General features: G+C 38.9%; 5 protein-coding genes across 5 annotated transcripts; all 5 read left to right on the forward strand.

Moving 5' to 3' along the window:
• The first annotated feature begins 866 nt into the window (after positions 1–866).
• On the forward strand, positions 867–10044 carry LOC118561794 (arrestin domain-containing protein 3-like). The gene is made up of 6 exons (XM_036134006.1): positions 867–992; positions 1111–1163; positions 3033–3180; positions 8058–8160; positions 8271–8536; positions 8733–10044. Exons 1-6 carry the CDS (start codon positions 867–869, stop codon positions 8841–8843), a joined length of 807 nt encoding a protein of 268 aa, XP_035989899.1. The 3' UTR covers positions 8844–10044.
• Positions 10045–17254: 7210 nt separating this feature from the next.
• On the forward strand, positions 17255–26972 carry LOC105925474 (arrestin domain-containing protein 4). Its single transcript, XM_012861346.3, has 7 exons — positions 17255–17588; positions 19164–19205; positions 21012–21072; positions 21395–21545; positions 23203–23299; positions 23383–23639; positions 26516–26972. Exons 1-7 carry the CDS (start codon positions 17330–17332, stop codon positions 26786–26788), a joined length of 1140 nt encoding a protein of 379 aa, XP_012716800.2. The 5' UTR covers positions 17255–17329; the 3' UTR covers positions 26789–26972.
• Positions 26973–28838: 1866 nt separating this feature from the next.
• On the forward strand, positions 28839–32858 carry LOC105925475 (arrestin domain-containing protein 3). Its single transcript, XM_012861347.3, has 6 exons — positions 28839–29416; positions 29500–29560; positions 29647–29794; positions 29910–30003; positions 31107–31366; positions 31773–32858. The coding sequence occupies exons 1-6, from the start codon at positions 29158–29160 to the stop codon at positions 32019–32021; spliced, it is 1071 nt and encodes a 356-aa protein (XP_012716801.2). The 5' UTR covers positions 28839–29157; the 3' UTR covers positions 32022–32858.
• A 5655-nt stretch (positions 32859–38513) lies between these two features.
• Positions 38514–49541, forward strand: LOC105925443 (arrestin domain-containing protein 3-like). Its single transcript, XM_021315814.2, has 7 exons — positions 38514–38840; positions 39753–39794; positions 40662–40722; positions 43589–43739; positions 44148–44244; positions 44316–44572; positions 49108–49541. Exons 1-7 carry the CDS (start codon positions 38576–38578, stop codon positions 49357–49359), a joined length of 1125 nt encoding a protein of 374 aa, XP_021171489.2. The 5' UTR covers positions 38514–38575; the 3' UTR covers positions 49360–49541.
• A 2302-nt stretch (positions 49542–51843) lies between these two features.
• Positions 51844–57811, forward strand: LOC110368459 (arrestin domain-containing protein 3). The gene is made up of 6 exons (XM_036134005.1): positions 51844–52220; positions 52319–52379; positions 52461–52608; positions 52737–52830; positions 53515–53774; positions 56875–57811. Exons 1-6 carry the CDS (start codon positions 51944–51946, stop codon positions 57112–57114), a joined length of 1080 nt encoding a protein of 359 aa, XP_035989898.1. The 5' UTR covers positions 51844–51943; the 3' UTR covers positions 57115–57811.
• Positions 57812–59816: the final 2005 nt, after the last annotated feature.

Consider the following 59816-nt stretch of genomic DNA (forward strand, 5'->3'; position numbering starts at 1 on the left):
ATTTTCCAGAGGCGAAAAAAAAGAAACCCTGGAAACCTGCTTAATATGGGATTTAAATGACATGTCTTGGTCAAAAACAACACCAATATTTTTTTACTTTATTACCATTTATTACTTTATTCATGAAAAATAATTAAGAAAGATCACAGGTTGTCACTTTATGGGATCGGCCATTTCCATCAAAATAAAAAATAAAATACGTTTTGTTTGAGGAGTTGTCGAGGTGACCCCCTGGTGTGCTGCGAGAAGTAAGGTGTGGCAGTTTATTGATTTATTTAGCAGGATTGAAACCATTAATCTTGAAAAAATCTTAACATAACACATAAAAAAATAAACATGTTATTTCAAAGTGGCTAAAAGGAGGATTAAAAAGTTGTCTTATTTATAGTGAGTTGCAGAGGTTTTACTTTACACGCAACGGTACTTCTTTGAAACATAAGATGGCTCTTTTGTCATTTGTTCTGAAATAAACAAACAAATAAATAAATAAAGCAACCTTTAACTTAATTTCCAAGCGTTTCGGCGTCTTGATTTGTTGGGAATATGCCCCGCCTCAAGGCGGCTCCTTCCCTGTACCGTGCGCTTGGTGGGCTTCCTGTTGTCTGTTTTGAACCCATTAGAATTAGATAAATCCTCACGTTACAATTTAGTGTTTACCTAGAAACTCATTACATTTTAAATCTACACCTTTTTTCCCCACGATCAGTGCAACTTGGCACCAAATAGCGATGTTTCAAGAGGCGATCAAGAATTTCGGCATCCAACTTTGAAGCGTTAAACGAGAGAAACACCTTCTCTGGGGCGACCTCATAACGGGACAAATCCGTTTCGACCTGACAAAGGAGACCAAGATTAATGCCATAACGATGAAGATGAAAGGAGGAGCGAACGTGCACTGGTCCACATCGTCGGGCTCGGGAAAGAGGAAAAGAAGAAAAACCTACTCTGCACGGGTGGACTTCTTCACTTATAAAAGCGTTCTCGTGTGCACCGCGGGTATGCGCACTAACTAACTTTTTTTGCGGCGGTTTGCACGCATGTTGGTGTCAATGATTATTTTACGGGGTGCATCTTATTTTTTTCTCTCGCAGCTGTTAATGGGAAAACAAGACTCCCCCCTGGGACGCATGTGTATCATCCATTTCATGCCAGCTTCCACGGGGGTAAGTGGGTGGCGGCTAAAATCCCCGGTTGACACAGAATGGGGGAGGGATGGTGGTGACGTCCCGCGTCTGACCTCACGCTATGGTGTCAGATTCATGCCAAAAAGCAGAAGATCGTATCAAGCAATCCCAATAGTGCAATTATTAATCACAACGGCGCACTTTAATAACCAAGAGCGCGCATAGCTCTGATCGCGGGCTTGGTAGGGTTATTCGGCGTTCTTGTACGCAGACGGTGCCGCATCTAAACACGCCCCCCTCTACTCATCTGTTTGCTCTTGCAGAAAGTTAGGCTCGCTTGCTTTATTTAGTTTTCAACCGGGCCTAATAAAAAGTGGTGGGCCTGAATAATTATAAGTTAACACTATGTTAGAGTTAAAATTTTTTTACTGAAATCTCAGAGTCAAGTAAAAGTATAAGTACCTCACTCCAAAATATGACTTTGGTAAAAGTCCAAGTCACTGACTGAAATGTTACTTGAGTTAAAGTCTTAAAGTATCTGAAATATCTTGGTACTTAAGTATGAAAATTACTGTAAAAATAGATTGTACTCAAGTAATGTAATGACAAGTATAAGTAAAAGTAAAACAAAGCAATGCAGTTTGAATTACATTTTTTACATTTTGGTAAACTTTGAAGGTCAAATTCACTTAAAATAATATAAACAACCACGTGCAGGAGACATTTAGACCAAGTTTAGACAGAAAATACAACCTTTTTGTAAGCTTTCAGTTTTTCTTCTCAAGTAAGGTCAGTGCTACACAAATTGTGTGCGTCTCCTCTCTCTCTCTCTCTCTCTCTCTCTCTCTCTCTCTCTCATCTCCTCTCTCTCTCTCTCTTCTCTCTCTCTTTCTCTTCTTTTTTTGTAATGACTAACTAAAACAAACATTGAAATGTATCGGAGTAAAAGTTTGCCATTAAGTTAGAACATTTAGTGAAGTAAAAGTGAAAGTTATCAAAAAAATTATACTCAAGGAAAGTATAAAGTACTCCAAAATATACTTAAGTACAGAAGTGAAGTATTTATACTTTGTTACTATACAACACTGCAAATCAGTATCTTAGTATCGTTTATATCGAGTATCGATTATTTTGAGAACCCTACTCTCTTCTCTCCAGATAATTTAGTTAATTTTGTGTGTTTGTTGTGCTTATACATCATTGCTACGCAAAGGATTGTGGGATTGCTTATAGTCCCTTAGCTCCAGTAAGAAACGTCACAAGCTTCCTATGCTAAAGGAATAATGATAGGATGCATATAGGTTCCTTTTTCTACCTCGTTCCTTACTGACTGCACTATTCAGACAGCACTATCATGGCGAACGCTGACGCAATTCCACTTTGGTTAAAGAGTCCTTACAAATTAGACCTTTTTGGATGCAGCCCTTGTTGGGACAATCTCAGTGGGTGCACACCATTTCAAAACCCAGGGAGGAAACCGTCAGACGGCCACTTCGACCATGGGACTCAGGGTTCAGATTAAAAATATTGCCTTTAAATACAAAAGAAAATTAAAAATCATTTCATGAAGTAGCAAAATATATTGTTCACTAGTGTTTTATATTCTGTTTGTGCATATTTACATTACAGTGATCGATGAGGTTATAATCTGATCGCTCTTACAGGTCGTTTTTCGGCTGCAAAAATCTTTGCTCTACATTAAAGTTGTAATATCCTCCCAAGGAAATCACCCAGATTTCCTTTTACATTGAAGTATTTTATTGTTACATTGTATCATAAATAAATCCATTTCATAAGCCTGCTTTTCTTATAAGTTTAAAGTTCCTAGTAACGCTAACCTGCGGGTTCTTCGCCTGTTTTGCCTGCATATTCTAACAACTTTATTTTGTTTGTTTTGTATCGACACAGAGACTTTCCTTCTTCCTTCAATGGGATTCATGGACGAATATCCTACTCACTGACAGTGGGCTTTGACAGACCGTGGCATCTGTCCAAGGAGTTCATAACAGAACTGAACTTTGTGAATCATATTGATCCAAACCAGCCAGAGCTGTGGGTAAGTGAAACATGTCCTGATAAATCCAGATTTCCTCAAGCAAATAAATACTTGTTCCAGCTTTGCACCTTTTTATGTTCAAGCAATATTCTACTGAGATCAAATACCTCTTGTCCACTGGCAAACCAGAGCCTGTATTCACAAAGATTCCTAAGACTAAAAGTAGCTCTTAGTGACGTCATTTTAGGAAAATCACAAATTTTACCTCGGTAAGATAAAAGTTATTCCCAAAGCATCTTAGTCTAAGAGCTGGTGAAGATTCTCAGTCATCCAGGTCATGGTCATTCCAAAAAAAGTAAAAAAACAAAGCAACTGGACTTGTTTTTCGTAGTTGAAGACGTTTCCCTTCTTCTCCAGGAAGCTTTCTCAATTCAAAAAGTCTGGAGTAATGTGGAGTAAGAAGCTTTATACTACTGCCAAACAAAGGCCTTGTGATGGCTTCAGTGTTGTAGTACTCGAGTCCGAGACTCGAACTCGAGTCCGAGTCATTAGCTAAATTTAGAGACTCGTGACTTGACTTGGACTTGAGTACTGATGACTCGAACTTGGACTCGGACTCCTACATTCAGATCATTCTGACTCGGAAATTGAGAAAAAGACTCGACTTTTTTTTATATCATTAGGCTATAATTTTAATGTGTCATTAGAATATTATTTGGTGTATGATTTTAATATCTAAATGTCGTACCGCGCACGTGACGTCACCATCTCATGAGCAACGCCCCTTGCCGCTAAGGTTGGGCAAACAGTGTGAGAGCGCACGTAGCAACCAGCCATTACACATGCAACAGATACAAGGATATGACCGACTTTACAGCTGTTAAACTTTCACAAGAGGATGTCCAGGCGCCCATTTTACTGGTAGAACTGTGGAACAACATACCAACGTTCAGCTCAAACGATGGCTTGAGTGTCGAGGGCTTAGAAAGACTGGAAAACTGGCTGAGTTGATAGGAAGGTAAGTCGATGTTTTTCTCCTGCTCTGCGTTCATGGCGTCATTGGCCGTTTTTTTTCTCTGTTTGTAGTCACCGTCCAGGAATCGGTATAAATTTTCCGGCCCGCCGAACAATTTAGTCCGGTCCGGTGGCCAAATGCAATATCATTATCCAACGGCTGTATATCCTCGCTGCATCGACCGATCTGCTCCAGATCTGTTGTGAGTCATGGGGGAACGCTGCCAAACGCGTTTGTGGGAATCGCCCGGTGGACGGGCGAGGAAAATGCGTAACAGCATCTGCGGTGGGGGGGCGGCCGTCGGTGCGCGAACCCCGCCGGCCGCCCGGAGCCGCGGCGGTGTGCGAACCCCGCCCGCCGGCCGGCACCGCGGCGGTGCGCGAACCCCGCCGGCCGCCCGGAGCCGCGGCGGTGTGCGAACCCCGCCCGCCGGCCGGCACCGCGGCGGTGCGCGAATCCCGCCGTTCCGGCCGGAGCCGCGGCGGTGTGCGAACCCCGCCCGCCGGCCAGAGCCGCGGCGGTGGCCAATAGGCTGGAGTGCGCTTGGCTGCGAGGGCCGATCGACGCCGCTTGCGGCTTTAACATCCTTCATATGCGGCCTATCAGCGTACCTCGAGTCGCTATTGCACGTTCCATAACAACAATGTTTAAAAACCATGGTTAGGAGACGTCTTAGACTAGAAAAAGCAGTCGTTTTACCGAGTAAAACCAAGGGTAACTACAACGAAAGAGTTATTAGTGCAATGGAATGTTACTGCTTCATGTCATACATCACACGTCAATAGTGACTCGACTCGGACTCGACTCGGATTTTTTTTTTAATGACTTGGACATGACTCGGACTCGAGGCATAGTGACTTGACTACAACACTGGATGGCTTAGATAACATGCAAATTCCACCCCTTAGCAATGGGCGGCCAGTCTAAGAGAGCCCCTAAAGTGGAAGATGTTAGGAGTAGTGAGGAGGACTTTTAGTGAGCCTAAGAGTGTTTTAAGCAGTGAAGATGGTGGAAAGAGAGAGCTGATTGGCTCATCCACCACCTAAAAGCTGGCGGTGGTCAGAGGGCCCAGTGGCGGCGGTGTATGGCAGCCTCGTCTCTGTCAGTCTGCCCCAGGGCAGCTGTAGCTTCTAACATAGGTCACCACCGTCGGGGTGTGAATGTGTGAATGACTAAACTGTAGTGTGAAGTGCTTTGGAGGTCGTCAAGACTAGTTAAAGCACTATACAAGTACAAGCCATTTACCCTTTAAAAAAATATATATAAAAATAAGGGGAAGGAGAGTGTTGGCCTAGTGGTTAGAGCAGCGCACTTGTGCTCTGAGGAGGTTGCAAGTACCTGGTTCGATCCCCACAGCCTGCACTCCCTGAGCAAGACCCTTAACCCCAGATTGCTCCCCAGGCGGCACACAGTGGCAGCTCACTGCTCCCCAAGGGGATGGGTTAAGATGCAGAAGTGAATTTCTCCATTGTGAGATCAATAAAGTTCAATTATTATTATTATTATTATTAATATTATTAATATTTTTATTATTAAACAGTGGAGGTGATGAGCACAGAAACTTCTTTACCAATTATACAATTATTAATATGCAGATAAGATAAACTTTATCATCTCCATAGAGGGAAATTAATGGTTTCAGCGGTCTGATGGGTTTAAGATTATTAGATGCACATTTGTGTTTTTTTTTCTTGTACCATTGATAATCACAGCTCTTAAAAGACACCGTCACACTTAGCAACGGGGTCAACCACACCTCTTCACTACGATAAACATTTCTGTCGTCTCCTGACTCAGATTCGTTCTCAGCAGATATCTGAATCACTCTTAAGCAAAGACTCCCAGGAAGGATTTTTTTGGCTAATATAGAAGCTCTCTGAGAGGAATCTGAGAATCTCTATGAATATGGGCCCTGGCCGATTGGCGGCAAAAGATGAAACCTACAATTGCTAAATTCATACAGTTAAAACAAGATGAAAAAAATAAGACAGTGAAAAAAATAAGCTTTGATTAAATGTTTATGAGCACAATATTAAAAACGAGGGAATATACTGGATTGTGACCCAAATGCTTGAAACTTGGATGTAAAAGCTGTCATAATCACATCTTCTATATAAACCTACAGTTTTCTGAAAAGCTTTTACAGCTCAATAATGACAAGACCGAATGCGTTTTATTTTCCACATTTCGTTCCTCTGCCTCAGCTTTCAAGCAGAAAGTGAAAGAAACTGGGATTTACTTTAGACAGCAGCTTGAAATGTGTTAGATTTTAAGCTTTTTCCAGCATCTCCCGGTCTAAGTTAAAATCTTTCTTAGTCAATCTAGCCTGGAAATAGCTTTTTATACTTTTTGTTGTTTCAAAACTCTCTCAGTGCAATACGCTGTTTGTGCAGCAGACCTCTATCGCTCACTTTCTCGTCTTTTATGCAACATATCCAGACGCGTTCTGATCGCCCCAGTGCTTTTATACCTACTTGTTAATTTCTGCATTCAGTTTATGATTTTTATTGTTTGTTTTAAAGGCCATGAACAGTCTTGCCTTACATAATATCTCTTTGTAAACAAGAGTGGAGACTGAGGTGTTAAGATCAGTGAACCTTAGAAGTACCAAAGTGAGGGTACAACCAGGGAGGCGATCACTCCTCTGCCACCCAGGATGTGGAGTAAGCGACCCTCCAACCTTTGCATGGTTGAATAAACAAGTTTTACGTTCAGACTTACAAATTGTTCAAGCTGTTCACATTTCAATCCACCTCAACAAAAACACTACCTGTCCTACGCTATCCTGATGCTGTTACCATCATGTTTAATTGAGGGTAGGATATGTGTGTGCAGTGAGATTCTTTGCAGCTTTTGCAACCTTTTTTGAAATCATGGTATTAGGAAAAGGTTGCAGACGAACAGATGTCTTAAAGGTGAAAAAAATTATGTTAAAGAAATAGATAAGAAATACAATTTTGTCTTGAGTGGGTTTACAGATATGGAGATGTTACTAGTATGGTAACTACTATAGTTACCATGAATTTGTCAGGATCCCCAGGGGTTTTGATCACTTATTGTAGCTCCCTGGGGATTCTGCAGTCTGTTTATTTTTGTACTTTTGTATTGTTCATCCTTAGATCCTGTTTTTTTTGGTCATTAGTTTAGTTTTCTGTTCAGTATTTACGTTAATAATGTGTTCTGATATGTGTTAGATTCGGTTCCTGTCTAGTTATATTATTTTAATAGTTCTGTTAGATCTTTGTCTTCTGCCTGCTTTTGCTTAGTTTAGTTAGTCTTGCTTTATGTCTGGTCATTCTCGTGTTTTCCCTCTTAGCTTCAGTTCTCCCTTTGCCTTTCCAGCTCGCTATCATCCTCTCATCCCGCTGAGTTGCCCTTTACTCATCTCAGCTGCGTAATTTGCTTTACCTGTTGTTCCTCCCGTCTCCCCACCTATATATATATTATCAGCCCAGCCATTACCGATTGTCAGGTCCTCCGTCTTCTGCTCCAGCAGAAACAGATGTACTACACCCACTCTGGTCTCGTCGTTGCCGTGTTCGTGATTCCCGTTTCCCTGTCACTCTGTAAGCCGTGTTTCATTAATCAACGAATCGCCACCATTCAACATGCGACTCCCGACCTCTGATTCCTTCAAACATGACAGAATTAGTTGTGCTCCAATACTTTTGTTTTATCCACTAATATTTTACAACTATGCGTGTGGTGTTTCTATTTTTAACTTAGGAGTTGCAAGTGCAAATTTTCCCTTTCTTCATAACTGTAGACAAATAAAATATTATTGAGTTTATGTTTCTTTAGTTAGCTCTGTATGACGTACATCTGAGCTATTATTAAAGAAAAAAGGTGAAGGTGTCTGTTTCTAGGATTCCTCCTTGTCGGGTGTTTCTGCAGCACCTTAGTCGCTGTCTTGACTCTGCAGGCTTCGCTCTCAGGATCAAACAGCAAGACACTGTGCTGCCTGTGTTGTGCGTCAGGTCCTATCACAATGACGGTCAGTTTGGATAAGAAAGCCTTCAAACCTGGTATGGTTTTCCCCCTTCCAGACATTCACTGCCAGTCAAACGTTTGGACGCACTTTCTCATTCAGTTGAATGTAAATGTGTGTGTGTTTTTTATGTACATCCTCCTCCAGGAGAAACCGCAAAAATGGTGTGCAGTTTTAGCAATGCTTCATCTAGAACAGCTACGCCCAAGGTGAAGCTCCAGCAGAAACAGATGTACTACACCCACAGCCGGAACAGCAAGAGGATGGTTTTCAAGCAGCTGGCGTGGGTGAGCGGCGAGCCTATCGGCGCTCACACCTCAGACGTTCAATCTGAGATCCTGCTCACTGTCCCGTCATCTGCATCCCTGACCGTCTCCAACTGCAGCATCCTGGAAGTGGATTACTTTATAGAGGTCGGTGCCCTTGATGGATTTCTTATTTGATAAGTTAAAGCTAGAATGGTTTGGAGGATGTTATTTATTAAATCCTGATCAGGCTTGCCTTAACTTTGTCGAGAATGTTTTATGTGACAAACAACTATTTTGGATCTGCATTATATGCTGTCAATTCACCAGCTATTATTATTTTTCCCCCTTGTGCTTCTTGTAGGTAAGCCTCTGTGTTACAGGATCCGCTGACCTCACTGTGCTGTTTCCCATCATTCTGTATGAAGTGCGTTCACACGCCCATCCGATGCAGTATTCAGGAGCAAATATTTAGATCGTAAAAAAAAAGTTATCGTAAGCAGCATAGAAAATCTTCCAAGATTATCCAAATTTTGTATCACTTCTGTCATGTTATTTAAAAATTAAATAACATACAGTTGCTTTAACAGTTTGTTTATGTGTGTTTTAGCTGCTAGATATTAGGATGAAATATAGTGGAAAATGATGCATAAAAATGCTCAAATTGCACAAATCATTTATTTTAACAGTGCTATAACATGTGTTTGCCTGAATGTTTCTGTTATTACTTCGTTGTCTCAGCTAAGCCAGGCTCACACTGAGCGGGTTTACGGTCCTACGGTCCCAGTCAAGCCAGCGTAAGTTGGTGCGTGATTTTATTCTGAAATTCACCAGAACGTTATCCTGCCCGACGTTTCCTGTTTGCCACGTGAAATTCAGGAGCTTGATTCGGGGACTGCTGTGGCGTCCGGTCAAACTTCCTTCTTGCAGAATTTTTTTTTGCATCGCTGCACGGCCTCGGTAACCAGACCCGTTGTGAGCTCGGCATAAATGTGTCAGGTTGTGAAATTAGTTTTATATCAGAGAAAAATAGCCAGAGTAAACACAAAAATCTAATTTTGAATTAGCCTCCCGTGTAAATAAGATAGAGCCCTCCACACCTAATAACTTCTTATTTCATGCCAGGTGGCAACATCTGCCCTCAAAGTGTCTGCAGTAACGGTTCTTTTACATCGCAGTGGAGGAAATCTGGCAGACTCCATCCAGATTGGAGTGTTTTTAGGCATTAGGAGTCTGTTCACACCAACCACAACATCTCCATAAGATCTAAGTGTTGACTTTGACTAGGCCATCCCAAAATCTTTTTCTTTAGCCATATTCTTGCTGGTTTGCTTTGGATCATTGACCTGCTGCTGAGCTTGAGTGTGCTTGAACCTAATATCGCAAACTCATGGGCGGACATTCTTTCCATTCTCTGACCCTAACCCTACCGTTCATGGCTCCATCTCTTTGGTCAGCTGGGGTCTTGGAATGAGGACTCTCTGAGCGGTGCCGTCTTTTTTACTGTTGTCAACACCAATCTTAAATAAGGAGAGTGAGGTCTGCTGTGCTGTAGATGTTGTTTTGGGTTCTTTTCTCTCCTCCTGGATGAGTATTCAGCTCTCTCTTTGACCAATTTTGTTGCTGTGGTTAACAATACATAACACACATAGGAAACAGGACTAGGTATATTTGGGAAGGTATTCCTTTAAAAGCTGATTTTTGTATTTGCCTTGGTTATTTTCGTCTGATTTAAACATTTGTTATATCCTGCAGCAAATTTCTCCTTCTTGTACCATAATTTGTTGGGTACACAACAACCTTAACTGCAAAGGTATGACTGGGCTAGGGGCAAATGATCACCTGGGTCTTTATTAAAGGTGTTTCTTGCAGGAGGTTAGCTACCAAGCTGCTAAATTTGTTGTCATATCTGACCTATAAGGAATGATTTAAAACTTCTCTGATGTAAAAAAAAGGTAAAGGACACTGCTACAGTTTATTCAAGTTTACATTGGTGCTTAAAAGCACCAAGATCCTGATATAAAATGTGGATGTTTTATCATATATTTCAGATATGTCCATTGTGGCTCTTGTAATGTGATAAATGTATATAGTCATACTAAGTAAGTACACCTTCTTTTAAATTCAGGGTTTTATGTTGCATATTAAGAAACATGTTTTCTTTCAGGCCCTAATTACCATACCATATTTATTTATAAAGCACTTTACAAGAACAAAGGTCAACAAAGTGCTGTATACAGACATACAACTGATTATGACTGTAAAATTAAAATAAACAAATAAAACACAGACAAATGTGAAATGCATAACATATTTCCACATTTTTCTACGCCACTGTGACAAGAAATCATCTAAAATGCTGTAGCGGTGTATGAAGAAATACTTCATTAACAGATCACCAGTGATATCACTGTGGGTCATTGGTTCTCAAAAACGAATGCTGAATATATTGATCCATGAATTGAGGGTTTTATTTCTACATCCTTTTTTCCCCTTTAGATATTAAACCTCAAAAATAACAGAAGGTATACTTTCTTATTGTCTCAGCCATATACGTGTGAGTACCTCAGTATTCTATGTAAGGTAAAATATTTAGTCCAAACATTAAATATCACGTATAATTTTTTTATATTTTCAGATAATTGTATTGATGGGATATTGATGAGAAAGCTATGTGGCCTCTAAAGTCTGAAACATAGCATTAACCCTTCTAACCAGCAGGGGGCAGGTTGGTCAGAATGTAAGACATCCTGAAAGGTCTTAAAGTGGTCTTCACATTCTTATTTGCTCTTCACACAAATGTCTGTGTTTTTTATTTATGTATTTAGTAACGAATGTATTTAAGGATAAAATTAAACTATTTCAAATTCTACCTATTTTATAAGATCTGTTTAAAAAGACAGTGAATGCAGGAAACTGCTTTTACTGATATAGTATTTTTGGTCAGTTTAGAGTTGTATTCGATGATTGGATTGTTTCCTCTTTTTTATGGAAAATGACCACAATAATGTTGTATCCCTGGATGTTGTTGTTGTTGTTGTCCTGTTAGTGCATCAGAGTAATTCTTCTTGTTATTCTGATATGACTTATGTGTTGGAAATTAATGAACACTTATGAAGTGTTGAGTATTGTTTTATCTTCACACACAGAGCCGTGTGAAAGGATTTTGTTACAGTTTTTTTATCTGCAAGAAATTATTTATGAAGAAAAAATCTGTTTGGATTGAAACAAGTTAACTCACCAACATGGCCTTATGTATTCTAGTAAAAATAAATAAATGCAGTGTTGGGTGTCTTTCTTATTTGCCTCACAGATTGCTTTGACGCTGTGTTAAAGCTGAGGAAAGCTTTTTAAAGTTATTTTGACAGCATTATTTAAAGTAATTATATCCTTATGATTATTTAGACAGTGAGCAAACTCCCGCTGGTCAGCAGGCAACCAACACCTGTGAGTTTCCCCAAATCAATCTTTCCTGTCAGATTAAGTATATTGCAAGCTCAACTAAGTTATATAAAAATGTTATCAAAACTTTGCCGCCTGTGCAGATTCTCAGTTATCTGTGTCATTGCAACAGCAACCGCACTTGAGCAACCTGCCCTCATACTGCCGGTTGCTCAAGTGTTAACCACCAGAAATGTTTTCAGAAAGAACTGAGTGAAAATCCGGTTGTCTCCTATTTAAGCCTGTTTGGTAAGGGTGCTGATTAGGAAAGTTAGCAAAGAAACTGATATAAAACAAAAGCCATTGTAGAGAACTCTTTCCTGTATATTCTATCTATTTTCCCCACCAAACTTGCCTGGAGTGTAAGTTAAAGTCGCAACAAAGTTAATCTCTTTGTACGAATGTGGTTATAGGACAAATAAAGACTTTTTCCTGTGATGTTTCCCAAAGAAAGACTTGGCACCCAAGATGGTATCTAGAGATGGTTGCTGAGTCTAGATGAACCCCCAGGGTGCCACTCATTACTGTCTATTGGGATATTTTTATCTTACCATCCCCCTAATTATAGGGGGGTGCAGTGATGTCTATTTGTTTTAAAGTTTTAATAACAGGATCTTTAATTATATTGACAAATTTAGGCAAGTAGTACATGTAATGCAAACAACTAACTCGACGGTCCTGCCTCTGCATCAGGAGTAGAAGCAGAGCAAATATAATTATTTCACAATGGAAGGGGGGTACTGCTCTGGGCTGTTTGTTTCTTTGATCAACAATGAATTGAAAACTAATTTACCTGGTTCAAGTTTCCATTGCTATTGTGTGTAGGAGATGAAACCAGCATTCAACTATATCAAAACTGTCCTACTGGCAGCTTTATAACATGACACTCTGCACAGGTCTAAATTAAATCTATTTAAAATCCATCCATCCATCCATTTTCAGTCACACTTGTCCCTTGTGGGGTCGCGAGGGGTGCTGGTGCCAATTTCCAGCATTTTGTGCCTAATAATCTAAAACCTTTGCATGTTTGCGACAGTGTGTGCTTAGACACCTTTTCATGGTGTTAAGATTACATTCAGGTATCTACACTTTATAAAGGAGGAGATTCCAGGGGACAAGAGCTTGTAGGCTGTTCTCGGAGGATGAAGGAACTGATACCATTAACTGGTCTCCTCGCTCCCCTCACCTGAATCCCACAGAACCTCTCTGGGACAACATGTTCAGGTCCATCCAACGCCATCAGGTTGCATCTCAGACTGCCCAGGAGCTCAGTGATGTCCTTGTCAAGATCTGAGAGGAGATACTCCAGGCCACCATCCCTCGTCTCAGAAGGAGCAAGCCCCGACGTTGTCAGGCATGGAGGCCAGGTTTGGAGGCCAAACAAACTACTGGATACCAGTTTGAGTTGCTGCCATGACATTTCAGCAAATCGGACCAGCCTGCTGCATCAGGCTTTCAGTTTCACTTTGTCTGGGACTTTGGATTAAATCCCCTCTAGGTCAACTATTTCCATTTTCATCAAAGGACATGGCATCCTTTTGTCCCTAACACATTACACATTCCATATTAGTACGGAAATCCAGCATGATTCTTATTCCAACTGAGGTCTGATGCCGTTTCAGATGTTCCTTTAATTATTTCAAGCAGTGGACTATGGTAGGCTGGGGCCAAAAGTTTACAAAGAAGATAACTCCCACACCATTACACGACCACCAGTAGCCTGAACTGTTCATACATGACAGGATGGATCCTTGTGTTCGTGTTGTTTAAATCTATTGTGACCCTATACCCCTTCTGTCATAGCTCTAACTGACATTTACCAGAACAGGCATGTTTTTCCCAATCATTTTCTGCCCCGTTTTGGTGAGGGTCTCACACCAACAAGCAAGTCACATTCAACATTCCTTAAATCCCCTTTGCTTCTGATTCCACCTCTCGGTTTGAACTTCTGCAAGTTTTCCTTATCGTGTCTGCCTAAATATATATGGAGTGGCTACCATGTGATTGGTGAATCGGGTGTACCTGGTGGTCCCTAAAAGTGGTCGATGAGTGTAGCTTCAAAAGATAAAACATGAGGGAAAACGGTGTAATGATTTTTAATGGCAGGTATGCCAAAAGGAAGACCTAAATCTAATAAAATTCAAAGTAAAAGAAGAAATTTCATTCCTTAGAAAGGTATTTGACAGGTGCGCTTCTGGCGCAGCGGGTAGCACGACCCAAATACGGAGGCCTTAGTCCTTGACGCGGTCGACCCGGGTTTGAATCTGACCCACGGTCCTTTGATGCATGTCTCTCCCCTTCTTCCACCCCCTTCCTGTCAGCCTACTTTCAGAAAAAGCAAGGCCTTAGAGCTGCAAAAAATACCCCTGGAAAAACAAGAAAGGTATTTGAGAGTTGTGGTTGCTGTTTTAATAAAAGCAGATACGACTGTCCTTAAAAATGCAACCACTTCAAGATTGAGAAAATGGCGTCCTGTCTTGGTTGAAGACTGGTGACCATTATTATAAAGTACGTAGGGTGGTGGATTGTTGCGTATTTCTCAAAGGCCAAGGTATGTATTCATATGCATTATGTATCTTACATTGTTTCTGTGGGTGAAAATAACAGAAATAATCTACCAATTCTTTTCTTTGTGTACAGAGGAATGAGATCACCTCCCTAAACACACAACAGTGTTTCCACATTCAAACTCTCATTCTTTCCAGCAACGTGGGACACACGTGATGTCTGCTCACATTACATGTGTAAATGTTTGAAACACACCCTGCCTTGAATAGCTATCTGCAGCCTATACCAACACACGCTGACAGCCGTGCAGCGAACAGCTCCACTCAACATGAACGGGCTTGTTCAGTTCAAACTAGATTAGGGTTATCTTCAGCCAAGATCCCTGCTCAACATGTAGTTTAATAAAAAGTATTTTGTTTTGAACTCATTAAGCTGTTACTCCAGGATCTCTTGCATCGTTTATGAAGGCCGTGTGGTTTAATTATTGCTAAGGTGCGTGTATCTTTATTCTCTGACACACCTATGAGCATAAACCCCTGCCTTCATTATCTTGCCTTGTATGCCTTTTCAGAGTTGTCACACTGTGTGACATTAGCTAATTTAAAGACCTGCTTCTAACCTCCTATTTAAATAAATATTTCCCTTTATAGTCCCACATAGGGGACATAGACCACATTTTTAGTATAGTTGTTTATTTGAAATAGCTTTTCATGCTCTATTTTTACTATAGTACTTATAATAGATTTCCTCATCAGCATTGGAGCGTTTAGCTTTTTTTTAACGTGTATTGGTGTAAAAGGGGGATGACTACAAACGTGCACATGCCACACATTTAAATATGTATTTGTGAAAGTTTAAAAACCAGAAAAACTTGTATCCTTTTTCTTCCACTTCACAGTTTTGTGTTTATCCATTACATAAATGGCGAAGTTTGTTAAAAAATGTGAAACTGTTAGAACGTTCAATCTACAAGGCTCTCCAGTCTAAAGCACTTCATTCATTGTTCAGCTGAGCAGCTCAAGAGCCAATAAGTAATGAAATGACTTATTTAATTTAAGAAATTACATATTTTTTTCTATGACTTAGAAAAGTAGATTCTATGATGAAACTACTTTTATTTTCTCACGACGCTGCTTGCCCTTTACAGCAGATTTTTTTAAAATGTTTTTTTTCTCTCTCTGTTAATATCAACCAACAATGTAGCTCTTGACTTCAGCAACATAGCAGCTATGGTTTAAATTATCCAAAAAGGACACGTCATTTAAAACTCTAGTTTTGTCTGACATAGAAAATATGTTGCCGTTAGATAATGTGTAAGTTTCTGCTAATGGAATGTTTTTATGGTCTGAAGATAAGACCATATCTGAGACGTGTTGGAAAGTAATGACTAATGTATGCTAAATATTTTCCAGATTTGATCTTTACAGCGCAAGAAGATTGTGTCCTTGGAGCGAGATTATCAATTGCAGGCTTAAAAATAAAAATTGGTAATGCATTTGCATAATTTCTTAAATACAGCCCTGTTTCTTTAATATGATATAATTCAAATCTAAATTGTAACACAATCATTTGCAGTACACATTTGCTCAATATAAAACTGTGCTTAGGTTTACAGAGCTCATGAGTCCCTCAGAGGAATAATGTGTGACAGGACCTGATTTAAAGCACATTTAAGCAAAGCAGAACAGTTTTTCTGTACGATGTGTTGTGTGAAAGTCACTGAGTCTAGTCTAATTTTTAATGTAGAGATCTTTGTCCCTGGATGGTTTGGGGTGAACATTAACGATGGCCCTTAGCTGATCTTATAAGGCACTAAAACGTTCAAGGCAAACCAGAAGCGTAGTATAATCTACTGTATAATCTTTGTACCCTCAAGTTTAAGTTGTATCTACTTTATATGATTGTTTCTTGGGAAACAGGGGCGGTTCTAGACAGGGGCCAGCAGGGGCCCATGCCCCTGTAGAAATGGCCCTGGCCCCTGTTATGGCCCCTGTACTAAAAGCATGATGTTAAATAAACTTCTCATAATTATTTGCAATGGCAAAGAAACCATAACTGAATGGTCACTTTGACCAATATTATTTGTTACCTATACAGCTTTATTCTAAAAAGAATTTAAAACTTAAGATGTTTCACGTTTAGCTTTAGCCGTATTGAGCAGGGGGCAAAGTTTTCAACTGCTAGATCAGGGGTCTGAAACCTGCAGTTCCAGAGCCACAAGTGGCTCACTTAATATTGTTACACAGTTAAATATTGCCATTTTATTGTTTTTAAAAATTTTTTGTTCTGTGCCCTAGTGAAAAAAACACTGGCCCCACCTTGGCCCCCTGGTAAATTTGGTCTAGAACCACCACTGTTGGGAAATACTAAAAAAAAGTAAACATGACCAGAGTTTAAGTATGGAGTCAGAAGGACAGATGGAAAAGCTGGTTTGAGCAGTATGTAGTATAGATTTTAAAAGCTATACCGCATTAATGATTTCTTAAAACACAGACAGCCCTTTAGTGCCAAATCAGATGGTGTAACTCAAATGAAATATTTAGCATCATTAGTGTCTAAACTGGTTTCATACGGTGCTTATAATATACACAACACATGGGAGCCACCACTCTGACTCCTCTTTGCCCTCTTCCTTTAGAAATGAGGGCGCAATGACTGCACCCTGGACAGAGAGCACAATAGATCCCAACTTTCTTGTGAAGTTGGGATCTATTGTCTATCTATTTTATTTAGAAACTGCACATCTTATTTTACACCTTTCTCTTCTTTTCTTTTTTTTTTTTACACACACAAACAAAATGTACACTCGTGGCGCTTCAGCAGCACAAAAACACAATTCCTTTTTCTGCACAAACATCCCATCCCACAGTTCTGATAGGACATTTGCTTCCCATCATGGGAGGAGGCGGCGCACGGATATAGGAGGAGCGGAGGTAGACGCGTTTACCTTGGGGTTTGGTTTCCTCATTTAGCGTTCCTGTTGGAGTTTGGTCTAAACCCTCCTCAGTCACGATGACGACGATAAAGAAAATCGAAATTACTTATAACGCGATCAATGCCAACAACACTTTTACAAACGGTGACGTGGTTTGTGGCCAGGTAACCGTGGAAATGGCCAAGGACTGCCAGATCGACTCCCTCTACATCAAGTTTAAGGGGAAAGCGGAGGTCCGGTGGACGGAGAGGCACGGCCAGACCACCCATGTGTACCACTCCAAGGATAAGTACTTCAGCGTGCGCCAGTACTTCATCAGAGACAAAAACAGCAAGGGTGAGCGTCTTTCCTGGAAGCACCATTCCTTAAACAGCACCAGAACTGTGCAGATAAAAAAAAAGACTTTGCAGAGTAGCTACTGCGTGAAAAAGGCCCGTGATTTCTGATAGTTAAAATTTAGATGAACTGGATAAACGAAGAAACAAAGCAAAATAAATAAATAAAATATGCATTTGATTTTAGTTTTAAAACATAATATGAACTTGCAATAGGAGTTGTCCAAGATCGGGATACATCTTAAATGTAGTTTTATCTTATAACTAATATTGGTAAAATAATATAAAACCCTGGGTCAGGGAAACGACAAATAATTGTTTTTTTTTTCTTCTTCTTCTTTATATACTTAAACAGAAACCTTAAATTTTGCGAACCATCGTATTTTGACTGTAGGAGGCGCTGTTTCTCCTGTAGTTCTCCTTGACCTGCCGCAGGTCACAGGGGCAACTAGTGCATTGTCGAGACACACAGGTGAACCAGCCTGTCACAGCGTGAAAAGAGGGAAGAAAAACCCTTTATTATTTATTATATCAACCCAATAACTGGCTTAAGTTGCTCAGTTAAAGCATACTTTCAAACTCAAAAGTTCATCAAAGATGGCCTACCTCTGAAACCTCAACAACGCTAATACAAACGGCACTAGTTTTATCCTGAAAATTACAAGTAATTAATGTTAAAAACAAACAATTTTATCCACATTTCCTTCCTTGGAAGCATGTCTGAATGAGGATCTGAAAAGCAGATGCTCACAAATTGGGATCAGTCATTTCTTAAACTGGGAATAAACTCGGTGAAAAGCGATGAGTTGAGAAAAGAATGGTTTAAACACACTAGAGGGGGAGTGGGGGGTTAATTGAGTCGGTCTGAGGTTTGAACCGTTTCTTTAAGGTTATCATACGGCCATGTTTTCTTAACAACCTTGAGAATATGTGATCCCTCAGCAGCAGCCTACTGGAACATGTGCAGGTAGTGGTCAACTGTTGCCAGAAATGGGAGTGATGGGGATGAATCTGAGCTACTGGCAGAACTGTGTCATTATTGTGTTAGAATCTACAGTGCCAAATTATATGTTTGATGTTTTATTCTAATAGGTCTTTCATTAATGGAAATTAAATGAGGTGCACCACGCTGTTGGCGCCTCCTAAGTCACAATAGTCATATGGCGATTGCAAAATTGGGCTCCTGTCTAAAGGAATATGGTAAAACGAGTATTTTTTTTAAATGTTTGTTTCTCTGAGCCAGACATCATGTCCGTTTTAAAAATTTTACATGTAAAAAGTTAAAGAAACCTTTCTCCTCACCCATTTCTAACCATAAAAGTGGGGGTGGGTGTATTTCAGTTTCTTATTTTGTATGTTAAAAAAAAATATTGCTTTTTTTTTGTCTGGCGAGAGTCTGGTGAGAAAATAAAAACAAGTCACAGACCCCACAAAAAAGTAAATACAGCCTTAATGATTAAATAAAAAACAAGTGGAATACACTTTGAAACATTAATGAAGATAATCTTTTGTTGTTTTGGGTGTAGGGGAAGACCTGCTTTTAATTTCTTGTGTTGTTGTTATTGCTTCTCTGCAGATGACCAGAAAACACTGGTCGTAAACCAAAGTGGAGAAACCTGTAAGTATTTGTGTTACTCTGTCAGGCTCATGTTTGTTTATGACAATGCAAAAATAACTTTGGGGCGATATCGCTTCATGCAATAATAGCATAAAACAGTTGGATTCATTCTCATGTTTTCATTAGACTTGTGTTCAATTAAACAAAGCTTAAGTTTAAAGCTTTATATGCTTTGGTTATTACAGCAGACGGGCTCGTATTCATAACCCTTGAACTATTCCACGTATTGTCACATTACAACCACAATCATAAATATACTGAACATTTATGTGAAAGACCAACACAAAGTGGTAAACAGTTGTGAAATAGAAAATTATACACGTTTTTATTTTCAAATAAAGTATTTAGCCCCCCTGAGTCAGTACTATGTGGAACCACCTTTTGCTGCAGTTCCAGCTGCAAGTCTTTTAGGGTATGTCTCTACCAGCTTTGCACATCTAATGACTGACATTTTGCCCATTTTTTTTTTTCAAAATAACTCAAGCTCAGTCATATTAAATGGAAAGTGTTTGTGAACAGCAGTTTTCCGATCTTTCAGATTCTCGATTGGATTTAGGTCTGGACTTTGACTGGGCCATTCTAACGCATGAATATATTTTATACCACTCAACTGTAGCCCTGGCTTTATGTTTAGGGTCCTTGTCCTGTTGGAAGGTGAACCTCCGCCTCAGTCTCAAGTTTTTTGCAGACTCCAAGAGGTTTCCTTCCAAGATTGCCCTGTATTTAGTTCCATCCATCTTTCCATCAACTCTGACCATCTTCCCTGTCTCTGTTGAAGAGAAGCACCTCCTCAGCATGATGCGGCCACCACCATATCTGAGAGTGGGGATGGTGTGTTCAGGGTGATGTGCATAGCGTTATGCATTCTGGCCTAAAACTTACAGTTTGGTCTAATCTGACCAAAGCGCCTTGTTCCGCATGTTGGCTGTGTCCCCAACATTGCTTCTGACATTAGCAATCATCAGGCAACTTCTAAAGGCAACTGGTCACACTCCGAGAAAAGGGGGCTGAATACTTTTGCACACCGCCCTTTTCAGTTTTTTATATGTAAATTTTTTTTAAATCATGTATAACTTTCTTTCCACTTCACAGTTGCAGACCACTTTGTGTTGGTCTTTCAGCTGTAGTTGTGTGCCTGGCATTCAAACTCTGCTCGCAGATAGAGCTATGTTTTACTTACTATTGTGCTAAGGATCAGGGAACGTAATGAGGTCTTTATGATGACTGAAAAGCAAAAAAAGCAAAGAGCGGTGGAAAATCTGAGTTAAGTCAATTGCAGTCATTATTGTCAACAATATTACTTTCCTCATAGAATGCATCCTTAGTTAAATTATCTCAGGCTTACAGTAGAACTGGTTTCAAAGCTCTTCTGTTTTGATAGGAGCTTCAGTGTCTTCAAAACATTGCAGTTTCAAATGCGCTCCTGTTATTTAATGACGTCAGTTAAATGCACTCACAGTGCACATCTGTTGCATATATGCTCCATCAAACCCAAACTGCATCGTCTGTTTACTCTTCGGGCTTTTATTGGGTACAGTTGTGAGTTGTTGCCTCTTTAGGATTATTTTTGTTATGGCTTTTGCTGATGGTTCATTTGGTAATGAAATGGAAACAAAATGAGTCGCAGTTCCTTGTCTGGTCTAAACAACAAGTTTTTTCTTCTTTTTTTAACATTGAGATGTATGTTTACACACATGCTGATCTTGAATTAGATTTTAAAAGATACATTCCATGCACACCTCACCGAAAACACATTAAGTTGCAATTCTTCCCCCCTTTTTTTAATGCATCTGTTTTGTTATTCAGACTCCAGCGTTGTGCCTCCAGGAATCCATGTGTACCCATTCTCCTTTCAATTCCCTCACCAGTAAGAAACAACTCTGTTTATTTAATTAGCATGAAGATCACACTTTCCAGTCAAAATCATTTGAATGAAAGCCCGACATTTGCATTATACTGTGGTGGGGGTGAATAAGCTGCAGTATGATTACTTCTCTAACTTTTTCCACTTTTTTCCACAATCACAGATCATACCACTATACAATTTGATGTTTTTATTTTTCAATGTTTTTGATTGGCAAGAAAAATCTCAAGACAGTTTGTTTTGCTTTAAACCATTTAGAAGGGGGGGGGAAATGTTTTATTTCATGATTCTCACGTTTATCTGGCCGTCTGTGGTTCCTCCACAGAAATATTCCCTCCTCCTTTAAAGGTGCGGACGGTAAAATCATATACTTGTTGGAGGCGGTTTTGAGCAGATCAATGAGGATGGACAGTAAGGAATCAATCGCAATGAACTTTGTGGCAAAAGGAGACCTGAACCCAGTCCCTGGGATAATGGTATGTTTGACATTCAAGTCATATCCGGTCACTTTGGATGTCAGGGGCCTAATGTATAAGGACTTGCATGAATTTGGTACTGAAACATGCAGTATTCACAAAAAGTGCACAAATAAATCTGCATACAATTAGATTCAAACACATTTCTTTTTTGATATCCACATCAATGTGGAATTTAATGCAAATGAGGAAATGGCAGCCACACCTCTTTGGGGGTCTGAGTTTGTTCCCTCTCCTGCTGTTCATTTGAAAGTGTGTATTGTGCATTGTGCTGGTTCGTTGCATTTACACATGACATAAAATAGAAATCCTTCCTGTTTGGTAGTTTAAGTTGTTTGCAGTAGCGGCAGGTGGATTAAGAAAACTCGCTTTTGCTGCAAATTGTACCCTAAAGATTAAATTATTAGACAGCGTTTATAGGACTGACCGTTTTGACAATCAGAAATTATTGTCAACCCACCCCCCCACCCCGGCCAAAAAAAAAAGTTAAAGTTTCTTCAGCTCTAGCATTTCTCTGTAACAATACATTTTTCAAGTCAGCCATTTTTAAATTATTCAACCCCTGATATGATATTGTTATTTTAATCATTTTTACAGTTTTTGTGGCCTAAAGCTGAAGTTGAATCATAATTAAGCTATTCAGAAGTCAGTAACGGCACCTAATTTGCTTTAGTTGTGATTTGTATGCATAAATCTGACCAATGAAGCTATTGAGGTGAGTTGCAATCATGGGAAAGACAAAGGAGATTGGAGGTCAAACGTAGAGAGAAAATAATTTTGACTGAATGGCTTTGGGTATAAGAAGATCTCCAAAAGTTGGACAGCACTGGGAGCATTATAAGAAAGTTCAGCGTATCAATCAAGTGCAAAGCTGCTGTGGAATTAAGCATGGACTGACTCTTTGGACAAATGGACCACCGGTTTGTCTGGGCGTGTGCAAGGCCAGGCTTATGATCAGAGGAATACCTTTTCTACAGCCAAGCGTGGAGGTGGATCACTGATGTGGGGCTCTGTTTCGGTGGCAGGAACTAGGAAACTTAATCTTGTACTTGGCATCACAAATTCTCAGAAATATCAGGCCATTTTGAATAGGAACGTGAAGCCTCATGTCAACAAATTAAACCTTGGTGACCAATGGACTTTCCAGCAAGACCATTCCAAGCACATCTCCAGGTCAAGCAAGCTTGGTTGAGGAAAAAATTGGTGGGATTTCCTGAAGTAGCCTCATTAGTCACCAGATTTAAATCTGATTAAAGGTTCTCGCTGAGAAGTCAGTTGCAGCAAGGAAGCCATCAAACATCTCCAAGCTAGAAGCTTTTGCATATAAAGAATGGCTTAAACAATTCCAGTCGAGAGGTTTCAAAAGCACTTCTAGAAACCGTTAACTGGTAGTTTTAAAAGCTAAAGGATGTTCCACTTTGTTGCTACTAACAGAAATGTACAAATGGTAGCCATTAAGGTGGCAATGGGCAAACGACACCTTTTTCTGTGTATGGTCCCTCCTGACCTGACCAAAATAACATCACCTGTGTTGGCTGCCTCTGGACACGCATCAGCATTCTTTCCAGACACAAGAAGGAATTGTTGTGTTTAATATTTTAAACAGCTGCTTTCTAGGTGGACATGTTTTCCACTTATTAACTGGGCTGTTTTGTAGGAACCCCAACACGAATCTAAGGATAAGAAAATGAAACTTTTCACCTCAGGAACTGTTGCCATGGATGTAAATCTGGAGAAGTCTGGCTTTTTCCAAGGTGAGATGTTTTTGAAGTGACAATGACAGTGATTCTGGAATAGTATTATATCAGCTTTACTGACCTTTCTTTTTGTATCACAGGTGAAGGATTAAAGGTTGTGGCGTTTATTAAAAACGATTCATCTCGTGAGATCAAGCCCAAGTACTGCATATACAGGAAGCACAGCTTCTTTGCCCGAGGGAAGAGAAGAGTCCACACTAAGGATCTAATTAAGGATGTTGGAACGCTCATCCCTCCGTCAGCCTCAGAAAATGTCACAAAGGTTATCCCCATTCCTCAGGATGCGGAGCCCTCAATCCTCAACTGCAGCATCATCAAAGCAGAGCACAGGCTCAGGGTAAGCTAAAAATCAAGCATATTTGGCAGACTGAACAAATGTGTTTATTATGCGATATAAAAACTAAAAACCAGGGCAAACTAATGAAACTTCATTGCTTGAACTTGTTTTATTGGGAGCCACATAAATGGTTTTGAAAACTAAAGTAGGGTGGACATTGGTTTAGCTCCCTAAAGGCATATCTTACCTCTGCTCAACGCTTTTCAGCAACTCTTTATCTTGTTATTCATGGGGTTTACCAAAAGTGTGCCATGTGTACACAACATGTGAATATACACAACCAGAGTACAGTTCAGACGCAGTGACCCATTCAAACGAAGCAGAAAAACCGGATCTGTAGTTATAATAAACACCAGGAATGTCAAAGTTGAGGTATGGGTTTAGGATAAATACAAGCAATGATCTAAAAAAAAAAAAACTGTATTTCTCGCACTTGGCCTTGAATACTAATCATTACTCTGCTGCTCTTTTTATTGACCTGTTTAAAGGTATACTATGCAACCGGGGTTGATTTTCCCGCAAGGCTCCCCCCAGAGGGCGAAAGTAAAAGTGCACTGTCGTAAAGATGCTCAGCTGTTCTGGTTTCTCCGTCAAGCCAGGCACGGTTGTTTTGAGTTTAGCAGACAGGCGAACGCAACGAAAAGTTGAAAAAACGGCAGTACAAACAATGACTAACACAGTGAAAGTATGAACATCAGCGTTTCCCGCAGCGCTATTTTGGCGAGGCGGCCGCCTCGCCAAACTCACGCTGCCGCCTTGTCAACATTAAAAAAAAAAAAAAAATTAAATAATAATAATAATAATAAAAAAACTCAATATGCTTGCTTTGTTGCTTTCGCGCGTGCATATAGTGAATAGCAGGGCAAAAACACATGGAGTTCTCGCCGTAAAGCAAGACCGACTCTCGCGGTCTTGCACGAGAGTTCTGAGCCTGTGTGTGCGGGCCGAGGGCTCTTGCAACTGCAAGTACGGTATTTCCCCCACAGACCACCAGGGTGGCCGAGAAAACCTTTGTTCGACCTGAAATTACTAATTTAATCATCCGAAACGGTATGGAACACATTAATTAACTGACAAATTTTGCATAGTATGCCTTTAAAGGGTGATCTTCAAAGTTTGTGTCTGCAATGGGTAAGACGTGCAAAACCCATTTGGTCTGCCCCATTTAAATAAGTAGATTGCGTGTACTACTGACAATTTGTGTAGTTACCGTAAAAGAAAGATGCAGTTCGAAGCAATGTTGCAATTTCTGAATGCAGTGCCAGTCAGCACTGGCCTTCGCATAATCTTTCCAGACACCTAGGACGCACACAACAGTTTTTGTAATGAATGGAGAACTTCTGCTATTTATAGTTTTTTCTATTTATATTAAAGACAATATTAATCATTAATAGAAAAACAATTGTTTTGCCAGCAGGCGTTCTGAAAATAACTACATAGACTTCATAAAAGAAGACAAAACTTTCACATTACTTTGAGTTAAATAAAAAAATATCACAGCTGACAATTCAGATATATTGTCATGTTTTGTACGTATTTTGGCCTACATGCAGAACACACTCGGGAGACAGGGAGCAGTTTAAGGCATTTATTTGGACACACAGACGTACAGAGGAGAACGTGTGTATAAACCACAACGGGGCTGCGCCAATGAGAGACGCAAGACCGGGACTTGCAAAATCTAAGGATGAGAAGAGAGGGGTTAGACTTGACTCAGTGATGGAAGCCAGTGGCTGATGGGCGGGCAGGTGGAGCTCGAGTGGAGTCCGAGCAGCACCGAACCCCGCTCGAGCCAGAAGACTTGACTTGGGTGATCAGAGCTTGAAACAGCGCTTGGAACGGGGTCCAGACCGTGAGGCAACCTGAGTGAGACAGTAGACAAGGGTTACGCAGGGTACAGCTAAGCTTTCAGGAGACAGTGGCCAACTGAGGTGTACCACACAAGGTTAACACTCTGGCGTCCTCCAGCTGTCAGACCACTGCTTAAATGCTCCCGCACAACAACGCAGAACGAGAAATGCCAACGGAGAAGAGCAGAGAGGGCAGGACCAGCACAATACTGCACGGCGCTGCCTGCTGAGTCCTGACATATATCTGTTTATCATTATTCTTCCAGTTCGTGTGTCAGTGCCAATTTCAAATCCGACAGCCGAGCTGAGCTTATCTAGGCCCTATTGACTGAAAACCTTCCTCCGGTCGTTGGACGTTAATAATAGTAATAGTTTGGGAGTGTGTGTGAAAAAGGCTGAAACAGCTCAGCAGAAAGCCGCTTAGACTGAGCTCTGAATGGCCAGTGCAGTGAATGGATAACTTAAACATCCATGTCTCACAGTCATTGCTTGAGACTTGAGAGCAGTGCGCATGTGAACGGCATAAAAGCCGCTAATGTGCTATAGACATAAGATGAGGTTCAAATGTTGCTTAAGGTAACTTTGAATTATGTCCTTGCACGGCTGTGATTTGATTCAGAAGTCAGCAGCAAAAACAGTACTCTGCCGTCCGCCATTTTTTTTCTCTCGTCTGTGGATTTTACTATTGGTGTGTGTGTGTGTGTGTATATATATATATATATATATATATATATATATATATATATATATATATATATATATATATATATATATATATATATATATATATATATATATATATATATGTATGTATATATATATATATATATATATATATATATATGTATGTGTGTGTGTATATATATATATATGTATATATATATATATATATATATATATATATATATTTATTTATTTATTTATTTATTTATTTATTTATTTATTTATTTATTTTATTTGAAAATATGATTTCTTTTTTTTTTTTATTAGATGATGCCCATATTAAAAATACCATTCCTTCCCCAGGTCTACCTTGATGTTAAGTATGCTTCTGACCCAGAGATCAAGTTTAACATCTTCATCCTGCCAGCCCCTCAGGTTCCTGCTATGGCCACAGCGCCACCTGCTGCTTCTGACTTTGGAAATGCGTTCTATGGAAACTATGGGAATCCAAACCCTCCCATGTGGGGCTTTGGACCTCCACAAGCACCAGCAGGGTCTCAGCCTGGAGGTCCTCCACCTAACTATGCGACATATGGAATGTACCCTCCTCTGAATGATTTTTCAAATAAATATTAAAAACCTTTAGTGATGCCTTTTTAAGGAGGACAAATATACAGTCAAAAGTAACACTTTTTAGGTATACAGGAAATGTATTCCAAATTATTTGATATTCTGTCACTCTATCTTTATCTAGAATAAATGAAATATGAATTGTACTGAGATACAACTTACCTTAATAAATGTGTATATTTCTAATAAATGATCGTTTGCACTTGTGAGATTTACATATGATTTTACAACTGCTGCTAGTCTATATGCCCATTTGCCATTTTGTCTTTTAGCAATTTTGGTATTTTCTTTTTCCATCAGATTTTTCTTTTCAGGTAGGAAAACAATTCAGACTACACATTGATTTGTACTGGCTTTATGGGTGTTTTTTCCCAGCTTGGACAACCAACAGTATAAAGTAGTCTTCTATATTGTGCACACAGTGAACTATAAGACTATTGGGTGTTTTGAACCCCATTAAAAGACCTAGCCACAGCAACCGTTATATCGATTGGATTATAGTCTGAATGCTTCAAAAGAACCCGCAGACCCAAATACAGATTTGACCCTCATAAAATAGAGGCTCTAATAGGAAACCTTCAGAAATGCAATTAAATTACGCCTGGGATTTGAGCATTTTATTATTTGTTTCCATAATTGAGGAAAAATACTTGAAGTTATTTAGTAATGGTTGACCAGACAGGTACGAAACGCTTTGTTTGCATGCAACAAAGCATTTCGTACCACAGCTTGGTTACATGGGTACGGAGTGGCAAAAAAAGTAAATTATCTTTTGAGAAAGGACACGGTGACCGACGATTGTTTGGCAGTTTGATTCAAATATTCAGAAAGACAAAGTTACATTTTTAAGTTGCCTATAAGCTTACATGTATAATTTCAGCTCATAAAAATTGGACATATTCTTATTTAATTAATGGAGCTCAAATGATAAAACTTGGTTTATTTAATCGAACAACTATACATGATCATTGTGTATTTATAGATGCAGATGTGACCCTTTATAATATTCATCCATTTATTATGCTAATTTCATGATAGTTATGGGACAATATGCATGGTGTGGCAAACTGAGTTGTTAATAGTTTATTTATTTTAAACAGTGTCCTGTCTGGCAATGTGGCAATAAGAATCTCTAAGTAACTGGGACCTAGCACCTGTAGTTGAGCGCACTTGTGCATGTGAAGTTTATCCAAAAGAAAAATGCTCAATAGTGGTTGTGAAGCCACCCCAGAGCACCGAGGCAGGCCAAGGGGGACCCAAAACCCTAGATGCCCAATGGGACCCCCAAAGTAAAGGCGCCCAAGAGGGGCCAACACAGGAAATCTGCCCCCCCCCCACCAATGGAAGAGGAGAAACGGCCCAGAGGAAATCTCCAAGCCTCCAGCGGGACCAGCCTGTGGGCTACACTGAAGTGGAACCAGCCATGGGCCCCAGGGAGGCCCCAGGGGCGCCCCGCCCCCCGGTGAGAGCCCCGACTGAGCCCTGGAGGGGCCAGGCCCAGTGAAGCATCCGCCAGGAATGTTAGTTTTTTCAGGCATTTCTATTGAAAAGGGATTTATTAGAAAGTTTTTCCACTAACATTTAAAGTATTCGAGGTGCAACATTTCATTAGTTTCTTTTAGTTCTTTAAAGTTAGCTAGCTGAAGCTGTTTGTTGTATACATTTGTTACATGGTGACGTCTACATAAATTGTACAAGACTGTAGTTTATCTAACATAGCTGCCTGTGGCCCTTAGGAAAGCCCAAGCCATCTCTTTCCCTCACATAATCCATGTGGTAATTGTGTTTTTTAAAGCTATTGCTAAGAATATCTTTCAATAAAAACCCTCAACTCTCTATTTTTTGGTTAGGAGCTTTTCATTAGATGAGATTCACTGAAGGAATTTTTTCCTGTCTCAAAAAAATTAGATATTTTCCATGCCAAATCCCTCCTCCTTTAAAGAAGACATCAGATGAGCAATCTGATTGAGCAAGGAAGTTGATCATGTGACTACACTGGAAAATTTTATTAACAAATGTATCATGTGACACCCATGACTAAGACGAGAAGCTTCCCTTACTCCTGTATGGAAAACATGACAAACTTGCCGGTCTCTGTCCCTCCATTCTTGCCGATTGTCATGAAAGAATAGCTGTTTGCCAGAGCAGTCAGCCATTCGAGCGATGTTTCAGGTATCAACAGGTTTCTTTATTCAGGTTTCATTGTTTTTCCCAGGTCGTAGAATGCTAACCAGGTGTAGCTTTTACCGTCAGACAGGATGCAACTAAAACCAGTTTCTCAGGTTCAGCGAGTTCGTAGGTACTCGGGTATAAATGCGGTAGAACAGCTGCGCTGGGTCAACACGGGTTGACTAATTCCTTCTTCTCGGCTGAAAATGACCATCAAGAACCTTCAGATTGAATATGACGCCATCAACAGCAGGAACACCTTCTCAAATGGAGACACCATAAATGGACGGATCATCCTGGAGGTCTCCAAAGAAACAAAGGTTCAGTCACTTCTTTTCATTGCTAAAGGAAAAGCAAGAGTTTGCTGGTCTGAGCATTATGGCCAGAACCAAACTCATGTTTACTGGGCTGATGAGAAATACTACAGCGTGAAGCATCATATGATAAGAGAATCAATTCAAGATGGTAATGTATGAATTTAGATTTAAAAAGACATGTACAAAATTATCACACTACTAATGTGCTAATTTATTATATTCACTCTCCAGGCTCTGAAGTCATTGGAAAAGGAAGACATGTTTTCCCTTTCAGCTTCAAGATACCTGACAGGTACTTAGTTTTTATTTGGTTTCTATTTTTATATCTTGTTTCTTTTCAGGTTGTAATGTGTGTTTGCTACTCTATCTACTTAACAGAAAAATGCCGTCGTCTTTTCACTCATCTGTGGGAAGAATTGTTCATAAGTTGAAGGCAGAGCTCAAACAGTCAATGAAACTGACAAAGAAGGCTAAAACCCACTTCATATTTGTGTCCAAAGCAGACCTGGAAACACCAGGACTCATGGTGAGAAACAGAAAAAATAATTAAAGCGAATCATTTTTTTATTTGTGTTCCACAAAACAAGGAGATGGCAAGATGGTATTAACGCATGTTTGTTTAAATTAAATCTGTGTTTCAGGTACCCCAACATGAAAGCAAGGATAAAACCTTGGCCTTTAGCTCCGGATCTGTTTCGATGGATGTCTATGTTGACAAGATGGGATACAAACATGGTAAATATATGGCTTAGGAAGAGGAAAGTGGGGAAATTGATCACAATTATTGGATTTGCATTCTTACTTTGCACCTAAAAAGGAACTGCAACTTAAGACTGGCTACCTTAGTCTGGTTTAGATGTAATGTGCTTTCAAGCTTACATCTACTCATAGTGTCATAGGCTATACTTTTGTACATTAAAAAGCATTTAGATCGATTCTTTTTCCTGGATGGAACGATTGTACAACAAACCACATCGTTGATTTTTTTAAACACTATAATCAAGTGCAACGATGGCAGATTTTCTCTGTAGTTCATGTTGCTTTAAAACACAGAGTGGTGTCATTAGTGTTCTTGGAGCTTCTGTGCTTCTCTTAAACATCTCAATCAGTTTCCATCCATGGTGTCTGTCGTGTATTACTTTCTCACCTGAAGGTGAGAATTTAGGCCAGGTGGTTGAAACCTTTGTCATGGTTGCATGTGTCAACAGCAAGGCCGGCTCTGGTCAACAGGCCAAACAGACATTAAACTGAAGTGTGTTATATTGTTTTTCCTTATATTTGCACTGCAAGGTGGTTTGTGATGTGGTTTCTATGAATAAGGTCTATATAAATTACATGTACTTGCTTAAAACAAAACTGTTTTTGAAACGATAAAGCAGGATAACGATCTTCTGTAATGACCTCGACCTAAATCTTATAGAAAATCTGTGAATGAAGCATTAAAGCAGGAAGACTATAATATTTTAATGAGATGTATTATTTTTGTATTATAAAAAGCCAAAAATTAATATGGCATCCTCCTATAACTGTACTGTAAGTGCTTTACTTCACTGGGACATACCCACAAATATTAATTTCTGCCAAAAACAGTAAATCACAGAATAAAAAAAGTAACTGTTCATAATAACCCATTTAGGAAGTATATAAAAAAAAAATTGTGTTGTGGAGACTGAGATTAAATGTTGCATATGCTGTGATAGGCCTACCTGACTGGTAGGTATTTCCAACCTCTTGACCAAGGACTTGTCCCTATATTAGATCAATCCTGTTATAGTAATTTCTTTCCATCGCACTGTGTATTTTATTTTTCAGTCTAAATATGCGTGTTCTTTTCACAGGGGAGACCTTGAATGTCACCATAAAAATCAATAATAATTCAAGTCGTTCAGTCAAACCCAAACTTGAACTGTATGAGAAGAGGAGCTTCTTCGCTCAGGGTCGACGAAAACTTGAGACTCGCGCCATCCTGAAGGAGAAGGCTGCCGCTGTTGAAGCGCATTCCGGCAAAGGAACTGTGACAAAGATGATCACCATCCCCAGAGAGCTTCCTCCGTCCATCCTGAACTGCTCCATCCTTAAACTGGAGTACAGGCTGAAGGTATCACCAGCAGGATCACTTTGTTCTCTGGATATGTGTTATGTTTTTATCTAATTGTTTTAAGCAAACAACATCAATAACCTGACACACTAAATGAACATGTTATCATTACCTACAGCATTTAATAATTCTAAACGCAAGAACATCATTCAGCTCTGTAAACAATCAGTATAGTTTTAGCAATAAGATTTAGAACATTTTAAAAAATCTTTACTGACAAATAAAACAAAACTCATTAAGAAATCACTGGTGACTTTATCCATCTTGATTGGTAAAAATTCAAATACTTTTTTTTTTAAATAAACTAATCTAAGCATATTTCCCCCCTTTAATTTTTTTCTCATAGGTGTACCTTGACATCAAACTAATCTAAGCATATTTCCCCCCTTTAATTTTTTTCTCATAGGTGTACCTTGACATCAAATGCGCTGCAAACCCAAAGGTTAAACTCCCTGTTGTCATTCTCCCTGTTGATGACAGCAGAGAGCGTCATGAAAAACAACCAATTCCTCCTAGTGAGTTTGGATTTGAAGCATTTGGAAATCCACACCTGCAAAGCCGAGGCACCGCATCACAAGCAATGAGTCTTCCCCCTCCCTATGAAGAAGCTGCCATGTACCCCTCCTTCCCCTCAGATTTTACAAATCCACTATGACAATAATAACTATGATATTGGCATAATGTCTTATATTTCGTTTGACGTGACTGCAATCATACCTGCCTTATCCACATTCCATTTTGAATGGAATTTCAGACGCTGTCCTTGCCTTCTGCAGTAACCTTTAAGTAACTGCTTTCAGCTATTAGACACCTTTTTCTCTCTTAGTCTGCTTCCCAAATGAGTTGATTACATTGTTTAGAAATGTGTTTTTTTCACAGTTTTTTCTATTTATTCAGTACAGCAGCTATTCAGCTGTAATCACACTATGATTTTCAAAGTTTTGCTTGCTGTCACAAATATTTAATGACTTTATGTGCATGCCTAACACAATATGTTACAAAGATTATCTTCTATTTAGGGGCTAATCAACAACCTTTTTTTCCCCAAAGAACAGAACAGTTCCAAGTATACAGTGGTTTCTGTTGTTTGTGTTTTACTTTACAATTTTAGCAAGTGCTAACAATGAAACAACAAATAAAATAATATATGGCAAGGAAATCTCCCTCGAACCAGGGCAGATCATGGGAGACAGAAGGACTTGAGCAAAACTAACATTACATTTGTACAAAGCTGGAGAGATCCTTCAGGGACAAACTGTTGCATCCCAGGTGCACTGAAGAGCGGTATCACAGATCCTTCCTCCCAGCAGCGGTAAACTTAATAAGTATTCAGTCCTGTAAATACTCTGTTATTTTTGTATGCCTGCATACACATGCATGTTTTGTAAATTTTTCAAATTACTCTACTCAGTTACACAGTTCTTTAGTCTGTTGTGTCATTATGCACGTATTTAAGTTATTTAATATTTAATAAACAACAATTGGTCTGTTAGATATTGTCTGGTGAATATCAGCCCAAATAGCTGATATCAGGACAATAGTTGAAACGAATGATTTGAGCACTGGCATTATTTTAACAGCAAACTCTGCACATACACTAGAATAAAGGAGTGCCAACTTCTCTTCAAGTTCAATAATTTATTAACAAAAATAAAATGAACATCCAGAGAACATCACTATATAATGCTGTTTATCTGAATTAACACTATATATCAATTAGTAAATCCTCTCGACTGGGCTAGTGAAACTTAGCTAAACTACTAAGCAGAATTAAGATAAAAAGAAGCTAAGGAACTGTGTACACACAACATAAACAAAAAGGACAAATAAAATTGTTGAAAACTGTCATCATAATGATACAGTGGATCCTGGTTCACTCTAGAGTGAACCAGTTATATAAATCATTATTTAAGGAAATAACATATTAAAGAATAATTTGCTCTGTAAAAATCAAAAACCTTTAGGACACTTGATTTCTATTAATGTAATTATTTCTCCAGGAAATAATCAAAACTCGAATTGGTAACTTAGGAAGCTAGTCCCTGTACCGGACGACGACAGGAAATAACGTGTGTCGGAGGGCATGCTGTTAATGTTGATATTATTTTCAGAAGTTAATCCTAAAGTTACATGAAACACCATTAAATCGACATTAATGGTCCGTATTAATGCTGTACTAATGCTCGTAGCACTATCGAACCATGGCAGAACTAAACGAGACAAACATTATGTTTAAAACGAACTGTTTATCTAGGGTATTAGCAGAAGGTTATCCGATATCTTATAGTGCTATGCTAGCGGACATTCGGCACTAATTTAAAAAGACGTTTAAGCTCTATTTGGTCTTAATGAGCAAACTGAACAACACAAACATTAATTTTCCATTAGTATATAAAATTTAATTAATGTTCAATAAAATTTTATTTATATATCGCCAATTCACAACACATGTTATCTCAAGGTACTTTCCAAAGTCAAATTCAATCAAATCATACAGATTGGTCAAAAGGTTTCCTATTAAAATGATCTAAATGGCAGAGGGAGCTTCAGTACTGGACCCTCGTACACAACAATGTGATATGGTAGATTTCTGGAAGCCAGAGAGTGCCCGCTCCTCACACAGAGATTAAGTATGACCATTTGTGTACACCCATTCAAGGGCGATCACCATGTACCACAGATTAACAGATTATTTGGACAAAGTGTGCGGCAATTACTTCAAATGTTTTAAAAAGTCAAATACACTTGTGTCTCATACTACACAGTGGATGCATTGACACGGTTGGAAACCTTGTAAATGGGAGAATTACGAGGGAACGTGGTTTAAGGGATCAAATATTTTCTAGCTAATGATGATGACTGGCCAATATGGCGCTTTAGACTCCGAGCATTGCATTTTGCTATAACCTGTTGTGGAAGGCTACAACACCCTCTCAGGTGCTGAAAGGCTGCTCTCCAACCCCTAGAGTGCATAGAAGGTATGCGTACCGCTCACACCCATGCAACGCAGCATCCATCGGCTTACTAAAATGCTTTGTGCTGTGTTTTTGTGCGTGTTGAACATGAAACAGTCCCAGAATAAAATCTAATAAATCTTTTTGCATATATAAATCAAGTGGAGCACTATGCAGAAAACAGTAATGCTCCACTTGTGAAATTAAAAAATAAAATAAAAAAATAGCACAATGCAATGCTTGGAGTCTAAAGCGGCATATTAGTAGGTCATCATCATTGATCAGAAAATCTTTGATCGCTGAAACTGTGTTCCTCCTAATTCTCCCAATTACAAGGTTTCCAGGGGTGCCAATGCATGCACTGCACTGAAATAAAAACTTGACAAATTTGTGAGGTCAGGCACCGCATGCTGGACAAAAAGGCCTGGCTCTCAGTCTCTGCTCATATTCACCCTAAAAGTGTTCTATCAGGTTGTGCTCCGGACTTTGTTCAGGACAATCAAGGTCATCCACACCAAACTCTCTCACCCATGTCTTTATGGACCTTGCTCTCCTCTGGTTTGAAGAGGAAGGGACCATCTCCATAATATTGCCACAGAGTTGGGAGCACAGAGTTGTCCAAAATCTCTTTGTAAAACGAAGCATTCAGATATCCTTTCATTGGAACTAAGGGGCCAAGCCTTGCTCCTGAAAAGCAACCCTAAACCAGAACCCTCCCTCCACTGAACTTTACACTGACAACATGGTCAGACAAGTACCATTCTCCTGGCAACAGTCATACCCAGTCTCATCCATCAGATTGCCAGATGCATAAGCACAATTCAAACGTTCCTCCATTGCTCAAGAGTCCAGTGGTGGCATGCTTTAAACTACTGCATCCAATACTTTGCATTGCACTTAGTGATGTATGGCTTGGATGCAGCTGGAAACCCATTCCATGAAGCTCTCTATGCACTGGCTGTTAGGGCCATATTCTGAGTGTCGTGCATCTATTTTTGTCTGGTGTAACACTTGAAGTCCACAGTAGGTGACACCATGTATCAATAAATAGAACAACAGGTAATCACTTGGGAGTTGTGTTGATGATGGCAGAAATACACAGTAGCCACCTCAAATTAAACTTTATATAAGTACTGCATGAAAATTGGGGAGATTATAATATATATATATATATATATATATATATATATATATATATATATATATATATATATTTTTTTTTTTTTTTTTTTTTTTTTTTTTTCCCTAACCTAATGGTCCAACTAAGTAACAGCTGAGACAACTTGCCAATTATAGTTTGGACGTTTTTAGCCAGTGTTTTGGAAATATTTCTAAATAACTTCAAATTTTTTATGAATCTTACCTCAGCTATGAGGTACAAGGTTCAGTTTTTCTGAATGATCCAAGGATAATGAATAAGGAACTGTTGCTTTTTGCTGTATATGGCACATTTTAAAGAGTATGTGGTGATCCACAATCAAACGTTTCAAGTGTACACACGGATCTAGAGATAATACTCTAGTACGTGGAAAGTGTACTATCTGGAGGCCCCAGTGTGGATCGCTGAATGTTATTAAATCTCCAGACATGAGTAAAATGTTCTGACAGGCACCAGCATTTTGAGTAGTGGTGCTCTAGTGGTTAGTAGCCTGGCTCTGCATGAGTCAGTCTGGTCAGGCTCCATACTCTCCAGTCTAAAACCGACTGGACCAATCACAGCATGGGAGGTGGGACTTTACCATGCGTCACTCTCAGCGCCAGAATTACCCATAATGCACCAGCACTTTTCAGTGACCATAACAGTCAAGATACATACAGAGATTTTTGTTGTTTGGTACCTTGGAAACTTAAAAAATACATGTGAGTACTTCGTCAGGGAGAGAGAGGCGAACAAAACGACTCGTTTATGCCATGAAGACAGAGTAGTTGTTAGACTACACTGTCTTGTTTCTAACAGAACACCAAAAATAAACTTCACTGTTATATTAAATTAACTTACTTGCTGTCCAGCAGAAAGCCTGCAACCTCTGCGTCAGTTCTGACTCTTCGCTCCCTTAGAATTATCTCCACTCCACCTGGTAATAATAGCTGCACCGATATAGACTCTACTTTTTTATTGCTTTTTCTTTTCTTGGTTACTTTCACTTCTCTCTCGCTGGGCAAAGAGTATGCGTGTTTCTCCATTTCAACAGAAAATGGCAAATAGAATGAGCTATTGCCGTCTTTGCTTGTTTTCTACTCCTCCACCACCGACAGTGCAACTTCATACAGAAGAGAGATAGGGAAACGCATAAAGCTGAGAGTTTGTTCCTTTTCGGCTTCTGAAATCAGAAATAGCGGCGCAACATGGCCCCTGCCAGTGGGTGCACCGACACCTTTGTATTTATAAACTACTAATTCTAAGTTGAGAATACTTAAAATTTTAATGTGAGGTTGTTAGACTTTGCCATAACATGTATTTATAAAAGAAATACTTGATTTTTCCTAATTAAAAGCCAAATTAGTTACACACTGTCCCTGTAAGCCTTGATTCATCAGTGACTGAGTTTTTCAACATTTCTGTTGTATATGTACTTTTAAATATTGCTTCAGTATGGATCAAATAATTTGTTTCAGTCTTGTTTCGCCTTGTGATAAATCTTTAGCTAATTACACATCCAGTCAAGTTTTACAGTTCCCCCCCTGTCTGGCAAAAATGTTGATCTTTTTTATTTTGAGTTAAGAATTGTGAAAGGGTTCTCTGGCTCCTCAAAAATGCATCTTCACTTTAGAGTCTCTTTCATCGCTGAAGACATGGTTAGTAAAAGTTCTATGGCATACTGTTGTATGTCTTTAAACTAAGTACAGACTTCACAAATCTGTGACCAATGCCCACAGCCTCAGCATCCTAAATTAATGTGACACAAGTAATTTACAAGGTCTGCTTGAAAATAAATCAGACTCACCAACAGACTCAAAAGATTGAGTTGGTGTTTCAACATTAGTGGCATAATGTGTGTCTAGAACATTTTGGTGAGGTAAAAACTCCCCTTCTCACACAGATTCTAATGAAATGCTAACAGGACACCTGCTGAGATGCTTTTTAAAGGCAGAAAAGCTACCAAAAGAATGTGAGCCCCCCACTTGACCTGACAGTACTATAAGTTGCACCTTTGCTGAGAAAAAACATGTCATTGTTTGATTTTAGACCTGCGTGTTTATTAACAGGAATAGCTGCTTCCTCTTTCTCATCAGGTAGCCTTTAGTCAAACAGAGAAATGATCCATGTGCATACATCAGTGATGCTTTTAGGTGGGGGTTGTCCTGTTGTATGATTGAACAGTGAGTCACTGAACTGGCATTGTATACCAATTAAATACAGTTCAACACTATAATTGTTCCTTCATAGCCACCATCCTGTAAGGGTATTAATCAAGTGCTGCGTCTGACAGACATTAATTGCTCTCTTTCAGGATATAATCCTGAAAGAGAGAACTTTAGAACATTTGAAGTACCATGAAAGATGGGAAAAGTACAGAAGTGTTGGCTACTTCCTCTCATGGTTCACACATTGTGGAGTGCAGATTGATAGTATCATCAGGTGTGGCTGAAGATGAGGAAGAGGATTATGGAACATTGAGTGTTATAAAAAGTGAAGGCATGTTTAAGGGAACTGTAATGTTTCCTCATCATCCTCTAAATCCGATATGAACATGTTTGTCAACCATCAGTGATTAAGATAAGATGAAGAGAGATAAGAGTATAAGAGATGAAATTCTTAATCGTCACACAATGGGGAAATTCGGGATTACCAGGTTCTTTATTGCCAAGCGGGATTCTGATAGTTCCAGGAGAAGCTGACCCCTTCATCCATTATTTGCAGTAAATTAAATTAGGGCAAGGTTTAAATCCTATGACAATGGACTGTAGTTCTTCGCAGACAACTTTTGAAAATGTTCTTTCACCAATGCAGAGTGAGAAGCTACACATGTGCTGTCTTTGAATTAAATAATAAAAAGAAGACAGAAAGTTACATAAACATGCAACAATAGGTGTTTAGGTTTTATTGGGCAGGACGGGAAAGGCCTCTTTTTGCAAACACTTTTATAGTTCTTGATCATAACATCAGGTGTGACACGGATAGCTATTGCGGAGCCATAAATACATAAAGCCCATCCCATCTGCTATCCAGAGACGTGCTCCTGCTGAAAGCGGTGGTGCTCTTTTTCTTTTTCCTCACTTTTGCTTAAGAGTTTGGGTTTTCTCGTCAGACATCATGCCGTCGTCGACCATAAAGAATATAAATGTCACTTTTAAATCAATGAATAATAAGTACACCTTGACATATGGAGACACGTTTGCAGGTGAGGTGACGGTGGAAGTGGAAAAGGAATGCCGGATCAACTCCCTGTACATTGCATTCAAGGGGAAAACGAACGTAATGTGGACCGAGCCGGGCATCAACAGCACTAAGTTTTACCATGCCAAAGTCAAGTACTTCAGCGTCAGACAGTACTTCGTTACCAAGAAAACACCAAACGGTAAGCTTTATTTTTAGACAATGCATGTTTCCTTGAAGTAATTTTCTCAACAGAATCTCAACGTTCTAAACAAAAAAGTATTCATTTGAATAAATAGTAATTATATACAAAGAATGGCATGGATATTAACCAGCTGTTTTCCCCGACAAACTAGAATTTAACCTAAATATCTTTTTATAACCAAAATATAAAGACCATAAAATCGCTGGTTCAGAGAAACAACAGAATTTTTAAAATGAAAATATTTGTTATGTATTAAAAACACATAACCGTTGTTTTTTTTTTTGTTTCTTCAGTTTATGACATGTAATCAGACTAAAGTTAGGCTCTTTTTGGTAATAGAAGAAACTTTCAAAACAATTTCCCCCAAATTCAGAAATGGAGATAAACTAAGATCTCAAGCATTTTTGGGAATCCCAAAAGGCAATGGCATCAGGTCTTTGTAGGTGTGTGGTGGGTTAGTACACAACATTCACTAAATGGAGACATACCTGTGGGTGTATTCAGAGACACACCCCACACACACTGCTTACTTCTGGGACCTTCCTTTGTGAGCCTCAAAAAGTCTTCTTAATATGTTCAAAAAATTAGTTGACATGTTAACCAAACCACAAGCAGCTTACAAAGGCATGAAATCACCAGAACCCTACCAGTGGGTTCTGGGTCTTTTCCGGAGTCTCCCTCTAGCACCTGGAAAACCTCCCAAGCGAGGTGCCCAGGGGCCATCCAGATACCCAAGATCACCTCAGCTGGCTCTTTCTAATGTGGACATGCAGCGGCTCTACTTTGAGCTCCTCCAGGATGATAGAGCTCCAAGGCTGAGTCCAGCCGTGATCAATGTCTGTTTGTTTATCAAATGAGAAAGCCCAATATGCATAGACTCTTTTGATCACTGTACTTCTTTCTTTATAGGAAACACCCAGATAGTACTGAAAAACCAAAGTGGAGAAGCATGTAAGTGTTTCTGGACTCTTTTCCATATCTATAAGCTATTTAATGACTTTTAAAGCAATTACTAATCTGTGTCCAATATATTTACTGGATTTGCTTTTAACCTATAAACCATCCAGATCACTCAGATGCTGGTCCTCTGATAGCACTCAAATTAAGAGCATAAACGCACTGTTTGGTGAGGAGACATTTTATTTTTTACAGACCTCGCTTTGGAAAACAGCCATCCTGAAAACCTAACGGCAATGAAATTTACTTTTCTTATTTTTGTAAAATGTTTGTGACACATACTCTGCCCTACCAGTTAGAGCACTAGACATGACCGTATTAGCTCAGACTAGCACACAGCAAACTAGTGCAAAACTGCTGCACTTGATCAGAAATACTGTCTGCTATCTGTTAACTGTTGATGGTTCATTATGTTTCTGTCACAGGCACATTACATTATAACATTATACATTCTTGCACATATTTGCTTGTTTTTGCTTTTGCTCCAGTTACCTGCTAAAGGGGCATTTGTTTATAACTCAATATACCCATAAAATAAATTATATTACAGTTCAAATTGGCTTGGAGATCAAGGTAAATTAAAATACTTTGAACTGTGATTTAGATGAGAACAGCTCAATAAATGCATTCCCTCATATTTGGGACCCAAACAGAGAGCTATGTTTTTGTCTTTTATCTTGTATGAGCTCTCGTAGTGTAATGACTTCTCTCCTTTTTGATGTCTCCTTTGAAAATGCAGCATATCTCAGAAGTCTTACCTTCAATTCTGAATGTATTTGTAAAGAAAAAGATATGATTCAATTGTACCCATTTTTTTGTAAATCTTTCAAATGTCTTATTTTCTATTTTATTTTTTTTTAGACTCAAATGTTTTGACTCCAGGAACTCACGTCTATCCATTCTCCTTTCAGTTCCCTAATGAGTAAGAAACACACTGCCTCTCAAAAGTGTACACTCCCCTGGTCAAATGGCTGTGCCCGTATTCACAAAGAATCCTAAGACTAAAAGTAGCTCTTAGTGACATCATTCTAGGAAAAATCTTAGAAGTTCTCGTATTTTCAGATTTTTCTCAGAATTTTACCGGTAAGATAAAAATTATTCACAAAGTGTCTCAGGCCCTCGGAGAGCTCCTAAAGTGGAAAAATGTTAGGAGTAGTGAGGAGGACTTTTAGCGAGCCTAAGAGTGTCTTTAACAGGGAAGCTGGTGGAAACAGAGAGAGCTGATTGGCTCATCCACCACCTAAACAGTGGAGGAAATTAGCACATAAATTTTGTAACAATTATACAATTATCAATATGCAAATAAAATAAAGTTCTTCATTCCCATAGAGGGAAATTAAGTAGTTTCAGCGGCCCGACGGGTTAAAGGTGTGGCTCTTGTAACATCATTTTTTTGAGGATAAAAAAATATTAGAAAATATATTGAATAATCATGAATAAAAAGTGGAAAAATGTACAAAGAATATATATAAAAGAGGCAGGAAAGTATTTTCTGTATTGCATGATAATGTCAGCAGCCTAAATTGTCATCTACAGGTTCGCTTGTGTGATGCCATCTCTTCGCTTGTGATTGCTGCAGTGCTTCTCACTTTTCAGGCACTAAGACGTGCAAAGAAAACGATGCACTGATACACTTCAAAGTCCGCGTATTAGCATCCTGATCCGGGGACCAATTTACCTTTCAAATCTCCTCTATTCTCCTCCCAGAGTTGTGGGACAGGTGCAATGCTGACCAGTTAAATCTTTTCCATATTCTTTCGGTTGTTTTATCAAATACATTCACTTTATACAAGCAGGCAATCCCAGTGAAACACTGGAGAGCATATTAGATGAAGTAGTAAAACGACTGGTGAGTAAACATAACAATAAGCAAATCAAAAGAATGATGAGGACAAAGTGCGTTTAAACATTTTGATGCAGTGTGACAATCAATTAATTTTCCTGCGTTTCATCATTATGACACACATTTTTTTTATCCAGACTAATTAGTTAATTTCTCTCTTTTGATTACTGGTAGCACGTTTGTGTTGTTTTTCTTCTTCTACTATCAAGCAATCACAGCTCTTAGAAGTCAGCATCACACCTAGCAACAGGGTCAACCACACCTCCTCAGTAGAATAAAAATCTCCGTCGAGTCCTCAGAGTCGCTCTCAGCAGCGATCTGAATACCTCTTAAGTTATGACTCTTAGGTAAATATTTTAAGGCAAAGAGAAGCTCTGTGAGAGGACTCAGAGAATCTTTGTGAATATGGGTAAATTATTTTTGTGTTTAAAAGTTTTGACTTTGATAACTCAATTTGAATTTTGTTTCCACATTCTGTTACAACTTACCAAAAACAAAGGCAAACGTAGAATGAAATTAATAACAACAATAGCCATGTTTGGCCCCCTTTTTCACGTTTTGTTGTTGGGTGAAGTGCCTCCTTTAGATTTAAAGAGACAGAACCAAAATGAGTTGCTCTTAAACGCAACTCAGAACATGGGTAAAAAAGGGGAACGTGGGGTTAAATTGATGATGAATTCAGACCACAACATTACAGTTCCACTTTATATAGGCGATAATTGCATTATTTCAATGTAAAAAGGAAGAACTGAAAAGCATGATATGTCCCCTTTAAAGGGAAATAAAAAAGTATAAAACCTTCTACTCCTACAATTAATAGGTTGTTGAGGCACCTTTTGATTCACTTTTGGCATTTAGGCTTCTTGTGTCAACATGCCATACATAAATTACAGAGAATCTGATGATTCGAAAACAAAGTTTAGCTATCCTAGCACGTCTTTCTAGAACCTTTCATTCATATCATGGCTGACTGAGGAATGAAGGAATTCAGGAATAATTAGAGAAAATATGAGAAAACAGCGACTTTATGGAAGCTCAAAACCTAATAGAGACTGAAATTGGTCAAAGGTTTAATTGGTCAAGGTGCCAAAAAGCTGACAGCAACAATGAAGGAGCTACAGCAATTTCCAAAAGGTGCTGGTTGAGTTTCAAATATAAAATCCATCCCCTGTTTTTCCATAAACCGAAATGAACAGAATTGCAACACAAAATTACTTTCAAGAAAAGCATCCAGACTTGTTTAAAATCTCCTGAAGTTTTATGCAAGGGTGTTATGATTTGATCAAATCAAAGATGAATTTCTGGGCTATATTTCATAATGCTAGAAAGTGGAAGAGGGATTTTCAGCATCACTATTTGAGTTAAGGTATCCAATCCAAACATCAAAGGAAAGACCTCACGGCAGAGAAAGGTTCAGGGACAACCAAGTAAGAACATCAAGTGACAGAAAACCTGTTGAGTAACCTGAAAAGGGAGGTGGAGAGCAGATATGAGAAAGAATTTGATAGATTTGGACAAAGGTAGAGAGAGCAAATATTGTGAAGTTGCCAAATCCTAAAGATTGACTCATTTTCCAGTTTAATCTAAAGGATTCATATGAAAAAACTTCTAAAATAATTTCCCAATTATTTACCATGGTCTCAATTTTTCACATCACAAAAACCTGACATTTCAACAATGTTTTGTACAGATGTGGGAGTCACTTTAGGTAATGCCTGAAGAAACAATTTCCTTATCAAAATTATCAAATACAAGCCTTGCAAGTAAAAATACTATGATAGAGCTTGATATAGTTGCTTATAGAGCTTGATAATGTTCATTTTAAATACAATTACGGGTCCTACCACATGCATTTGCTTTGGTTTTGACTATTTTCAGAAATAGGTGTCAGCTTTTTTCTGCATGACTCTTACTATCACCTGGTCCTTTTGATTTCCACTTTTAGGGGCATTCCTTGCTCCTTCAGCGGCAGACATGGAATGACGTCATACTGCCTGGAGGCTGTTCTGAGCAGAACAATGAAGAGGAACAAGAAGAGCTGGATCCCGATAAGTTTTGCTGCAAAAGCAGACATAAACTCAATCCCTGGGTTGATGGTATGATCTGACCTCTACTTTCTGTAATAGTTTATATGTTGAAAAAAAAGTATAAAACGGATTAAAAATGCAGGCTGGTGAGAAAAATCTCAGAGTTTAAGGTGCATTTTGATAGCAGGAAGCTTAACCCCAAGAAAAGCTCCTGGTATGTAAAACAGGAGTCTGGGGTGGAGTTTCAGAGGTCTAAACATTTTGAATTTGTTGTTTTTATAGCATTATTTAGTCATACCAGTTTAACATAGTCCCCATCTCAAAGTTTCTGAGAACTTTAGATCTAATTGAGTTTAAATGACCGTCTGTTTACAGGCACCTATGTATAAAGAGTGAATAACTCCTCCAGTCAAAGTCCAGAGTCCTATTTTATGAGACACAGATTAAAAAAGTGTTATAGATTGAGTTGTCTTCTAGGAACCTGTACATGAATCGGTGGAAAAGAAGATGAAAGTTTTCACGTCAGGAAGTGTCGCCATGGATGTTAAACTTGAGCGATCAGGTTTCTTCCAAGGTCAGAGGTCTTCAAAGTGATAATTATTTGTGATAAATCGCCGTTTTGATTCGTTTTTGTTTCTGCCACAGGAGACGACGTGAGCGTTTTAATTAGGATTCAGAACAATTCACCCCACGATGTGAAGCCCAAGTACTCTATATACAGGAAGGACAGTTTCTTTGCAGGGGGGAAGAGAAAATGCGTGACGACAGACATAATCAAAGAGGAGGGAACACCCATCCCTCCATCTGCCTCAGAAAACGTTGCAAATGTCTTCACCATTCCCAAAGATCTGCAGCCCTCCATGCTCAGCTGTAGCATCATCAAAGTCGAGTACAGGTTCAAGGTAAGCCGCTCCAACAATGATAATTAGATAGCAGCAATGTGGTCATCAACCTTATGTTACATTGAAGGGTAAAAAAATCACAAAGCAGGACAAACTAATCAAACCTTCTGTATGGCTTGTTTAATGTGCAGCAAAGATTAGAGAAACTCTCTCTCATATGAAGGCTGAACACAAGAAGCAGTGTTTCTGTCTGGCACATGTCCTACAGGACTTCTGCTTATTGCGGTCCTACACATACTTCTTAATAAATCAGAATATCCTTAAAAAGTTCATTTAGTGCAGTAAATCAAGTCAAACTAAAATCCATACACTAGATTTATAGATTGATCCATTTTGAATGTTTAGTTCAGTTAATTTTGAGGATTATGACTTACAACAAATTAAAACCCCAAATTAAGTTTATTTGAAAATGTTAACACTACATTAGTCCATTAAAAAAATATTTTGAATATCTAATAGCCAGCCAACAAAAAATCCAGCCATTTGCATGAATATTTGCTTCAACGTGTCGTCTCATAGGTCTGTGGCTTTTCCGAGGTGTTAAGGAATTAATAGGAATTTTACATAGAACAAATAAAAAATATTTTACTACAGAAATGTTATGTTATGACCAAGACAACTGAGGGGAAGACATGTCAGTTGTGTTGCAGGTTTGTTAGTAAAAATCTGGATGTTGACAAATGGCCGCATCATTTCATATATCAATGAAAAGTTGAGTGGAAGGAAAATATAGGCCCGTTTACACTACACCTAAAAACCAAGCCATGCCGAGACCGGTCCGAGCTTGGTCCAGTTAACTGAGATAAATGCAGCCGTTTACACACAAGAGTTATCTCGGTTATCTTGGTTCCTTGGTTGCTCCTCGCCTCCTAGTGGCAATGTGCGGTACTACCGCTCTCTGGGATTGAAGGCGGGACCGAGCAAATCAAAATGGTGGCGCCCGTCACATTCAGGATGTTTTTGTTAGACAGAGTCGGCTTTTGGGACGTGGATAAGACAAATGAACGTCTAATAAGGATTTACAGACGCAGGAAACAACAACAGACGCTGAGTTTCATAAGCAGAGTCATCACTGGAAACCGTGTGGCACGGTAAGGAAGCTAGTATTATTATGAATGTCTGAAATTTGTCTGAATGGAGTGTGAATCGGGACGTGCAGCCAGACACGCCGGGAAACCCGCTGACAGTCAGCTGACTGTAAGGGGATGACGCGGTCTGCTCATGCGCTCCTCGTTATCAGGGAACCGGGCCAAATAAAACCAGGCCGAGACCTACTAGGGAACTGGTCTGCAGTTAGCGCGGTCCGGTTATCGTTAGCGCGGTCTGGTTCAGTCTGCTGACCGTTTACACACAAGAGTTATCTCGGTTACCGAGCTCGGACTGGTCTCGGCTCGGTTAAAAAAGTGTAGTGTAAACGGGCCTTTTGGTAAGAACTGCTGCACAAGCAACAACAAAGCTTTGTGAAGATTCTGATGTGCAGCCAGAGCAACCACACACGCATACATTCGGTCCATGTATCCCAGGCATTGGCTGCAGCTGTTGTCTACCACGCAGCATCAGACACAAGGTCAGCCACTTCTTATGTGGGCTAAGGAGAACGGAGGACTGCACTGCTGGTCAGTGATTTAAAGTCCTGTTGTGATTTGAAAGTAAAATTTGCATTTCATCAATATCACAGAGTCTGGAGGGAGAGAGTGGAAAAAGAATCCAAATCCCTTGGAGTCCAGTGTGAGGTTTCCTTGTTCAGAGATGATTTGTGGAGCCATGCCATCTGCTGGTATTGGTCCTCTGTGTTTTATCAAGTCCAAACTGGCCATTACTACGCAGTACCAACGGCATTATAAAGAGACTGATCAACCAGTCATTGATGTTTTTTCAGAGAACCCACACATGCAGAGGGAGAACATAATTACTCCATACATGTAGAGCCCACGGTGAGATTCAAACCCAGGACTGCAAGACAGTAGGCAATAGTACTGGCAACAATTCCACTGGACAGCCCTAAAACTCCAAAATAAAACACAAAACAATTTATTGAATATCTATTAATTATTATCTTAAGAGGAAAAAAGGAGACAACAGACCCTATAATGCAGATAACCAGGCGTGTGCAAAGTGTGGCTTGGGGGCCATTTGCGGCCCCTGTGCTGATTTTGTGCGGCCCTCCAACTGCATTTAGAGAAACATTTGGCCCACCAGCACTTTTTACTTTTAATTAGGGCAAAAATACTACAGAAAAGTCAAGATGTTACAATTGAGTAAAACACAAAACATTTGTGTTTAATAATCACACATTTTATATGCTCTTTAATTTCATAGTAAATAGGGCTACATCTAACCAATGACTTCTGCATAAATGCAGATTTGTTTATTTAAAATGATCATATTCTGAAGAGCAGGTAAAACAAAAAAATCACAGTAATTGTTTGCTTGTTATTTTTTTGTACACATTTTTTGGCCCTTGAGTTCTTGGCCCACGAGCCTAAAAATGTGGACACCCCTGAGATAAGCTGAAGCTGTTAAAGCATCCAAGGCTTCCTGAACACCTCAGCAGAACCAGAGCCAGATTACCTCCCTGCAGCGCTGCATAATTTGTGCTGTCATTCGAAGCGAGCCTTAATCTTAATATTCTGTACAGTGCAGGGATGTAATTTTCACTGGTTTCACATTTCTGCATTAAAGCACCTTTTTATTGGTTCCATGTAACATTCAGACTTTCTAAGAAAACATATTAGGTGTTTATGATCATTGAAATAAACTGAAATAAATGCCTGTGCTAAATGCTTTGTGGGTCGTAGATCTTTACATTATCTGTTTTTGAACTAACTGAAAAAGTTTTTGTTGATATTAGCACTATAACAAATTGTGGAGTAGCTCTACATGTTGTCTGAATGCTCGTTATCTCCTTGCACAACAGTAACATGTTACTAGTGCATGGTTTGTGCAGTGATAGTAGATCTATTTATGGGTTAAGCTAATCATTATCAAACCACTACTCACTTTAGAGCTGATTTATGGCCACGTTCCTTTCTAAGCAACAAGACAATTTAGTAATCTTTGAAAGAAGTCCTGATCAAAAGATTTCCAGGCCAATCAGCTTTGAACAACACCTCCACGAAGCCCAATCAGCATCCAGAGTTAATCTTAAAAGGTTTTTATATCCACGACTACAGCTCAAGCAGATCGTCTCGCCAACCAGCAGTCTATGGACTGAACAAACTTCGTCTATCTCCACCCCACCACCAGTTTCAGGCCTTGGGAGGGGTGGGGGACTTCTTTAATATGCATAAGCAGGTGTTCTCATACAACTGCTTATGCATATTAAAGTAAAATCCAGCGCTAATGTTTCCTGCCTCGGTCTGAGCGCCAAAGTCTTAAAATAATTGTATCAATTGTCTTTTTCTTTCCGTGTGAGTTTTTCAGATTGAAATGGAGTTTATAGTCGCTGGGGAAAAAAGCATGATAAGCATGATATGATTTAAGTATGTTATTTTGAGCAAGCATTCAGAAAAAAACGAGGCAGGGGGCTGGTCTTAGAAACCTGTGAGAAAAAAATCCTTTAGTCCATAATTTTCTATTCGGGAGGTTTAAAGCCAATAGGTCTTTGGAGCTTAAATACTGTGTTCTTTATGTCACTGCTATAGTTGACAAGAAATATATTTTTTGTCTTCTTTTTTTTACTGATCTGTCTATTAAGCTGAGGAGTATTTTTCTAACTCAGTAATTGATAGGTCTAACCTTAAAACCCAGAAGAACCGGGCTGGTCTTGACCAAGACCACTTTAAAACAAAATCAGGTCTTGAAGAATAGTTTAAACCTCTGCAGATTGCAGTAGGTTGAACTATGCTGGGAACAGATGGAAAATGCATTGAGTTAATCAACGTGGTGAAATTGATTAATGGATCCTTTGTACGTGGAGTAGAAGAGGGTGGAGTCGGGTTCTAATGGTACAAAGTGTATTTATTGACTGTGTTTATTTGTACTGTAACCCCTCCATTCACAATGGTTATCAATCAGCAATCGATTGGGTTTTATTTATAGCAATTTGAAACATTGCAAAATTGTCTTTGTATACATTTTTCTTTTGCTTATTCTCATTCTTTGCCCCTGCAATATTTGAGGTAAACATTCTCATTTATTCAGGTGGTCTTAAGGCTCCAAAGGTTAAAAAAATATTGCCACTGTCCCGTCATCAGAGGTAAATGACATCTCCTGCTGACAATGGCATCGCGAACTGGCCATTGGACTTTTTTAAACCTTTCATCTTTTTCTCCTGTTGCCTTTGTAAACGAGGCTTCTTGGATGAGAAGGGAAATGTTTGGCTGTCCCGTTCACTTCGTAGACATTACTGGTATTATTGCAATGATTTTTTAATGCTCTGGGGTATTTTAAATGGACAGCAAACTCTAATGTAATACTGCATTTGTGTAGCTAAAACTGAAAGCTTTCATGGTTACAAACTTCAGCTGTTTTGATTATCTCTTTTAAGATGTTGACAGCGACGTTGAAGTAACAACCTTTTTTTTCCCCAACAGGTCTACCTTGATGTGAAGCATGCTTTAGACCCAGAGATTAAAGTTAATATAGTCATCCTGCCAGCCTCTGAAGTGCCTTCTGTGGAACCTGCTGCCGACTTCACAAATGGCTCACAGGGGAACTGTGGGAATCCTGACCATCCAGCCAGGGGCTTTGCACGTCCATGTCCACCAGCAGAGCCCTCGACTTCTAGTGGTCCTACCTATGGGGCATTTGGAACGAACCATCCTTGGAATGATGTTTCCTATTAATATTAAACATGACAAAAAGACAATTATAGCTGCTTTTAAAGGTTAAAAACTAACAACTAACATACCAGATTGAGACAATTTTACATAAATATTCTATTTCTTACATAATTTCTGTATTTTAACTTTATCTTTGTCATTAATAATAGATCATATAGTAATGCTCTATCACAAATTTGGATAATAAATATATTGAATCTTTCCAAAAAGCAAAGACTTTTGTGTGTGTGGTTTTCTTCATTGGCTAATATAATATAATTAGTTACCTCAACTCCAAAATATCAAGTTTAAACAATAAATTATTATGAATTCAGTAACTTAAGCAATCTATCTTTCAGAGTCGAAAAGTCTTTCCTTAAAGTTGAGTTAACTTGTTTTGAAGACAACAGCTACCTGCATAATTTTGGTTCTAGTTAGTTCAGTTCATTGGATGTCTTAGAGGTTCTTTACTCATGATTAAGAACTGGGCTGTGTATGAAGAAAACAAACTAACCAAATCCGACAGGGTGATCAGACTGTGTGGGTCTGATTTGTTTGGGCAAACCTTCTAGCCAATCACAGATTCTTTTAAATGTTTTTTTAAATTGTAAAGAAGAAAACTAGGATTATTCACACAAAACAACTTTAAGACACATTAACAGGCCAGGCTGCACTAGAATACAAATTCAAGTGATGGTTGACATGTTTGTTAAATGTTGATGAAGATGAAAAATGGGGGAATGTGAAGAAAAACAGATATTCATGGCACTGGGAATATAAGAACTGTATACTGCATTTCTAACAGTACCTTGTGGTCTTAATATTGGTAACAATGTTATTAAGATGACAATATAGTTGCAATATAAAGTACAGGCCTTCAGACAGACATCTTTTTGAGTGCAACACTCAAACTTGGTGGACTTAAGAACACCAGTTGCGTAGGTTAAAACATGTTGTGGCTCGATCTAAAAGGTGCGGCACAAACATTTTGAAGAGACCTGGAGCATTTCTCGTAGGTCAACGGTCAAATCTGGAGTGTTTGTTTAGACTGCAGGGTATCGACAGTTAATGGATGGTCTCATTCATTATGCTTCTATGAAGAAATCTAAATGTTTGGATTTTTGCGTGCCTATTCAGATCTCATCTACGGGTAAAAATGCAAAACCTGTAGAATGAATGACCAGTCATTCAGAGAGTTTTAGAATCCAGGGTTTCAGGTTTGACAGCAACCAGGCGCCATGGATGGCTCACCCCGAAGGTGATTTGTATTTCTAAACAACCCCAGAGCCTCTGTTGATATTCCAATGGTTTGTCCAAGGAGGACCTGGGATAACCTGTAAATTAGGTTTGTCCCATAAAGTTGTTTCACAATTTTTAATTTTGTTAACAGCTATGTGTTCACTAGTTTCTACCTCCGTGTATTTGATTAATTCAGTTCATTGCTGACTTTTTCAGATATGGAAAGGTGATTTTTCCCACCTCCCGCCTTATTTTTCATAAAAGGCAACAAGCATAAACAGGAAAGAAAACCAAAATAAATGGAAATAGAGGGCAATTAAAACTTTAAAAAAATATATGCATATACAATTTAACAGAATTAACAAGAGATATGAACATTTTTACTGGCAGAAATAATTTCCAAAAGATCCAACAAAACTGGCACGCCTTGGTTTAAGGAAATGTGCACAAATTAGTTTGCTTAAATCTACAAGATGACTGTAGAATGGGAGAAAATAGCAGAGCACAGGTAAAAATAGGGATACAAATTGTTGAATGTGCATATTGACAATTCTTTGTAACTTATTGTGACTTGTACATCTAAAGCTTATTTGAAAAATGTTGGCCTAACTGACCTTTATGAAACACGTCAAATGTTATATTGCCTTAAGCTTGTGTCTATTTTGTGGTGTTATTATGCTCTTGTCTTATTTTCTCTGGTATACTTTATGTTAAAGGGGGCATATCTTGTTATGCAATTCTTCCTTTTCACATTAAAATCATTAAGTTGACATCTATGGATTTAAATGGAACAGCAATGCTTTGGTCTAAATTCCTCATTCATTTACCCCTACATTCCCCCTTTTTGACTGCTCTTCTGCGTTGCGTTTGAGAGCAACTGATTCTGGCGCCGTCTCTTTAAATCTATAATATGTCAATATTTGGCAAAAAAGGTAGACGAGCAAAAGCAAAAACATCATGATATTTATCAGTGAGTAAATTTAGAGGTGTAGCAAAAAGGACACACAATGTAAAAGGAAATTTCCCATTTCACTGGCAGTGCATGCTAAAGAGAAACCGGGAACCTGTTACAAGGAATCTGTCATGTCACTCTGGCATAAACTTAAAAAAAATAATCATGATGATGACAACAAATTTATCATTAGCTCAGTTTCTTGGCATGATAACGTCGTAGTTGGAATGTTTTTTTTCCAGAAAATAAGTCTCATCTGGTATGCAGGCAATCCACACTGAAGTCATATGCAGGCATGATGCAACAGAAACAGGTTTTGCTGGATTTCCAAGCTTCCCTAAATGCTGTGGACTAAATTTGTTAGGCACACTTTCAGAGTAAGTTTCACCATGGTTTGTGGTCCCCACTCTGCTGAAAATGACCATCAAAAACTTTCAAATCGAATATGACGCCATCAACAGCAAGAACATTTTCACAAATGGAGACACTATCAATGGACGGATCATCCTGGAAGCCTCTAAAGAAACGAGAATCCAGTCACTTGCTTTTATTGCCAAAGGAAAAGCTCGGGTTCAATTTAGCGAACATTACGGGCTATTGGGAAAAGTCAACCCAGAAATTTCAGAGGACTACTCGTATAAACAGAAATATTACCGAATGAAGCAGCATATCTTGAAAGAAACAAGACAAAATGGTGACGTATAAATTTAAGTTTAAAGAAAGTTATTTATTTTCCCTAATTTGATGTGTTGATAATGCTGAATAAAACAAAACATGTCTCTTTTTTTTCAGAGAGAGAAATTATTGGGAAAGGACGACATGTATTTCCTTTCAGTTTTAGGATCCCGGAAAGGTACTCTCTCTTTAATTGCCTCACATTTCATATTTTATTTCTTTGCAGATTTTAAACCTTGTAATTTTTTTAAATTAACAGAAGATTGCCTTCATCCTTCTCCTCAATATTTGGCCAAATTATTCACACCTTAAAAGCCACGCTTAAACAGTCAATGATGCCAGCAAAAAAAGCTAAAACCCACTTCACATTTGTCTCCAAAGCAGAGATGAATTTACCAGGGATCACGGTAAGAAAGAAAATAGAGTTATACAAATACTGATACAATTTTATGAATGAAGGGTTGTTTTAGCAAACCAGACCATCATCCTGCATCATTTAATGTATGCAAACTACCATGTTGAAATGTCTTCTCAGGTTCCTCAACATAAAAGCAAGGAGAGAAATATTGCTTTAAACTCTGGAATAGTTTTATTGGATGTCTACACAAGGCAGATGGGATACAAAGCTGGTAAATACTATCTCCCTTTATTCTTAAAAACAACCTTAGACTGTGGCGGTTCTTGTCCTTGCATGGTTGTGGCGGTAGGGGGTCTGGTGCCTATCTCCACCAGATAGGCACCATCTGGTGGAGATAGGTGCCTATCTCCCACTATCTACACAATGAAGACAGGTTGCTTCTTACTTAGTGGAGAAAAAATATATATTGTGATTTTTGAATAAATCTGAACAAAAATTGATAATCTTTTGCTCAAAATCAAACTGGATAATTCTGGCTCAGCTCAGAAAAAAAAGCCTGTCATTTCAGATTTTTTGCTGCTTAGATTTATTTTTTTGCTAAATTTATTGAAAATTAAGGTTTTAAAAGTAAATACTACCGAAACATACAAACTACCCAAATACAATGATTTGCAAATCCTTTTAATCTCATTTGAAATGAACACACTACAAAGACAAGATATTCAATGTTCAAACATTTTTTTTTTACAATGGGGGGGGAAACAGCCTCCCTATCAACAGTGTAACCATTCACTTTCGGACAGTAACACCCCAACCGCCCCAAAATAATGAAATGTCCCCCCTTTCATTTTTTTTTCTGCAGCCGACTCTGCACAGGGCTGAAATTGAACAGTTTTATTAAACTTCAAAAAAGTTAAATAATGTTTAAACAGACCATCTTTTTTCGGTTGGACAGGTGATGACCTCCGTGTCACAACTAAAATCACCAATCTTTCAAATCGTTCAGTCAACGCCAGATTTGTACTGGACAAGAAAAAGACGTACAATGGAGGAGACTATCTAAAAGTTGAAAAGCACAACATCCTTCAGGAAAAAGCTGGTGCTGTTAAGTCATGGGGCGGCACAGAAGTCGTGACAAAGGTGTTTACCATCCCCAGAGAGCTACCTCCATCCATTTTGGTTTGTCCTATCATCAAGCTGGAGTATAGGCTGAAGGTAAGCTTCACCAGTAGATCTATTCACCTGTTTGCAAATTATACTTAATTACTTTATCATCCAATTTCCATTTGAACTGTACAAATATTTATGTAGCTAGCGACAGCAAAATTAAAAACGAAGCCATTACCATTAAAAAAGGCACGGCAGCCATGCTGCAGGTAAAGAAAAAAAAAACTTAATAATCTTCATTGATTTTCTCTTAGAATCACAAAATACATGTATAATTCTTTTTAAAAATGTTTAAAGTGTTTGATAATTGTTCATTAATCTTGAAAATGCACTTCTAGTGAAGGTCTCAAGTGGTTTTAATCTTGTGATTATAACTAGTTATAGTTTTCTTCACTGGAACTAGTGAGGGCCTATGACGAGCGCTCCAAAGATCAATGCTTGGACCTGTAATGTTTTCTTTGTATGTCACCTTATCACCTTGATGCCCCTTTTGTAAAAATGTTGTGTATCTTTTCATCGTAAGCTGCATTGTTGGAAGCAGCGTTGCCCAGCAGCAAGAAGGTCCTGCATTTAGATCCTAGCCTGGGATCTTTGTGCATGGAGTTTACATGTTGTACCACACTGCATGTGTTATCTCCGGGTACTCCGTCTTCATCCAACAGTCAAGAAAATATGACTGTGAGGTTATTTGGTCTCTCTAAATTCCCCTTAGCTCTGAGTGTGTGTTTATGCAGAGTTGCGTGTCTCTGTGTTGTTCTCCGACTCTTGCCCAATGTCTGCTAGAGATCGGCACCAGGCTCTTGTGACCCTTGAAGGATAAGAACGTACAGACAGAAGATGGTGATGCTGCTGATGACATATGAGTTTTTCTAACAAGATTAATGAAATTCCAACATTTTACACCATTTAAGGGAACGGTGGAGAATTTTAAGGGAGGTACTATGAAAATATCATTAATTTGTAGCTGAAGAGAGTAGCTCAGCTGTAGAAAGAGGAAGAAAACCTGACAATGCGTTAAAGCTTGCACAACTTCTGTTAGGATCCCTGATAAAGATGACTTCAGCCAAATCAAACAAAACAAGCTAAAGATTTTCATTCGGATGCAATTTTGAACTTTTTCACACTTTTAGATGGCACAGTTGTATAATTTTTCATAGAGTCCAGTTCCTCATTTGTAAGTTTACAATGTAACCATGTCGAAAGTAGACCAGACATCTAAACAGGATTTCCACAAACATAATGAAGAAAGTGAGTAAAAAAGTAAACATGGTGGACTTAATAATTAACTTTTTATGAGTAGCAGCATATTATGGTGGTAATGGAAATTAAATGGCAAATAAGGCTTTAAAGGAGGCAATAAACAGAAAGAAAAAGGAGAAGAGCAACAGCATGTGTTTACTGGGGGGCCATGGAAGGTTGGCGTGATAATTAAAGTTAGTGGACTGAATTTATATAGCACTTTTGTAGTCATACTGACCACTCAAAGCACTTTACACTTTATCCACATTCAGCCAGTCGCACTCACTGGTGCACACACATTCATACACCAATACGCAGATCCGTGGGCAACTTGGGGTTAAGAGCCTTGCCCAAGGGCCCAATGACACATGAAGCTGGAGTCGAACCCGATTGCAAGACAACTACTCTACAGTAGTTCACTGTTCTGACCACTATGAGGTCATAACAGCAGCAGCAGCAGTCAGGATGTTCCTGCACAGCACCACCATGTGGACTACGTCCTGTCCATACTTCCCGCACCGGGACTGGACCAGGTCAGTTGTCCCTAACTCTAACCTCTGGTGGGGAGGGGAGGGGGAGGTGGCAGAACCAGGTCCCCCAACAAGCCCTCAAATTATGGAGAATTAATTTGTTTTAATAGGGCTGGTTGTGAAGAAAACTGTAGTCGTAACATTTAACTTACGTATATCAAACTGTTTATTATTCTTTTCGTCCTAATTCTTGCGATAGTAGGAAAGATGCATGCATCAAATTAATAAATCAATCTTTATCTTAAATACATTTTTTTTTTCTTATATCATTTGTAATTATTGAATGAATATTTTTACTTCATGGCCATGTGTTAAAGACATCATGAATTCATTTTATCACTCCGCCTTGCAAATCAAAATCCGTCTTCAAAAAAGAAAGCCAATGATGGGGATTTTATTTTGAAAGGCAATGTGGAGGGGCTGTGTGGGTGTAAGGGTTTGTTTTGTGAGACACAACAGCAATTAGCAAGTATTTCATGGTGGGCTTTAGCACACCAAGCAAGAAAGTCATTTAAAAAATGTCAATTTTGAAAGTGGGTCAAAAGTTTGGAGCCACCTTTGTCATTTAATGGATTTTCCTTAATGCTTTTACTTTCTACATAGTGAAGACATCATGTCTGTCTCCTTAGCTATGAATCAGCATATTTAGTTGTCATTGCAAATTTTGTATTTATTTCTTTGATGGCATGAGAGGCCATTTTTATTTTTTTACAAAGTAGTCTAACAGGAAATGGGGTTTGAGAGAGGGGGAAAGACATGCGGTAAAGGACCTCAGGCGAGAATCAAACCCGGGTAAGATGCAACGAGGACTAAAGCCTCTGTATATGGGTCATGCTCACCTGCACCAGCAGTGGACTGCCACTGTGGGGCACCTGGGGACCATTCTGGGTCTAAAGGTCTTGCAGAGGGACTTGGCAGTCTGCAGTGGTAGAACTGGAAAACTTGCAGCCTTTCCAAGACACAAGCGCCCCGCTCTAACCACTAGGTCACCACTCCACCAGACAGACTTGTTGTGATGATACGTATGTGTTATTTAAATTTTTGTGTCAGTGCACCGTAAAATCCTCAGAAGTCATTAACACATCATTAGACCTCTTCTTTTTACTTGTGTTGCAACAATGCATTGTTTTTTTGTTTTTTTGTATGATTTTTTTTCATTGTTTGCTCATAGTTTATATTGCCCATACCTAAGGCCGCTCATTTTACACAAGACACTTTGCAATAAAGATTTTAAAAGTCCAATATAAATAAATGTTTACTTATTTTTTTTCCGGTTTTAAATTAAAAATGGATGATGGATTATTTGAAAAAAAAAATGAAAACTGAAACATGTCTTCATCTTTTTCTCTATTACTCATTTAGATTTTTTTTTCTTACAGGTATATCTTGACATCACATTTGCTTCAAAGATGGTGCTTAAACTCCCCATCGTCATCTTGCCTGAGCTGTCAGATGAAAATCTCTTACCTCCTTCCAGTGGCTTCAGATATGAAGAGATTGGAACCTCGTATGATCCAGCCTGGATCACTGGACCACAATCTATTGATCCTCCACCCCCATATGACGCAGCTGCATTGTACCCCTTGTTCCCTTCTTCAGATTATACAACTGCGTTTTAAACGGCTGCTTTACCGGGAGATGCAGGGATGTTTGGATGATGGAGACGCAGGACTGTCAAACTAGTCTTCTTCACTTTAACACCTATGCAATCCAAAGTGGATGACTGTGTCTACACACAGCCATCAATGCTGGTTCCTGCATATGTAAGCAAAAGCGCATTGTTTCGAAATATTTAAATTTTCGTAGACACTGTTTTTTTTTTAAATATGGTCCCATATGAAGGCAGCAACAGTGTTACATTTTTTGTTACATTTCTTACATCCACAAATATGAATAACCTTAAAACACCAAGATTATGATGTTCCAGGGTCTATATGACCCGTTCTGCTGTGTCGCACCTTGCTCAGTGCTATCCCTCCATCCATCCTCTAACCTGATATCTTGAAGTTCTCAGATCTAGCTACTAAATGCTACCTTTGACAAAGTGGAGCACCATCTTATCAGGACTTAGATGATGCTGAGGGATTAGAATTTCTGCTAAACAAAGGTTCGTTTCATTTCGAAAGACAAAGCTTTCCAGACGACACTCAAATCTAACTGGGTTTAAGAACAAAGGAGTTTCAACCTTTGTAGGTCCATTTGGATAAAATCTAACAGCTGGCTTTCAATCTGGTTTGCAGTGAACATAACATATTCTTTTTTTATATTATAGTAATTACACTAGAGGCCATGCTGACACAAAATGCCTCTATTGCTCTTGCAAATATGCTGGAATTTTCTAAGATATTCAAGAATATCTTTTTTTATTAAAGGTAGTGTGCAATTTTTCCAAGAGTTTCACTAAGTCCCTTTTTGAGTAACTACACATGCGCAAGACCCTCTTACCTGGTCTTCTGCTCCTCAAGGTGTGAAAAAAATCTCACGAACTTGAGGGACAGAGGAGAGTGAAAGCAGGACCAAAACTCTTTTGCAGGCCTGTAAAAAGGTTTTACAGGCCTGCATCTCTCACAGACATCGATTATTCTAACTTCCTGTTTCTGAATACATGATATATTATCTACTGTAAGGATGGAAGGAAAAAACAAAAACATTTTCTGAACAGGATTACCAACTATAGCTTTAAGGCAAACATCACAGACCCCTTTTTCACACCTAAAATTATTATATAAGTGCAGTTTGAAATATTGCAGGGTTATCTTATGGCTCAGCAGGTTAAAAAGAAACAAATGCATTATTAAATCATTGTGCATTTATAATTAAGAAAAAAATGACTCCAGAGTACTTTCAATAGGCCAATTTTGTCCCTGTGGCAAAACGTTTGGACACCACTGCTCTAGCTTAGGTTGGAAAATGATATTCTCTAAAATGTTCAGCAATCTAAACTCAAAAACGGAGGTAAAGCACTCTTGCTGTAGATGCTTTATTTCCACTGTTTAATTACTATAAAGGGCCTCATATTGTCACTCACAGTTTGGAATACAAATCAAAACATTGTTTTTCTGTTTTCAATTAGATTTTTTGTTGGTCACTTTAAAACTGTTTTTCAGTTCATTTTAATTTATTTATTAATTTTACTATATTATATTTAACCCAATTTTTACCAAATTGTTGTATTGTATTGCTTTGTATTACTCTTGGTTTGATTACATTTATGTTACAGCCTTGTAATTTAATGAGTTTTGTAAATAAAAAGACATTCTTAAATTGACTTAATAAATACAATTTGAATGTCTTATTCTGGGAACATGTGTTGCAGCAAGAGCTTGTTTGCAGGGAATTAGTGGTAACAGAATGAGTTAAAACATTTCAAGGTTTAATCACTAAAGGCACTTGGCTGTTCATTTGTTTCATGTGATATGTTGTAATATTTGTACAATTTGCAGCAGAAGCATGGTTATGTTTCCCCCTTTAGTCCAAAAGCTTCTGTTTCTAAATTAATAGAGATACAACCAAGTGTGTTCACTATTGTTTTCCAGCGCTGCCTTACCTCTCCTGGGCCTGGAGTTCATTAAAGCTCCACAGGTGGCCACTGGGATCCTCTTAAACTCCTCCCTGACGACACCACTGGGCTGCTGGATGTGAGAAATCTTCTGCTCCTTTTGCTGCAAGGCAGTGGTTGTCTTGGAGGTGTGTCCAGGGTCATTATCATGTTGGAATACTGCCCTATGGCCCAGTTTCTGAAAGGAGGAGATCAGGCTCTGCTTTAGTTTGTCGTCATACATGTTGACATTCATGGTTCCCTCAATGAACTACAGCTCCCCACAGCCAGCAACACCCATGCAGCCCCAAACCACGACACCCCTACCACCGTACTTGACTGTAGCCGAGACACACTTTCCTTTTTACTCCTCACCTAGTTGCCCTCATACACGCTAGACACACTTTGAACTAAGTAAGTTTATCTTGTCATAAGATCTCAGGACATGGTTACAGTAATCCATGTCCTTAGTCTGCTTGTCTTAAGCAAACTGTTTGCAGGTTTTATTGTTCATTATCCTTAGAAAAAGCTTCCCTCTTGGACAGTTTGAGGCAGTGTGCGTCATATGATCTGAGTACAAGCACCCATCTTCTTAGGTCGACCATGGTGAGACCTTTTCTGAGGGGAACCAGTTCTGTTAAACCACTATATGATCCTGGCCACCGTGCTGCAGCTCAGTTTCACAATGGCTAATGGCTAATAGACCCCTTGCATCTGACGTCACAGTCACGTGATCGGGGGTGCGCGCCTCCATCTTGGTGGGCAGGCTAGCCTGACGCCCAT

Source organism: Fundulus heteroclitus, unplaced genomic scaffold (assembly GCF_011125445.2).
Source record: "Fundulus heteroclitus isolate FHET01 unplaced genomic scaffold, MU-UCD_Fhet_4.1 scaffold_715, whole genome shotgun sequence".
In the NCBI taxonomy this organism is placed as follows: domain Eukaryota; kingdom Metazoa; phylum Chordata; class Actinopteri; order Cyprinodontiformes; family Fundulidae; genus Fundulus; species Fundulus heteroclitus.

Coding starts and splice junctions, on each gene's coding strand:
- LOC118561794 (XM_036134006.1), top strand. CDS start 867: ATGAAGATGAAAGGAGGAGCGAACGTGCACTGGTCCACATCGTCGGGC. Junction 3,181..8,057: donor CAAACCAGCCAGAGCTGTGG/GTAAGTGAAACA, acceptor TTGACTCTGCAG/GCTTCGCTCTCAGGATCAAA. Junction 8,161..8,270: donor TAAGAAAGCCTTCAAACCTG/GTATGGTTTTCC, acceptor ATCCTCCTCCAG/GAGAAACCGCAAAAATGGTG.
- LOC105925474 (XM_012861346.3), top strand. CDS start 17,330: ATGACGACGATAAAGAAAATCGAAATTACTTATAACGCGATCAATGCC. Junction 17,589..19,163: donor CAGAGACAAAAACAGCAAGG/GTGAGCGTCTTT, acceptor GCTTCTCTGCAG/ATGACCAGAAAACACTGGTC. Junction 21,073..21,394: donor TCCTTTCAATTCCCTCACCA/GTAAGAAACAAC, acceptor GTTCCTCCACAG/AAATATTCCCTCCTCCTTTA.
- LOC105925475 (XM_012861347.3), top strand. CDS start 29,158: ATGACCATCAAGAACCTTCAGATTGAATATGACGCCATCAACAGCAGG. Junction 29,795..29,909: donor TGGAAACACCAGGACTCATG/GTGAGAAACAGA, acceptor TCTGTGTTTCAG/GTACCCCAACATGAAAGCAA. Junction 31,367..31,772: donor AACTGGAGTACAGGCTGAAG/GTATCACCAGCA, acceptor TTTTTCTCATAG/GTGTACCTTGACATCAAATG.
- LOC105925443 (XM_021315814.2), top strand. CDS start 38,576: ATGCCGTCGTCGACCATAAAGAATATAAATGTCACTTTTAAATCAATG. Junction 39,795..40,661: donor AAACCAAAGTGGAGAAGCAT/GTAAGTGTTTCT, acceptor ATTTTTTTTTAG/ACTCAAATGTTTTGACTCCA. Junction 44,245..44,315: donor GCGATCAGGTTTCTTCCAAG/GTCAGAGGTCTT, acceptor TTTCTGCCACAG/GAGACGACGTGAGCGTTTTA.
- LOC110368459 (XM_036134005.1), top strand. CDS start 51,944: ATGACCATCAAAAACTTTCAAATCGAATATGACGCCATCAACAGCAAG. Junction 52,380..52,460: donor AGTTTTAGGATCCCGGAAAG/GTACTCTCTCTT, acceptor TTAAATTAACAG/AAGATTGCCTTCATCCTTCT. Junction 53,775..56,874: donor AGCTGGAGTATAGGCTGAAG/GTAAGCTTCACC, acceptor TTTTTCTTACAG/GTATATCTTGACATCACATT.